Below are 63,720 nucleotides of genomic sequence, written 5' to 3'. Positions count from 1 at the left end.
GTCCCAGCTGGTGTCTGGAACCCCTAGAGCCAATGGAGTTGGCTGCAGGAGATTAATCTTAGCAACATCATGGTGGTTGCTGGTAAGTATGTCGCAGTCCCTTTCCCCACCAACTGCTTGAAATGAAATGGAAAAGAATTGAGTAAATTAGGTAAGCACGAGAGGCCCTTAGTAAAACCATGTTGTGAAGCCTTTATTAATATGCGTTCTTCAAAATGTAAACGAATGGCTTTTGCAGTTAACGATTCAAGCAATTTTCCTACACTAGACGTTAAGCTAATTGGACAACACTTGGACGCAGATAATATATCTCCCTTCTTTAAAAGTCGACATCACAATTTGCAACCCTACACGACTCTGGCTCGATGATCGATTATTGATTTATTACGTATGTAAGACAAGAGCTCACTAAGCTCTTCTTTACTGGGGACTTGGTCGTCTTTATTTGTTTGTGCGAGGTGGTGTTACTAATAAGAGGTTGCCTCAATGAGTCTCTTGTTAAGTCCTGTTTAATATTATTGTTCATTGCTTTAGTAAGCTAGGATAGTGCTGTATATTCTGCGACCTGACGTTAATACAGCACTATTGCTGAATAGCGGCTGTTCTCTTGATTACCACTCCGTAAAAAATGTAGCAGTTTTGCCTGACTAGAAGCACCAGAATCTATAGGCTACCCACCCAATCTACCGAAGTCGATAGTTTTGGGCCATGAAGCTTGAATATTGCGGTGATTTCAAGTTCCATAAACCATCATAATTTTTACGATCGATAACGTAAAAAATGTAGTGTGTTCAGTAAAATGACAGGCGGCATATCGGCTCCAATATGTTAGGTGAGTTGCCAAAAGGTTCTGACGCTTCTGCTTAGGCAAAACCGTTGCATTTTTTTACAGTTCAAGTAAATTTATTAAGAATAAAATACATATCAGAAGGATAGAATAGCTTAGGCTATTTCTACCCAATCGTGAGGACAGAATATAGGGTGAGTATATACAGTATACTGCATACCTGTCCTCGCCTGTTCTAAGTTTCATTACCTGTTCTTTCACTGGTGTGTGTGTGTGTGTGTATTCACCTAGTTGTGTTTGCGGAGGTTGAGCTTTGCACTTTCGGCCCGCCTCTCAACTGTCAATCAACTGTTTACTAACTACTTTTTTTCCACACCACACACACACACACCAGGAAGCAGCTCGTGACAGCTGACTAACTCCCAGGTACCTATTTACTGCTAGGTAATAGGGGCATTCAGGGTGAAACTTTGCCCATTTGTTTCTGCCTGGTGCGGGAATCGAACCCGCGCCACAGAATTACGAGCCATGTGCGCTATCCACCTATTTGTGCTTGCGGGGGTTGAGCTTTGGCTCTTTGGTCTCGCCAAGACAAGAGTAGACAAGAGGCCCCATCTGGGGCCTGGTGTGTGTATGTGTGTGTAAGCTTACCTTCAGCCACCTTAGGCAGCGGGAATTTAATAATGTTGTAAGTTGGTCCCGTTTTCCCGTGGTAGGAGTTGCCCATGTTGTAGACAGTGCCATCAGGGTCGACGTGAGGGTGGGCGGTGGCCGTGTTGACAGCTATGTACTGGTCCAACCGGGTCTGGTTAAAATGAGAACGCTTTATAAGCACTTAATCATCATTGCAAATTTAGTCCATATTCGCAGTCATATACAAAATGGTCATTTTCTCCCAAACCTTTACATAGTAAATGTAGCCATATTGCATCTTACTGCAAATTAAAACGAAGTTCCATTCGCACCTTTCCCCCGATGGTGGCCAGGGTCTCCGGGTGGATGCATCTCATGGCGTTGGTCTCCGTGAGTGCGTACAGCTGGTCTCCGAAATGACACACGTTCACTACACAATTATCAGTCACCTCCGCCGCACTCAGTGGAGTGAAGAAACTCGCAAACCTGTGTGCATGTGACCGATATTCAAACATTTTAAATTTAATAGAACTGTAAGGCTTTTATTAGGCACCCTGGGTTTTGTTATTTTTATTATGCAATCTTACGAGGCTTCCAAGTCAGTGAGTACATCTATCGCCCATATATCTGCCCTTTTACATAGGGACGACATAGCTTTCTATAATTCGTGAATCCCCCACTGTTCGTGTATCGTCTTTATGTATGCACTCTTGTCTAAATATTGTCATTATAGTATATCATTATTATTATTAATATTACCTCTGCAGAAGAGTCTTACAAGGATCCGGGTAGGCTGCGGTGCCAAATTCTGACACGACAATCCGGTTTGCCTTTGAATTACGTTTATAAACGTCACTTTGAAGATACCTGCAAACAGTTGCGTTGGTGCTAATTAAAACTATTTGATTTGATTTTGGTAAACGTTTAAGAAAATATAATTACTTGAACAGCATAAATTAACATGTCAGAAGAACAAACCTTGACTGGTAGGTGACTTTGCCATTGTTGATGTTAAACTGGTGTATGTATGCAGAGCCATCAAACAGGTGGTTGTAGCGAGTATTTCCATACTGCACCTTGCCTGGCCCGTTACGCGTCAGTCGGCCATTAAGCCATTCAGGCAATTTCCCTGCAACATAGGCAACATGCAGTTGAAAGCAGCTTTACACCGCAAATATGCTGCAGTAAACCCTAAAGCTAAATGTGGGATGTGATAACATCACCTACAATTACCTTAATTAATTGGCCGTAACAGGGGTCTTATGCAGTCACCTTAAATCAGAACGACCTGATATCGATATTAAGCTTCGGGTAGGTTAAATCAATCTTATGGAGTGGCACCGGTCGATGACAGCTTCCGATTCAATACTGTGGCTGATCAATACCACAGTCTGGTCGAGTGAATTATTAAAGAGTTGTTGCGACTGAGCCGATATTCCTTGTGTTTACTCACACTGACCTGAAATTGCTTTACCTTTAGAATAATGAATTTTAGCAAATAAATTAAAGATTTTACTAAAAATGTGCTTAAGTAAACGATCAATTTTTTATATGTGTGCCTCGTTGAGCTAGCTAAGTCTAGCTTTAATTTAAAAGTAATGTTTAGTAGTATTTTAAAATATTAAAAATTACAATAACTATATACCTGGGAAAGTTCATATAAACCTGTAAGAGTGGAAATGTACCTGGTAGTGTATCAGGGAAGATCTGAGCTTGGAGGAGTGAAGACATTTGAGGATGGAGGAGTGATGGGCCTGGGCGAGTGAGACTGACCCGGGGTAGTATATACATGTGAAATAAAGAGGATATGGTCTTGGGTATAGTAAGTGTAGACCTGGAACTTTCAGCCCGGTAGTTTACCTGTAACTTTACCCTGGACGGGTTGGAGTGTCTCCTTCTCACAGGACCTCAGCCACACTTGTGATGCAGGCGGACAAGCTGAAGTGCTCTCCTCCTTTATCATCTTCGTCTGTTACTGCTCCGTCTGCTGCTGTTCCTGTATTGGATGTGGGTGTCCTGAGGCGGTGGTCGAGTCACGCTGGCAAGGCTGACAGGGCGTTCGGTGGTGCTTCTGACACCAGAGGCAAGGACAACCCGTCAGGGGCTCTCGAGAGCGTCACCAGACATAAGGTCAGATAATCGTTGGGAGTTCACCAGGTCTTCACCTGACACAAGAATGGTCACGTCAGTGGCGCTTCAGGACACAATGATAGCGTGCAATAAAGTGTATTAAACATTTAGTACAATGATCCTATCTGCAACAATCTATTGTTGTGACCTGAATAATATAATATTTTAACACGCAAATGTGGCTGTACCGAACTGTGTATAGCCGTTTAACTATACTGCGGCTAGGCTGAGCAACGTAAGTGCACAGAACTGTGATGTCATCCAGCTAAAGACCTACTGCGGCTATAGGCTGGGACAAACTTCCTGGCACTCGTCTGAGGCGGGCAAGAACTCTTCTAGGGGATGCGATTAGCGATTTAATCAAAGAAGTGGAACACAACCAACTATATAGACAGTTATTTTGTTATTGTCATCCTAGATGAGCTTGCATGCATGGGTGTCAAGGGGAGACTGAAGACTATTACAGGAAGGGAAACCAAGATCTGCTTCGACGCAACAGTTTCGAGTAAAATGAGTATGGAACACGGAAAGCCTCATGGATGTGTGCTAAGTTACAAACTTTTCAACATCTTTATGAACGCCATAACTAAGATTGAATTTCCTGAAGGAGTACAACAAGTGGAATACGCAGATGATGTCATGATACCAGCCGCCACCTTGGGAACGGTTAAATAGTCCATTCAACTCCTCTGAAGGGAATGTACTGAATTCGATTTTACTCTCAAACAAAGAAGCCTGCCCTCATCTCAGGGGAAAACGAAGACATACAAATTAATTGTGAAACTCTCAAACGAGTTGATCACTATCGGTACCTTAGAATTATTGTCAGTTTTAACAAGCAAAAGAAAAAATGAACTTCTTTGGACATGCAAAAGTCGTGGCTTTACACGATTGTAAATACTATGCTATGTATTCTCACAAACCCAATAAACCTTCTTGTATATAAATAAATAAATAAATAAATAAATAAATATGTAAGGTCCCTTACACATTCTGGGTAAGGGACCCAGAATGTGGAATTCCTTAATCTACCCTTGTATAGACAGGCACATAAGACTCATAGACTATATGCAAAAACTCAAATTTACATTACTTTCGAATCAGGAATCAATCACGGGAATGGTGACAGTGGACACGGCCGCTCCCTGGCACTGACGACAGCACACTGGAGGCGCGCTCAGTATTGTATTAGCAAGTCGATAACTTGTGTTATGGGAGGAGGGGAAGGAAGTGTCCCTGAGGTGCAATTGAATCCTATGTTTATACTGATATATTGCACATGTCGTGATTTTGTAATGATTCATGAACTACTATTGTAATAAAATTATAATAATAAAACACTTTTCATTTTTCATGTTGTGTTGATTGTCCGCTCTTACTTTTAAAATACTGAACAATTTGAAGGATAGGAAATGTATATGTTTATCTCTCAGAATGTTCGGTAATATGTTTATTGTTTGTGATGTGTGTATATGTATGTATTAACACGATGTACTGAACGGGGTGAGAATAGCTTGAATTACCTCATGCCTTTGTGTGTATTTTACCTCAATAAACTTATTTCAATTTCAATTTCAGTTTGAAGGATGTTGATCCAGAAAATTTCTTCAAAAGGTCTGATGCAACACAAACAAGAAGCAACGGTTTCAAGCCCAACAAGCTACAATACAGGACTGAGAGCAGGATATGGAAAGCCTCATGGTCTCATAAGGCTTTCCATCCTCAGGAGGCCTCATGGCCTCATGAAAAGCCTCATGGAATTGCATGGACCCGCCTACCCGCCGAAGCCGTAAATGCCAAACGTCTGTTAATTAACTTTTGAAAAAAATTAAAAAGGCTGGAAAAGATCATTTTTTTTATTAACAAGCTTAGGTATACACAACAATGTACTGTTACCCTATTCTATATGAAATATTACACATTGTAGATAAAAAACTAGCTATATAGTTTTTAACTATAACTAGCTAACTATAGTACCTCAAGGCAAATGCGGAGACCTTCGACAAGCGGCCGGCTTCCGGTCCTTGTCGAGGCCACTAGTATTCACCTAATTGTGCTTGCTCTTTCTCCCACATATTTTTTGGGGGGATTGAGCTCTGCTCTTTCGGCCCGTCTCTCAACTGTCAATCAATCAACTGTTACTGACTACTTCTCCCTACACACACACACACACACCCAGGAAGCAGCCCGTAGCAGCTTTCTTACTCCCAGGTACCTATTTACTGCTAGGTAACAGGGGCATCAGGGTGAAGGAAACTGCCCATTTGTTTTCCCGGCGGTGCCAGGGGATCGAACTTCCGTCCCTACAGGGTTGCCAGATCTCAATTGCTGAAAGTAGCGAGCTGACGGTCTAAAAGTAGCGAAGAGTAGCCCATTTTTTTTTTAGTGAATGATATGGGTTTCAAAGTAATATATTTTGATGTATAGAGTACACTACACGATGTTAATTGTTTTATTAATATTATTTCTGCACACACACACACACACACATATATATATGTATATATATATATATATATATATATATATATATATATATATATATATATATATATATATATATATATATATATATATATATATATATATATATATATATATATATTGATTTTTTGCCGCCAGAGGTGGATAGTTCATTAAGCATCCCCTATTCAACCAGTGAGTGGTGGTTTGTGCACCCCGAACCCCGACCAGTTGTGTAAGCGGACCCCGACCAGTTGTGTAACTGCAAGCCTAGCATGAACGAACCACCAATAAACATACTTGAACTTGAAGTAGACTTTAATGTTCTTTCGGCAGCTTTATTTCCTTAGTTTCCGAGCTGTTTTCTTTACCGTGTATGTTGTAATAAACTATTCCTATATTTGTAGTTGTTTCTCCCTGTGAAGATTATTAAACAATGGTGATTATAAGGGCGCGGAAGTTCAGCCTGGCCAGGGCCGCCAGCAGCCCTTGGGCCCGCCCCGGCAGCACCCAGTCTTTAATTTGGCACCTTTGTGGGACCTTGGTATAAGCCTAACATGTATATATACACTGGCTGCCTGTCCCCTTACTCAATGATTTATTATTACCTATTATTTTATCATTTAATTTAAATATTAAATAAAATAATTTATTTAATTATTATAGTAAGTACTTAATAATTTAATAATAAGTAGTAGTACATAAAAAATATTACCTATTACCTATTATTTTATCATTTAATTTAAATATTAAATAAAATAATTTATTTAATTATTATAGTAAGTACTTAATAATTTAATAATAAGTAGTACATAAAAATGGTTAAAAAGTACAGTTTAGTCAAAGGAGATTCCTAGATTGGAATTCACTACCAAATTTCAATATATCCAAGTATTTTTAGTGTCAAATGCTGTTATTATATGCATAAATTGTTGTTTTAATAATATTACGCTTAACCACTTGGGCTGGACGGTAGAGCAACGGTCTCGTTTCCTACAGGTCCGCGTTCAATCCCCGACCGCCCAAAAGTTTGGGCACCATTCCTTTCCCCCGTTCCATCCCAAATCCGTATCCTGATCCCTTCCGAGTGCTATAGTCGTAATGGATTAGGCTTACAGGTTCCGGAAGGTGAGAGGAAATGTCAACACTGTGGAGAAATGCCCGACAGACCACTGGAACATTATCTAACACAGTGCACAGTTACAAACCCGTTAAGATTTCACCTTCGATTCGACAGAGCAGAGGAAGTTGTTAAACACATATGGCAAAATCTTACTGAAGCGACCATACGGGTCATACATACTCATCCTCCGCCCAGGTAAAACAGAAACAAGCATCACTTAGTGGGCCAGCCAGAGGCTTAGGGCCCGCGCAGGATTATCCCTGCTAAAAAAAAAAAAAAAAAAAAAAAAATCGTAATGGCTTGGCGCTTTCACTTGATAGTTCCCCCCCCCCCTGAATAATATTACGAGAGCAGTATTTACGGGCTATTCATGGCCGTGCCTCCTCTTCTATATGAAATATTACACATTATAGATAAAAAACTAGCTATATAGTTTTTAACTATAACTAGCTAGCTATAGTACCTCAAGGCAAATGCGGGGTGGCTTAATCTTCATCAGTCGAGAGCAGTACGTCCAAACCAGACATAATATGATGGATATATCCTGAACAGTTGATAAATAAAAGTAATTGCGGAACTCCAGTTATCTAATACTTATCATAAATGGTATAAAACCTTATCATAAATAAGCCAAGGGATTTATTTATAGATCAGTGTTTAAAGGAAATTCGGAAGTAATAATAACAGCTGATGCCATCTGTCGGCAGAAGAGAACACTATTAACTGGCAGGTCAACAGTGGCCATAAGATACAGCTTACGCCATCTGTTGACATCAAATTACACTTATAACAAATTACCCCACAAAATACAACTAGCGCCATCTCTTTTTTTTCCAACGCACTAAAAATAGCCAAACAGCAACCCATAAGGCGGGTTGTTGTGCTCGGGTAGGAAGTTCCAAACTCCGCCCACAGATGGTATGGGGTGCATAATAAATGGCATGTCATTGGTAGAACCTCTTTGTTGACATTCACACAACAGCCAATCACAGGAAGGGATCAGCTAAAGGCTCCATCCACTTAATAAATTATCTTTATTCAGCACACCATCCTTGCTTATGACATTCTGCTTCAACTTTAATCTACCTAAAAAGTGAAATGTTAAGTATTTAAAAGTATTAATATAGTGATAATTAAACACTGCAGGATGTAACGAGTGTTACAGAAACATGGGCTGGCTACCTAACTTGTGACGTCATCAGTGGGTGTTGCCTCACATAAATAATATCGGCGATACAATGCCTCCGCCCTCTTATTGGTCTACATTATTCAGTTAGATGAAAATTTCTGTCTTGTATAAAACAGAAATTGTTGTTCTTTTGTACAACAACACCAAAGTTATTGATTAAAAGGACGTATTTCTTATTTTGCATTTTATTCATATAAGTGTTGGAATTCCCCGCAACAGCCAATCACAGGAAGGTATTTGTTGGAAGCTCGGCCTTCAACAAAGTTGATTCCTAATGAACTCTAACAATAAATTCGTTTAATAAACGAGTATTTAGGGTCAAGCTACAGATGAACATTATAGGATAACGGTGTTTTAGCTTGCAGCTTCGTTAGACAAAATCCCTGGTCTTAATTTTAAAAATAAAGAACTAGAAAGCGTATTTTATTGCTACCTTTTCGAGAAATAGGTGCCATCTACTTAGTAAATCATCTTAGTTCAGCCCACCAGTCCTGCTTATGGAATTCTGCTTTAACTTTAATTTACCCAAAAAAAGTGAAGTGTTAATTATTTAAAGTGTTAATAAAGTGATAATTAAATATTGCAGGATATAACAGATGTTATATAAAAATGGGCTGCATGGCTACCTAACTTGTGACGTTATTATTGGGGGTTGCCTTAACACTAATAATGATACACTGCTCTGCCCTCTTATTCGAGTAAATTATTCAGTTAGATGGAGATTTCTGTCAGGTGCAAAACAGAAATTGTTGTTGTTTTTCACAACAACCTTGTTGTTGTGCACAAGGACCTATTTCTTAGTTTAAATTTTATTCATAAAAGAGTGTTGGTATTCCCCGCAACAGCCAATCACAGGACGGTATTTCTGAAAGCTCGGCCTCCTTATGGACTCAGCACATCGCTCTAGCTCATGGCTCTCTGTTTCATCTCTTGTATATACAAACTATGACTTTTTTCGATTACTGTTATAATTAATAATATGAGATATAAAAGTTTTTACACAAAATGGCTAAATTCTGCCATTAAATGGACTTTGGTATACTTACTAACATACACCAATTTATTATCATTCATCCATTATTAATTTCAAATGTAATGTATACTGTCTAGTTTTTTCCTCTCGCCATTACTTGGTGCAATATTTGTAAGTTGTCTATTTATTTATCGATCTATCTATTATCTTGTATTTATATTTACAAGTTTCTGTGCTTGGAAGAAAACTCTGCATTGAATTGGGACTAATTTATAAAATAATATTATTTAGTATTAATTAATATTTACAATTATTATTAATTAGAATTATTTATAGCTAGTTATAAAGTAGCAAGTAGCGAAATTAAAAATTTGGGAGCGCGGGGCTCTCAAAAGCCCCGTGTAAAAGAATTACAGTCTCCGTGGTGTAGTGGTAAGACACTCGCCTGGCGTTCCGCGAGCGCTATGTCATGGGTTCGTATCCTGGCCGGGGAGGATTTACTGGGCGCAATTCCTTAACTGTAGCCTCTGTTTAACGCAACAGTAAAATGTGTACTTGGATGAAAAACGATTCTTCGCGGCGGGGATCGTATTCCAGGGACCTGCCCGAAACGCTACGCGTACTAGTGGCTCTACAAGAATGTAACAACTCTTGTATATATCTCAAAAAAAAAGTAGCCCAATCTGGCAACACTGTGTCCCTAGGTCCACGAGTCTAGAACGCTGTCCACTCAGCCACCACCCATCCCTCCCTGTGTTTGTGGCTCTCGGGTAAACTCAAGTAAACTATAACAGAAAGGAATTACAAGGCTGTAATTTAGTAAAGCTACTATAGAGCAAAGCTACTAGTGAAATGTAGTGGGCATACAGTTATTAATGCGATGGTTTAGCCTTCTTCAAGTTTCAGACTATTACCTCAGTATGGGGAGTATAAATAGCCTAAGCTACTCTATCCCTTTGAGATGTATTTTTTTTCTTGTCTCAATAAACACACTTGAACTTGAACTTGTACCTCAGTATATGTGAATTAAAAAAATATACAAGGAATTAATTATATATTTGAATTATTTGTGCACGCAAGCCCCCAACATATGACCGGGCGGTCTGACGAGGATAAAGAAGCATTTCGAACCCAAATACTTAATCCTATTTTTTTAATATCAAACATTTCATTATACTATTAATTTTATTTTATTTTCCGTTTCAAGTTTAATTAATTTAAGGTATGTTTCAGATGAAAAACAAAATAGAGGAGAGCCACGTGGGTTTGTTTACACGGCGAAGGGAGTCTGAGGCGGCGGACACTCAGCCTGCGGTAGTTGACGGGATAATAAAACAAAAATAGCAGGATGAGGCCATTAAATAACGAAGAGACCACTCTGGTGTTCAGCAAGCTGAAGAACTAGTAAGTCTTGAAGAACTAGTAAGCATTCACACACATGTGTGAATGGCTTCACTCTCTTCATTGATGTGTGCTGGATGAAAGTCTGAGTCAGTTCGATTTTAATAATAATTATATAAAGGGACGATTCTCAGCCTAATTATAGCTTTGCCTGTTCAGCAATTCACCCCACTTGTAGTTGCCGGGGCAGTCTTTTGTGGTATCTAATCAAACTGAAAGTAACCCATTCTCGGGACAGGCTCGTTAAATTAATGCAGCGGCCGTCCCCCAAAACATCCATTAATTTTAACATAAAGTACTGTGTATTAAAAGTATGTTTGGATGTTCATCTTTTCCAGCATGGTCGCACATTTCTGGAATCATATACTTGAGTTAATCTAACTGACAGTTGGGTCAGATTCCAGTATGGTGTAGAACAGTCCATTCTATAGAATAGTGACCAAAATTGAATTTCCTAATGTAAATTTGGCCAAACAAGAGCAAGATGTAGCTAAAGATCAACATTTAAGTGCTTATTCGTAATGTCTCCAGAAATAAATACCAGTATCCTATTTCCTTCATTCCCTGATTTCAAATTTTTTGGTTTTAAACTCTTACTAATCATGACCCCTCCGGATCTTTTTTGTTATCAGATTTTGCAATTTCAGTGCTATCCAGATGATTTGTAGTAACTATCATCATTTCCTAACTTCAGAATCCAACTTTTGTCAGCATTAAAGTGCATCTGCCATGTTTTCAATAATTTCAAAAGCCTTTATTGTCTTGAAGTGATCGAGTTACCTTCTGAATTTATTTCCTCTCCCAGTTTTCGTATTTTTCTGGGTGGTGAACATTAATTACTTTATATTCTTTCAACAGCATTGGTAGTAATGTCAGGGCCCTACTTGAACGCTCTGATGGGCTCTATTGCTTCCGTCTTCACAATGGCAGAATTTACTACGTCAAAGAGGACATTATGAAATTTGCAGCAACTTTACCTCGTGAAAATATTATATCGCTGGGAGTTTGTTTTGGCAAAATAACAAAGGGAGGAAAGTTCCTGGTACACATTACAGCCTTGGAGTTTCTTCATCCATATTGTCAGGTATATTGGGGAGAGAATTTTGTAACTTTATACTGTATGGCTTTAATGATGGTACAGTGGTAAGCTCAATCAGATCATAGCTGAAAGGGCATAGTGGAAGTGTTTGTGCAGTGTTTAATTTCGTAAGACCATAAGAATCGAGGAAACTGCAGAAGACCCACTGGCCAATACGTGATAGCTCCTGCAGTATTTATATCCACCCAAATTCATTCATATATATGTCTAACCTTGGCTTGAAATACTAGTGATCCCACATGTATTACGTTACCCAGTAACCTGTAACACAAACCGACAACCCTGTTTTCAAACCAGACTTGACCTAGGTCTTTTGTACAGTACTGTATATCTAAACTTATCTAATTTATATCCATTGTTTTGTGTTGATATATTTAATATATACTGTACCTTATTAGTATCCCTGTTGATATGCCCATTTATTCATCTGATCAAAAGCCATAGTCTGGCTAAAGGCTGGGCTTGGCGAGTAGAGCTCCCAGAACCCACTCCAAGTATACTTCTGGTATCTTCACCTAATAAATAGGTACTTAGGAGTTAGAAAACTGCTGTGGACTGCATCTTCCAGGAGTTCAGTAGTTGGCCTAGGAAGGGGGGGCCTTAATAAGTTTAACAGGCTTCCTGTCTCTAAGTATGGGGAGTATAAAATGGTGAATTTCATTACAATCAGTGCTTGATTTTTCCATGTTAAGATGTGTCTTCTTCCTCTTTATTTGTTCTAGCCAGGCTGCCTACCTGCTTTAGCTAGACTACTTATGTTGACAGGCATAATTTTTACTTAATATTTTCTGCTAAGGTCATATGAATAATAAATTAAAAGTATTGTATGTATGAGTGTTAAGCATTAACAATGCAAAACTGCTTTGTATTTTTCTTCCACAGTTTAAAAGTTCAGTTCCCTGGGTCAAGCTTTCAAACATAGGTGCCATTAGCAAAAAAAAAAAAAAAAGTCTTTTTAGAGTTTTTCTAATAATGTAGATCAGATATTTGAGGTCATGTTGTTTTTGCAACAAGGTAATTAATAGTAATTCATTATTCATTACAGCATGCTGTATATATACATATATTTCTAACTTTAATTTTCTTTCACTTGTGCAAAAGATATTCAACAAAGCATGTTTTACAAATAGCTGATGTTCTGTTAAAAATGTACTTGTACACTTTTTGACTGTAAAGCCCTTTGTATCCTTAATCCTAATACTTTACTCTGCTGTACATTGCAATAAGCAGCAGTTTAGAAAAACTTAATTGCTTTCACTTTTATTTGTTTAATTTGACCAATTTACATAAAATTTTAGTATTAAAAATATTGTTATATGGTAATAATAATAATAGATTTTGGTTTTGTTACAGAACAAAATTTGGCTCAAAGAATCTGCTGAACAAAATTTCATGTACGGTAATCATGTTTATAAATCTGGCCTGTCAAGAATTTCAGAAAATACTCCAAAATATGCTGGTGTTGTTGTTTATTCATCAAAGGACATTCCATTGGTAAGTTTAATTAAGAACTTTTGTTAATGAAAATTTACAGTGCAATATATAGGTAGAAATTTTACACAGTAAGCATTATGTACAACAAAGTCCAGTAGTAACAAATAAGAGGGAGCAATGGAGTGATGAGTAAACAAGAGGATTTATGGAAGTGAGATGAGCAAATTATGTGAGAATGCTGGAAGCAAAACACTAGAATTTGTAAATGAGAATATTGACTTTAACCTGAAATATTTACAATTATTTGTTTAACATTAGGTGGAGTATTTGGTCTGTAGGAATGCTGTTTTGCTGTACTTTGGTGACTTAATAGTTTTTCTTCTGACAAGGGTATTTGATTATAGTGGGTATTTTGTGTACAACTACTATATATATTGATAATATTGCAGGTGGTGGTTATGTAGTTTGCCGACTGTCCTGTCAGGACAATAAGCCATTGCTTTGGTACTGTTTAGTGTTACTGTTGATCATTGTTGCCTGCTTTCTTTATTTCATAATGAGGTATAGAATATAGGATATTTCTGGTTTAGGAAGGATGCAATGAAGTACTGACACTCATCTTCAAGCAACTACTGGTTAAAACTTATAAATGCCCGGAGAAAGAATCCAGCTATTAATCCTCGTGTTGTTTTATTATTATGGTGTAAATAAATATTAATGATAAAACTTTTGTTATTGTACATGGGTTTCCTGTAGATTTTGAACTTCACTGTCACTAGCTTTCTCCAGCATCATGCCCAGTACTGTGAGGTGGCTTCACTATTTTGACAATATCTTAATCATCACACCATGCCTGGATAATTTTAGCAGCAGACTTACTAAGGTTCAATCTATTATACAATTTACTTTGGAAATATAGACTCCTTTCCTCGCCTATCTCATCATTTACTAAGTTCTGCATGACATCTTCCGATGGCATTTGCATTCCTTGCATTATTCTATTAACACCTAATACACTTTGCAACTTGAAATAAATTTTCCATTGTAGGGCTTTGGCGTAGCAGCTAAGGCAACAGCCGAGTGCCGACATGCTGACCCCATGGATATTGTGTGCTTTCATCAAGCGGATATTGGAGAATATATCAGAAATGAGGATACACTTGTTTAAGATTTATTTTTAATATTTATTTCTACATTAAAAATATCAAATAATACAAGTTGTTCCACAGCTATAGTATTTTCTTAATAAACAGCAAATGTTTGGTGGGTTTTGATACACTACTCATTGAAGTGACAGTACAGTATTTATTACATGGTATTAAGATTTGTATTCTGAAGCACTTTATATTTTGTCAGTATTGTACCGACATGTTGTCTTTCTTATGAAATTTATTATCAATTATTTTGCTTTTTATTTTAATTAATGTTGCTTTCTTATGTGTACATGATATATGCAAGTTAGTTTTCACTAGTTAGGAGTAGACCAATCCTACTATACTATTTCTAATATCCATAAGTAATATATAATTATGCTGAAATAGAAAATCCATGTGCAAGTACTGTAATATGCAAGTCACAGTGACTCAAAAAGGTATTATGTGTATCTTTTAATATGAATGGGCCACAGTAAGTGTTACTCATTTGTGCTGGCCAAAATCTAAAATAAAATAAAATAATAATACTAGTGGTAAATAAATGTTTCTGTTCATGTTTCTTTTTGAAGGACAGAAGATTAAGTGTCAGGAAATATATTAGCTTGTTGCAAATAACTGATTAAATGAAACAGCTTGACTATGTTCTTTTAAAAGTTAGAAAATACAATATTGTAGTTTTTAATTGTACTCGTTAAATAATGATTTTTACATTAAATATTATATTGATATTTATTAAAGAGATTATAATGCCAGTGTGATTTTAGAAGTACTGTATAATTCATGGTTTTCTTAAGGAATATTGAAAGAAAACACTTGAGCTTTATTGTTAAAATATAATGGCCAAGAATTACTGTAGGTCAGTAAATATTTTGTTACATGTACTGTATTGTCAACTGTACCTTGATTTATATTTCTAATAAAATATTAGGTTTAACTGCCATCATGGTGTATATCTATCCTGTATAAGTTTTGGTGTTGCATAGTATGCAGTATAATGCCCCTCTGCATGTGATGACTTATAGTCTTGTTGATACCTGGTTGATGGGGTTCTGGGAGTTCTTCTATTCCCCAAGCTCGGCCCGAGGCCAGGCTTGACTTGTGAGAGTTTGGTCCACTAGGCTGTTGCTTGGAGCGGCCCGCAGGCCCACATACCCACCACAGCCCGGGTAGATATATATGGATATGGACAGATATTTACCATTATGAGTGTCTTGACTAGTATGTATCAGCACATCTGTACCAGGTGAGTACGATGGGCTCACCATAGCCTGTGCTGCTTGAAGCCTTTTTTTTCAGAATAGCTGAATCAAAAGCAACAAAAAACTAGTATACAGTACATATATCAATAGTTGTGAATGATGAACTATATTCCAGGGTTGATAACTAGTCACATTGTAACATTTGTTCGGCTGTTCTTACCAAAGGCACCAACACATGTTTTGTGAGGCAAGATATGTTGGGGAATTGGCTACACAGTTTTGCCGATGAATTCATTAAATAATGTACACAAGTGGGTATACAATAATTTAATTTACATAATTTGTAGTGTCATTAAGTGAATCATGAGTTTTAAATAATAAAATTGTTAACATTTCTGAACACATTTTGGCATGTCTTTAAATACAATATTTGTACTAAAATAAAAAGCTCAAAACTGTAGAAAAGAATGCAACTTGCAGTTGCAAATTTCTAACAACTGCAGTTGCAACTCTAGCTCAATAATTTCAAGCAGATTCAGTTGCAAATTACTAGCAACTGCAGTTGCAAGTATTTATTATTAATAATTTAAATTAATAAAATGTTATACTGCCTATGGTGTTTGTTTTCACCCAACGCACAAAACATTGGTTTATGTGACTTGCTTCCCAATGGAAGAAGTATTAGTAGTAGGCATCCATCAGTCTCAGGAGACTATGGAGTTGGGCTCTGGTTGTCGGTCTGGAGTGGCCTCACCAGGGCACAAAGCCAGGGTAGGTTGATTCGGGGGAGAAGCTGTACATGGAAGTACGTAAAACATAATTATATGGCCTGCGTACAACTCCCTGGAGCCGGTGGGGGGGTTCCACGCCCCCATCTCCTGAGCGTGCAAAATTTAACACATTAGGATCCTGAGAGGAAGAAAGGGGTCTTTGCATCAAATGCCGGAGAAGTTAAGACAAAAAACATCACCTTCAAATAACGGACATATTCCTACACGTACACATGACTCCAGACAAATGAGGGACCTTTGAGAAGCCACCGGCTTCCTGTCCTCGTCAAGGCCATTACAGAGATAGTGGGACTGAGATAAATTCAGATATGTCAAATTTACTTCCAATTTAATTGGATTAAACTGTTAAACCATTCCTCTTGAGAAGTGGCACTGTGACAGGAGTGGCAGTAGGTGACAGGAATGGTGGGTGGTAACTGGAGTGGAGGGTGGTAACTGGAGTGGAGGGTGGTGACAGGAGTGGAGAGTGGTGACAGGAGTGGAGGGTGGTGACAGGAGTGGAGAGTGGTGACAGGAGTGGAGGGTGGTGACAGGAGTGGAGGGAGGTGACAGGAGTGGAGGGAGGTGACAGGAGTGGCGGCGGGTGACAGGAGTGGAGGGTGGTGACAGGAGTGGAGGGAGGTGACAGGAGTGGCGGCGGGTGACAGGAGTGGAGGGAGGTGACAGGAGTGGCAGCGGGTGACAGGAGTGGCAGTGGGTGACAGGAGTGGAGGGAGGTGACAGGAGTGAAGGGTGCTGACAGGAGTGGAGGGAGGTGACAGGAGTGGAGGGTGGTGACAGGAGTGGCGGCGGATGACAGGAGTGGAGGGAGCTGACAGGAGTGGCAGGTGGTGACAGGAGTGGAGGGTGGGTGACAGGAGTAGTGGGTTGTGACAGGAGTGGAGGGTGGTGACAGGAGTGGAGGGTGGTGACAGGAGTGGAGGGAGGTGACAGGAGTGGCGGCGGGTGACAGGAGTGGAGGGTGGTGACAGGAGTGGAGGGTGCTGACAGGAGTGGAGGGAGGTGACAGGAGTGGAGGGTGGTGACAGGAGTGGAGGGTGGTGACAGGAGTGGAGGGTGGTGACAGGAGTGGAGGGTGGTGACAGGAGTGGCGGCAGGTGACAGGAGTGGCGGCGGGTGACAGGAGTGGAGGGTGCTGACAGGAGTGGAGGGAGGTGACAAGAGTGGTGGGTGGTGACAGGAGTGGAGGGTGGTGACAGGAGTGGTGGGTGGTGACAGGAGTGGAGGGTGGTGACAGGAGTGGCGGCGGGTGACAGGAGTGGCGGCAGGTGACAGGAGTGGCGGCGGGTGACAGGAGTGGTGGGTGGTGACAGGAGTGGAGGGTGGTGACAGGAGTGGAGGGTGGTGACAGGAGTGGCGGCGGGTAATAGGGGTGGAGGGAGGTGACAGGAGTGGCGGCGGGTGACAGGAGCGGCGCCAGATCAGCTGACCAACATGGCCGTGGCCAAGTACATAGCTCTGGCCGCCTTCTTCATCCTGGTGGTGAGTGTCCGTGTCGGTGCCTGCCACCGCCCGCCCCCTGTGTCCTGCTGTGTCCTGGTGTATCCTGGTGGCTGGTCACCTTATTATATCACTCTGGCACTGGCCTAGTGGCATCCCGAGACCTTGGCATGGCCCCCCAGGAGGGTAGTCTGAGGCTGCAGCATCACTCGAGATGAGTCATCTCGGGGGCACAGCATCTCACCATAGTTATTGGAAATATTTACCTTGATTGGCTACAGCCAGAGGCATCTTCATCATTTGGCTGTAATAAAGATACAGTACTGTATATCTAGTTATCTCAACAGGATAGCCCTGATATGCCTTTCTCCTTCCTGGAAGCTCCCAATCAGTAGTTAGCCACAGCAGAAAGTTTCTCCAAGAGGCTGTATCATGACACAAACCTTTCACTTTTTCAAGTTCTGTCTTTTCCCTTCCCCCTCCCCCCTTTTTTTCCATACAGTTCCTGTACATTGTTCCACTCTTTCCCGCCAAGATACTGATCATCTAAGGGGAGCCGGTCGGCCGAGAGGACAGCACGCTGGACTTGTGATCCTGTGGTTCCGGGTTCGATCCCGGGCGCCGGCGAGAAACAATGGGCAGAGTTTCTTTCACCCTATGCGCCCCTGTTACCTAGCAGTAAAATAGGTACCTGGGTGTTAGTCAGCTGTCACGGGCTGCTTCCTGGGAGTGGAGGCCTGGTCGAGGACCGGGCCGCGGGGACAGTAAAAAGCCCCGAAATCATCTCGAGATAACCTCAAGATAGATCTACCTCTACCATATGATCACCTATCTTAATATCTTGATATAATAGAAGACACCTTTGACAAGTGCCAGCTTACTGTTTCTATTGAGGCCACTAGAGATGGTGGTCCTCGGGTTAATTCACGTAACTACTGTATCTGGTTATTAATGTTTCTACAAAATACAGGAGATGTATGTAATACAGTATAAATTTGCAGTACTGTATAAGCCATTATTTACATAGGCCTAGTTATTATCTTCGTACATGCTTGAAAGGCATTTGTAGTCATGCTTTGTAGATTCAGTTAACTTATTCAAATAGTCAGAAGCTTTTATTTACATTTGTATTATTGCAAATATATGTAAAGTATTGTACAGTATTTTATTGTTATATACAGTATATGGCTATAGTCGAGCAGATATCCATAGTACAGCAAACTGTTTATACAGTATTACATCATTGGAATATACTATTAAATTACTGAGCAGTACATTGTGTTATTTTTGCAGGGCACTGGTATAGCTGTGAGCTATACTGGTGCAAGTCTCCTTACATCATATGTAGCTTATCTCTCACCATGGATACCGACTTGGCTTTGGGTGGCGGTCGGTGCGATTATGGTGCTAGGAGTTGGAATCACAGCCACCAGCACTGTTGGAGCTATTGCGACACTAGCTCCTAATCCCAAGGCCTTCAAAATTGTGAGTGAACATGATTTGGTACAGAAATTTTATAGCACTCTAAAAGGCAACTTTATAAAATATAATGTAGATCACAAACTGTAATATTGTAACAGACATGTCTGTAATTAGAGTACTGTATTGTGAGTTTAGTGTAAATATCTGTGTAGACACCAGTGTTTTGTGATGTTTAATATATAGTCATCTACAAACACCTAGTGAATAATCTGCAAGTTAGTTTTGAACAAACAAGTCTTGCCTTCTCAGGCACTCAATAAACAAGAATTTGTGAGAAATATTTATTTTTGAAATATAAGAATCTGAGACTGACATTATACAGTAAAGCATTGAAAATATACACTTTAAAAGTTCATAAATTCCCAAAATTTCCAACAGTTTAAAAAACTTGAAATACTACTTTTTAACTTTTTAACTGAAATATACTAAAATTTCCAAAATACTAAACAGCAATGTCAATTTATCTGCATTTGGTGACATACAGTACTGTAATTATCATCTTCCTCTTCCTTCATACAGCATTTTGTGTTTTTATTTATTATACTATACAGGTGCTGTTAATTATTGGTGTGTCAGAGATTTGTGGATTTTTAATGCATATTTTGTCATATGTTTACAGTATTTAATTGTCAAAGAGTATATGTTTTAAGTAGGTTAGGTACACACCACTTAATAGGGAATTAAATAGAGTTGGCTACTGCCATTTAATATGAAATTAATATGGCAAATATATATTACAGTAGTGTCACCATTGTGGGTCTGCGTGATTTCGTTAATAAGAGCAAAACCACTTCAAACTCATAATGTAAAACAATGGAATTTAGTTTTAGCATTGCTCAATGGTTTTCTCATGACTTCAGCCCCTTTCCTTAGGGTTGCAAGTACAGTATCTACTAAAACTTAAAAATGCAATTAGAACAGTCCAAGATTATCTGATTGCAATACCGTATAGAATTTTCACCCTCTTGCAGCCCATCCCCTATTTCTGAAAGATAGTGCCATAACTTCCCTAATGGTGTGAATGAAAACCATGTTAAGCTCAAAATGAATACCAACCATAAAACTTGGTTTTAATTATGCTTAATGACTTTCACACAGCCTCAACTTCTCTTTAGCATTGTGAGAGTTTACTAAAATCATTTAAAGCATAGTAAGAGAATATTACTGAGTCTTATATAATATAATATGTTTTATATAATATGTATAATATAATTATATTATATATAATGTCTTACATATTACTTTTTTCATATAATGGATGTCCACAAGCTTGGTTAAGAAGCTTGATTCATATACAGTAATGCCAAATGGTTGGCAATGGATGCCCTCCAAGAGAACTTTATTACAGTCTATTCCCTCATCCTTGGTCTCTCCCAGGGTTCAGTGGAGATGCCACATATGTTACCTTGTGTAGATATAGGACCATATTGCCTTTAAGTATTATTTGAATTGAAGTCTCACAAAATTTAATAAAAAAAATTGTGAGCTAGAGTCTTTTGGTAATTGGTAAGGCAATGGATCTGTTTTGTGAAAGGTTTGTATGACTGATTTCTACGTGGAGAGTACTGTACCTAAGTTAGTTATTTATATGTACAGTACAGTATTCAAATTATTGGTTTTGAATGAGTTAAATTTTTCCCTGTAAGGTAGCAAAACCAAATGTAATATGGACCAACACACACAGTGCTGGGGGAACAATTATCTAATTAATTTAGGAGTGGAGTGTAACCCATTAAAAGCATATTACAGTAGTATAGTTTATAGAGAAAAATTGGTGAAGTTAGGTCATGTTAACTTACCACACCCAGATACAATATCTAAAAATATAAAGTATAAAAGTTCCAGCATTCAGTGCTATTCTGTAATGTTGGCTTTTATTTATTAGCAAGTTTATCATTCCTATTTGTCAGTTACTTTAACCATAATGTCATCTGTTTGTTGTAGCCTGATGTGCTGTACAACAGTACACTTGAATGCAAAATGTTTATTGTTATCAAAGATTAGAGGTGTACTCTTGACTGCTTATGTTAAATAAGTAACTCAGGAAATTATTAAACATAAGTTATTTGAATTGTTCAATAGTGCCTGTCTCTGCTCCTGTTGATGGTGGTGACAGAAATTGTAAGCACAGGCATAGTTTACCAGAAGCAGCATGTACTGGCCAAGGCACTGGGTGACTACATGGGTGAAGCCATGGAGAAAACACAAGTGGACTATGGGGTCAATATTTCTGATACTCAGCTGTGGGATGAAATCCAGATGGAGGTAAGATATATCATTTGCAGAGAATTTCTATATTTGTCTTCATCAGGGCAAGTTAAGAAATAGTATCATACAGTATTTATAATATTTTATACTGTATAAAAATTCATAATACTGTACTGTACTCTCGCCCAAGTGATTGGGCTGGACGGTAGAGCGACGGTCTCACTTCATGCAGGTCGGAGTTCAATCCCTGATTGTCCAAGTGGTTGGGCGCCATTCCTTCACCCCTCTCCCATCCCAAATCCTTATCCTGATCCCTTCCAAGTGCTATTTGCAGTAGTTGTAATTGCTTGGCACTTTCTCTTGATAGTTCCCTTTACTTTTATATTGTATTTAAACTGGCACAAAAATGTTTTCTATTTGTTATAAGCCTTCCAAAAAATCCAGATCCCTCCCAAATTTGGATCTGGTCAAGAATGATATAGAATCCAAATTATGGAGGTACACTATCACTGTACTGTATTCTCTCCTAGGATTTGAGGGATGATTATGTATAAAATCTACATAAAATATTTAATTAATTACAATTCTCTTTGCTCTTAATTTGTAAGACACAACCAACAAATGTGTGACAAAATTTAAGAGCAATTGGCGATTTATTTATTTATTTTTTTTTTTTAAAGGGGGTTAAACATAATGATTTGTCAAGGGGCATGTTGTTTTTGCTCTGATTATGATTTTGAAAACAGTAATGCAATATTATGATTGTGTACTGTACTCTAAAACAATTTTATCAGTGTCTGACACTTTAATGTTGGCATTAAAACAGTTTATGGAAAATTTTGTGGATTAGATAGTTCAAAAAGGTTTGTGTAGTTTAATAAAATTATAATAAACTTTCAGATGAACTGCTGTGGGACCATTAGCTACAAAGATTGGTTTGCCACAGCTTTTGGCAAGGGCACAGATGTTCCTGACTCCTGTTGTCTGGAGGTTGTACCTGACTGTGGGAAGGACATTGCACATATAATTGATGCTGAGGATGTAGTAATAACCGAGGCGAGTCATATAGGATGACGGCAGTAGCATTTGGTAGTGTATATTATTTGCTACATTACCAATTGAGCTTCAGTATGTGTTAAAACCTGTATAAGCTTTTTTTTTTTTACTGTGGTATATTTGCTAAGTGAAATATGATTTTTTTATAGTAATCTTTCCACCAGGGATGCTTCCCCACAGTGCTACACAACATTGGTATTGACTACCATACGCTGAGCCGGGAAGTGTGGTTACCTGTGTGTGCCATGCATGTTGCTCTTGTAAGTACAGTACTGCTACATTGATGTATTTATGTGAAGCTTGGTAGACTCTAGAGTACTGATTATAAAACTTGGCATAGTGGGATATAATAGTTTGAGGCTTTTAATGTAAGTGTGAGGGACATAATATTTTCAAGAGCTAACCCCCCACCTCAGTAGCTCCTTGTGTTGAAGCAATTTCCTGAAGCCGAACTTCAGGAAATTGCTGAAATTATCTTGTGCCGGTAAATAGCACAAGAGAATGTGTGGAATGAGTGTACTTTAGCATGTTAATGGATTTAAATAGAGAGGCTGTGTTATTTGAAGACAGAATTTGTTGTGTGCGCGCTCCTATCAATTCTCGGGCTTGATGGCCAGCACTTACTGGAGTATCTCCCCAACTGTTCTTGAAATGAGTGTTTGCTTATCAATACAGTACTTAAAATGTTAATATTCTTTTAGCTGTTTGTGAACCTACTTACTTTACATTTTATATTCTTGTAAAACCACTTAACACATAAATTTGTGCATTGTGCATAAATTGATATATATTGTGGTAGAAATAAAACGTTTACTTAATGTTGAAAGCAGCAAAAATTATGTATGGAACCATCAACTTGTCTTGTGTTAGTGGACTGTGTTGGTATAGCAGTTGAGGCCTTGCAAATTCTGCCCACTCGGGAGATGCGACTTTTCAATCATTCTGGGGCCCTTGTGAATCAGAGTAATAATGAAGCGATTTTGAGTTATTTTAGATCGGTTAATGCACTAAGGGGGTCATTATCCAACATATAGTAGCTAAAATGGGGGGTAGAAATAGCCTAAGCTACTCTATCTCTTTGAGATGTATTTCTTGCTTATCTCAATAAACATACTTGAACTTGAAGTAGCTAAAATTAGCAAGCAATGCTAAGTGAGAACCAGATCACGTGTTAAAAAAAATTGTACATTAGGTATGCTCACAAAAATGTTTCACAAATTGACAGGTTAGGTCATAATATCCAGTTCTTTTTAATTGAGAAATAATAACTTGACAGAAAATCATTTAACTACTTAAAGTAAAAATCTGATTACAGGTTTTTGACATTTAATACTGTAGATAAGATAAATGAAGGTAATGTCCTTTTACAGTGTCTCAGATACAGGTAATTCACCAGAAAAATTTAATGTTGTACTGTACCAACATTCATAGTTCACTGATGAAGTTATCTAAGTGCTACATTAAATCCCTTATATTTGGAGTAGTGTTTGGAAGATTTGAATTAATTAGCCTATATATATTTTTCCTGTTGTACAGATGGTTCTCCTGGTTGCCACAAGCATGTTCCTGCAGGAGGGCTACACAGCCAGCAACCTTAATATCTACTCTGTGTCTGCTGTCATCCCAGCTGCCGCTCACAAATACCACGCTCTCGACAACAATTGTTAGAAAATCAAATGTGCCTTTTCTTTTGCAAGGACCCATATAGGCCTATGCAATCCTACATAGTGACTTGATCATAATTCATTCTTATTGTAAAGGAAGGTATCTATTTTTGCAGATTAGAACATAATTATGGATACTACAGCAGGCTTGCTTACCACTTCATATCTATGTGAGGTAGGTCCTATTTATATCCAATGAAACTCATTCATATATTGTATATTAGTGTTGTATTCACATACTTTTTAAGATATTTTGGATGTACAACTGTTGTTCACTGTTCAAATTTTCCTTTTTAATTTGTATAGGATGTACCATTTCAAGCTTTAAATAAGTACTTATATATTTTGGAATGCTATATTTATATATATTATTTTGTTTTCTGATGAATGTTTTTCAGTGGAATATTAAAATAAAATTTACACATGAATGCACGTGTGTGTGTGTTTATATATTCACGATGCTAAATACACATGTGATAATAGTCTAACTTGAATTCAGACAAACATGGGGTTGTAGTGTAGTGGGTAGGATATTGTTGCTTAAAGTTAGGGGAAATATATACTGTATATGCTTCTCTTATATATTTTCATATTGGAGTGTGTGACAGTTTAATTTTTATAATGTTAACTTGTTTTCATGTGAAAATTACATAAAAAAAAAAATTACTTGCTTGTACAGTAAATAATTAAAGGTTCAATACATTGATATCTTGTTATTTATCAACATTCATTTGCTCAACATGTGTTTCTTTGGATGAACTTTAACCATTGGGTCAAGCTTGTCCTTTGAATTAACTCTCAAGTGTGGTCATCCAACTCAATAGCATATAAATAATATTAAGTGTTTCAGATATCGGACAGGATTGACATTGTTCAAAGAATATGAAGGTTGAATTCATATACAGTAAGCATGAATTGGAAATTGCATTAATACTCACGAACTGGGAGCTAGGACCAGATTGCCACTTTCTACAAGGCGAGGTGATTCTGAGGATCGGATTTAAAATGACTTTTCAAGGAATTAATGAGCTATGAGGCAAACAGTACAAGTAATTACTGCCGCAGGTGAACAACCCTAATCACGACGACACCAGATGGCAGCCTAGGTCATCCTAGGTGTCAACCGCTTGATCAGTTCATTCACTTGCCTGAGGTTTGTGTGGCGCTGATCCATTTTAAGGTAAGTGGTATTGGCTATTATTAGAACAGGTGTTTAGTAAGGACAATTGCTCTCATTCCATTTATGCTTCATAATTGTTTAATATCACCTGCAATGCTTGCTAAGTAAAAAACTTAACAAGGCAAAAGCCACTGTGCCAGCAGGGTGAACTCATTAAACATCCATAAGAAATGGAAGAATATAATAAGAATTATAAGGTTGGACAAGGGCATCAAGAGGATGGCCACTTTTACAGGGGCGTTGGTGGCTGAGTGGACAGCACGCTGGATACGTAGTCCTGTGGTCCGCGGTTCGATTCCCGGCGCCAGCGGAAACAAAAATGGGTAGTTTCTTTCACCCTGATGCCTTTATTACCTAGCAGTATAAATAGGTACCTAGGAGTTAGACAGTTGTTGCGGGCTGCTTCCTGGGTGTGTGGGAAAAAAAAGTTAGTAGTAGGTAGTAACAGTTGATTAACAGTTGAGAGGCGGGGCGAAAGAGCAGATTTCAACTCCCGCAAGCACAACTAGGTGAATACTTTCCCTTCTTCAACAGGAAAGAGATTGATCCAAATGATGGTAAACTGCTATCGTCATTGGCAGTGCAAGGACCCCCTCTACTCTCACCCCAGCCTGGATGCACATATCCATCCACACAGGACAATAACAGGACAGGATAGGCAGACCAGTAAAATGGTACAAAAAGGCAAACCAACAAAATCACTTGAGAGAGGGGAAGTAAAGAATAAGGACAGGGGGAACATGTTCCTGAAAATTGCATACACCAACATAGATGGAGTGAGATCAAAGGTACTGAAGTGATGTAATACAGCTGCAGACACTAGACATTGTTGCACTCATGTAGACAAAACTTGAAGATGATATTTTAAATGAGGTCATATTCCCAAGGGGCTACTCAGTTTGGAGACGGGACAGAAAAATTAGTTACGGCAATGGTGTTGCTGTGCTGGTGAAAGAACACCTAAAGGTAAATGAAATAATGATTGCCAATCCACGAGAAGTTGACATAATAGCACTAGAGATCTGCAATCAGGATGATAAACTAACGATCATAAATGCATATAGTCCACCGCCATGCAACACATGGTCAAAGGAGGAGCTGGATAATAAACGAGAGAAGCTTATTACAATATGCCAAAACTAGAATATAGAAGAAAAAGAGGCGATATGATCACTACGTACAAAATAGTAACAAGAAATTATTAAATTGATAGGGAAGAATTCCCGAGACCCGAAACTTCAAGAACAAAGAGATCGTAGATTTAAACTAACGAAACAAAGCTGCAGGAGAAATATAAGAAAATTCACTTTTGTAAACAGTGGTAGACGGTTGGAACAAGTTAGGTGAGAAGGTGGTGGAGGCCAAAACCGTCAGTAATTTCGAAGTGTTATATGACAGAGTGCTGGGAAGACGGGACACCACGAGCGTAGCTCTCATCCTGTAACTACACTTAGATAATTACAGGGCAACCTTTTCAGCAGGTGGTCTGATATGACCCAAACAGAAATCCTATGTAATTTTTTTTTTTGTATGCCTCATAACTGAAGAAGAAAAGGGGGAAACAATACACCCTCATCAGTCCAAGAACCACACAAGAGCCCCTCACCTCATCTAGGCAACACCCAGGAGAGTGAGACATGATGAAGCAGCACACACAGATTGCCAGACTGTGCACTATGCTGGCTTCCACAACACATTATTATGATGCATGTAATTAATGTACATCAAACATTATTGTTACAAAATTAAAGTCTCACATAGAGTAATCAAGTATACAGGTAGTATTTAACATTGAATTGATTAATGAAAGATATGAAATGACAAAATATTTAATTGAATAATGAAGTGCCACAAAGCAATTAGTGTATTACTTAGCTAGCCACTTATAAATTTATGACAAAATACAAAATTAAGTTACAGTGGGCCTGAAATTGAAGACATAATGGATCAGTTCATATAGTATAGATGTTCTAGCATATGAATTAATTTCACCAATACATATATCTAGTTCCTTATAGTAATATCACAAAAAAGATGCAAAATGGCAGGATAATTATCATGCATATTAATCCCACCACTCTAAATAAATTCAATGAAAGAAATGTCTAGACACAACAAATTGTTGATACTGTACTCAGTAAAATGTGGTTATTGATTTTAATGTATTTTGTGCAGGCAGGCAGCTCCTGGGACTCCCAGGTGAGTGTAAACCCAGGCAACCAGCCTTATACTAGTCTGTGCAGTATTTTGTTACAGGTCCCCTTCAAAAATAAAAGTTCCAAGACCCAAAATTGTATCAAGTGAAAAATATTAATGAATATATTAGAACAATTTTAAGATTCATAAACAAAATCTATTCTGGTTTAAAAGTCATTTAATCATCATATTTTGTTAAAATTTGAATGAATTTCAATATTAATGCATTTAAGGTAATAATGATAGATAAAAAAAAAATCCATACCCATGTTAGTTCTAACAAATACCATTATGCAATTTTACAGAACCTCAACAAACGATTTAAATTTTGACTTCTCTCATAAGAGGTCCACATGAAGTCCCTTTGCACAGAATTAGTAAAGTAAGACTGCACTCTTATGAAAATAATATTTCCTTTCTTTGCTCAGTAGCCACAAGTGGTTAGTCCATGCCCAGTGTATTCTTCACCCAGCAAAAGTGAGATACTAAGTAATAATGACTAACTATGACAGAAAAATTAAATTGTTATAGTTCATTTTTACTGGCTCTTAACTGAATTATTGACACCACTTTTATTACACCATAGATACATAAGGAGCACTTAGAATATTTATCTTCACGACAACTATCAATGGAAAACAGGTTATATGCAATGTGTACTCTAGAATCCAGCAGTATTTCCAGGCACAAATAAATCTATTCTATTTTAGAGCCAATTTTTCACAAATATTTAATTTCTTTAATTTCACCTGAATGGCACTGGAAGAGATTAATCTGATATTTTAACTTGGGTGATATATATAAAACCTTTTATCTGGATGATGATGTGACTAAATTGTTTACCAAGTAATTATCAATAGAAGGCACCAAGCCGGGAAGACTATGTAGCACCAACAGTCGCTGCATATTCAAAAAGCACTAAATATCACTTAGGATACTAATACGAGAACAGAACACAAGGCAAATGATATCAAAGGAATAGGATTCACCAAGGATTCCAAAAAGAGAAAACCAACCCCTAGTGACAGTTTACCAAGTACTATATTAGCTCAGTTATCTGAAGCACACTGAATAGAATATTTGGGGTTATCCAGTCAAAATAGCGTCTAGATAATTTTCTGGCATAACTTCGCCATATCCGGATAACTGGAGATTAGGTTATGTAAACTGTTCAAATTTTAAGAACTACAACATCAAACAAGAAAACAGAATACACAAGGAAGCTGAAGTTTGTTTTAAAATATATTTTCGATTGATGGTGTGTGTGGAAATTCTAGTTATGTTGCTTGTGGTACAAAAAATTGCTATTATGTTCATTTTTGGACTTCCTCGCTAAGAGCGCCTGCTTATCCGTAAGTCTGGCTTATCTGGCAAGGAGTCCTTCCCACATAGTCCGGATAAGTGAGATTGGTCAGTAATTAACAAACGGTGTCAAGCCTGGAAGGTTACAGTATATAGCACTGTCAGAGAATACTCAAGTTCCCAGACATCATTCAGGATGTCAATACAACAGCAGAAAGACATAAGACAATTGATGTCAAAGGAATCGAATTCAAGGATTTTATTGAAGGACACAATGTAACAAACTAGCTTGTTGTAGAAAGTACAGATCTGTCATAAGCATTACATTGGGAGACATGTGGTCCCAATGTAATGCTTAGGACAGATCTGTACTTTCTACAGGAAGCTAGTTTGTTACAACTGGGAAAGCAAAACTTATGATCATCCTGAATTTCAAAACACCATGTACATATGCACGAATTATGGTTACCGAGTTTACAGTATATAGTGACTAAATTATTTTAACCTTAAAAACAAAATGAGCAGATTATGATGTAATCTAGTCATTCTTTCTTAACAAATTACTCGCAGCATAAAAGTGTGTGCGGGCAGCCATAATATAACATTGCATTTGTCATTACTTTCCATAGCTTCATCTTCCAGGAGCCACAAAGCTGTAAGCACCACATTTACTAACTAATGTATACACAAAAAACCTATAACACTGCCAAAGGAATAATGTATTGTTAAGGGTTGTGACAATGATCAAACACTTAAAACATTTGATGTTTGCATTACCACCAATTTCAAATGAGATTACTTAACCAAATGAATAAATGAGATTGGCACTAGTCCCGAAGAGGCAGTTTATGGCTCTTTGGGGCACTAACCTGCCGTTCCCACTTACAAAAGTTTATCTTTTTTACTTTCAAAATATAATTATCTTTTACTGGAGGATATGTCTTACTAAATTCAGATTTGAATTTTGTTTGTCTTAAAGGAAGTGGAAACATCACTAAAATATTTGGGTACACATGCTTTAAACATGAACAAATAGTTTGTAAACATACAAATAATAATTTGTAAATAAACACATCAAATGCTTATCAAAATCCTTGAGGAAAAAATAATCCACAGGTGCTATCTTGGGTACCCACTTTAAAACCAACACACACCGTAACATTCACAATCATCATAATATTCGCCAAAATATATGATACCGATAGACAATTAAATGCTTAAACAAAAAATAATAATAAAAAAAAATCTTGTATGTAAAAGTGCAAAGAGAAGTGTGTGTTGCATTTTCACTGTACAATGAAATCTATGTCACCAGATACATTATTTACAAGTTAGGAAAGTGAACTGAAGTACAGTATGACAAGATCCTCAATATGAATGTATAAAAGTAAAGCCTTATAAGTTATATGTACATTTAGACAAATAAAAACTATTAGCTTTCCTCAGCTATTTACATTTGCCTTACAAGATTTGCAAACAATAATGTACTGTACAGTATAAAAGTTCTGTCAAAGATTTAAACAAAATAATCCATCACCTGAAAATACAAAAATAAACACTAGCATGTTCATAGATGTGTATAATTGAATGCATTTATACATACAGTACATCACGTTATTGTACAATACCCGCACTTTCACTTCTCATACGTGAGAACTGGTTAATAACCAATGGGGGTTGAAGAGCTTTATGGACGTTTGCAAACCTTTTTATTTTTAGAGTGCTTTAAATTCCTCCTCGGCCTTTTCCTCTTTCTCATCCATTGTTTTTGCTTCTTCGAATTACTGTGGGGCGCCATACCAGTCATGTAGTGTGTCCGACAGTGGTCTACAAAAGAAGCATGTGATATCTGATTATCCCAGACAACACAATGAACTTAAAAATTAAAGCAAGAAAAATTGTTAGTTGATTTGATATAAATCTTAAATAATACTATTTGTTCTATCTTCCGTGTCTGGTTTTTGGGTTTATAATTTCTGGTTTCCGAAATGCACTTCTGAGTACCATCGTTGATCGCTGGGGAGACACATGCCGGCCTACAAAAAATATTTTAAGTTTATTATAATGCAAAAAAAGTAGTTATCTTCAAATATTTTCCACCTTTTAGTATATTTACCTTTGTCTGTAGTCTGTGTTGCCCTCCTGGATGAAGCACAAGCACCTACAATAAGTTAGTAAATTGTACACAGTACTGTAATGATAAAGTTCAGAATAACAGTAAGTGCTCACTATAACAGCTGTGGTAACATACACTACAATGCAAGCATATGGCCATTTTCATGTTAAAATATTTAATGAAACATAAAAAATTGCATTTACCATGATGAATACTAGTGACAATGATACTGGGATTTATTTCTAGAAGATTTACCAATAAAACCAGAGTTAAATGTAATAAAAAGCCTCTTTCTGATGGCTGTTGCTAGCTCCCCAAATAAAGCTACACACACACACACATCACACCCAGGCCCATTATTACACTCACCTGCTACCTGGTGGCAGCCCTGGGACACCTCTGTCTGCCTGGGACCAACCCATCGGTCACGAGCCGCCCAAAGACCATCAATGCAACTTAAAAGGGAATTGAGTGACCAGGGAGCCACTGAAGGATCCACCAGAAAGAAGCATTTCATCACATTCAATGCTGGTTTTTCTGGAAGGGTTGACTCAGTAGCTCCCCACTGCTATCTCGCCAAGGGAGAATAAGAACAAAAAGGGAGTTTACCAGGGAAGAGGAGAGCAGAAGCCAGTATCCCAAAAAGGAGTTGGACTCAGCACCATGTAACTCTACCCAACATCACACAAGCCTGGTGGAGTCCCGATACATTAATAATATAACATGCCATTAACACACTGTTTAAAGTCCAAAACCCAATCCCAAATATCAATCCAGGTCATATTAGAAAATACAGTGGACAATGTTTTAGACTTCTGAACGGTATGGGCTTGAAGGTAGACTGAAGGCTGGTTAAACTTGATGACACTTTGGATGACATGATACAATGGACTGTGGAACAAGGAGCCAAGGAAACTAGGTCAACAAACAATGCATCACCAGAAGCATCCTCAGTGGCATGTAAATAACAAGGACGACTAACAAAACTGATGCACAATCGGCCAAACAAGCCAAGAGTCAACAACAATGACTCTCCGCAAAACATTTCTTTTTATAAACAAAATAAGGTACACGCAGCAATATGCTGCTATCCTATTCTAAATGAAGATTTACAATGTATAAGGTGCTAAATATGACTTAATTTAATATACCATCCCACAGGATGGTTAGTCATATATGGAATCAGAAGAGAATATAAGATGCGAGTCTAGTAACCTGGACTAGCAAACTCTGGGTAGAGCACAAGAATATCTTCCAATGCAGATGATGTCACAATAACATGGCTGACGATTTGACACCCAACCCACAAATCAAATCTGAAAATAAAGAATTGATGATGTTTCAATATCTTGAACAATTATCAAGTTGATAATGGTCCAGGACAAACAATCATCAATTCTTCACTCTCAGATTTGTGGGTTGGGTGTCTAATATCTTCCAATATTTTGGAGAGCATGAAGTAGTTGCAGAACTCAAAAGTATCTCATACCATTTGGTTTGAAGTCATTGATAACACGACATTCACAAATAGTGTTGGAATGCGCAATAGCTCTTGTTCACATAGTTTACAATTGGAATGCTTACCATTGGGAATTCATTACCTACAGCCATCTGCCATAACTTTAGATATCCCACTCTAATACTAGCAATTACAATGTCACACTGGCTAGTGAATGTTTTGTGTTGTCCAAACTTATAGGCCTTAGTTATAAACATATCATAACACTTTATACTATTACTTTCTTGCTTTTAAGCGTAAATGAGTGCTCTTCTGGCAATGCTTGTTTCCTGAAATTGTGCAGTTTTTACAACAGATATTGGAAAATGAGCTAGACCTAGGTATTCCTAAAACTATTCTTTGCCTGAAAGATAGGAAAGGGCTGCAAATGAAGAAATAACTCACCTCGGCCAAAGGAACAGAACTCCTGCCTCCAAAGGAGAGCACAAGGCTTCCTAAACCTGGATGCAAGAGCTAATAAAAACAAGGCTTTATAAAACAAATACCAGATGAAAGGGGCAACCAAGAACTAAGCAAATGAAAGAAAAAAACAAAACCTGATTCAGAGACCATGAATGCTTAGGAGGAAAGTGAGCGGCTGGATGATAAAATGCATGAGACAACTTTGTGCTTTGTAAAATGGTGCTGAATAAATGTCAGTGCCAAATGAAAACAAAAGTGGTTTTGCCAGCACTGAATGATATGAATCATGTAGCATTTCTATTGGATATCAAATGCCAATCAATAAACCACCAGGACTAAAAGGACAAGACCCCTGAAACTGAAGACAAGCGATGAGGAGATGGGAACAGATGAAAAGAGCACCAACAGACCTCATACTGCTGCTGCTGAGATGAAAGATGCAAGCAGAAACCAAGAGATCTCCCATCTGCAGACCATGCAAATGTCAGTAAAGCAGACTTAGAAAGTTTGGATGCGGTGATCAAAGGAGAGCCTTGAACCATTGAGGATCATTATCTATGCTAAACTCAGAGATGTTCAAATGCAGTAATTTTTTAAATCACACTCGGGAAAGCTATGGAAAATGTGTGGGGTTCAGATAACAGACCTGAAGGGCTGGAAACCATGCTTAAGCTGGCCCTCAAGAAGCCAGCCAGTTTGGAGAGCACTAGGACCAGCAACCAAACCAGAGGGAAGGGATACAGGAATTCTCACCAATTCTAATGAAGCCAAAAGGCATCTACCATGACAGCCTCACGATAGGAAAACAGGGCAATGTGGAATAGAAGCTGCCGAAGTCGAGCCATTTGTAGAGTTCAGCCCAACGGAGGAAAAGTCCAAAATGACCACCCGCAATTCAGACAATGAACCACCAGAGAGCAGTCGGAGTGGAGCTTAATAAAAAGAGCCCAAAGGAAGACGAATGAGCCACAACACGTGCCAAAATTCCACAAACTTGTAAACTGTGCTCTGCATCTTCCAAAGAAAACTCACCCAATGATCCTGGGAAGCCTGATGAGTAATAGTCATAAAGCTCCATCCCAGGACCGAGGCATTCATAAAGAGATCGAGTACTGTGGGTGGAAGGCGTAAAACCACAGAAATTGGTACAGAGCCCAGAGTCAAACCCATGCCCAGGGCAAATAACTGTTGGCTGCATGACACAATCATGGATGTTTTAAAGTACAGAACCATATAAGATTTAAAACTCCCACAGGTACACAAGGCTCACATCTGCTTACTGAAACCTCCAGTAAACAGACACCATCTTGGAAAAGAATCATAGGTGTGAGAGGTGGAAGTACTAAGAGAGCAACCATGAGTAGTGCATGTTGCAACAGCAGCAGCAGCAGTTCACAGCACTGCCATGCAGCTCACGTGAGCATCCCATACCCTGGGTCATTTACCATAAGACTCAGGGACTCTAAAAGATCTTCTAAGGTCGTTGATTGCTTGACATTCCAGGAGATAGTGAAATAGTGGCTTTTATATGATTGTTTGGCAGAAAATGCATTCCCTGTCTGGGTTCACCAATTTCCCAGGAGAAAGAGAGAGAGATATGGTGGGGAGAGAGGGGTGAGAGAGGAGATATTGAGGGAGAGGGAAGGAGACAGGTGGAGAGGATGGAAAAGGAAAAGTGAGGGGTAAAAGTTGGGGATAGGAGAAAGAGAGGTGAGAAAGAGTGGGAGGAAAGAGATATCCAGACACAGTTACATACCCCATCTAGTTAGCTATATAAATATAACATGTATAAAAAAATATATTATTGGTAACTTACCTGATAATCTGAGAGGAATAAAAGAAGCAGCAGAATTATCACTTCCAGAAAAGAAGGAATCAGTGTCATCTTCTGTTAAATTGATGATGTCACTGCTATCACTGCAAACACTACCACTGGCCATGCTTTTCTGACTAGTATTTGTATTGTCCTTTCCACTGATTGTACTATCACTCGTGTTTCTGTCCATTCTACTGATTGTACTAGCACTTGTGTTTCTGTCCATTCTACTGATTGTACTAGCACTTGTGTTTCTGTCCATTCTACTGATTTCACTGTTAGTTAAGTTGTTCTCCATGTTCCCATTTCCTCCATTGTCTGTGCTATTCATAATACTATTTGCCCTACTGCTGGCTTTGCTACGTGTATTTCTTTTAGATCTTCTAAGTTCAGGGACGGCTAAAAACTCCCCTAAGGTTCTCCCCGTGGAATGTAGAGGAGTTGAAGATGTAAACAACTGTGTGGTATCTGTATTATCAGGGCTTTGATACGTAAGTGAAGTAGATCGTCTGGTTCTCATGGATTGTCTACGTGGCGTACTGGAGAACCTGAACCCAGGATCGCTGGTGTGAGAACTATTTATTAAAGATTCATCATCACTCAGGGTGATTGTTTCTACTGCAGCCTGTGCATCTGTCCCAGCATTACTCATGTTGACATCTGGAGAAGATAAATAAACAAACTGAAACACACAATTAAGGTGACAAATAGTAATATATCCTAAAATTTAACATGCCCTACCCCTAAATATATATAACTAGAAAATATATAGGAAGAGACTAGCATGCTTGAAAAGATATTCTAGACAAACATTAATGCATCTCTCAGTATAATAATTCATTGTGTCAGGGGCCAGGAAGCCAGATTGTATTCATACACATTTGGCTTTTATCGAGGCAAAGGTTAAATTACAACCCCCCCCCTCCCCCCAGGACGCAACCCCACAACAAGCTGACTAACTCCTGAGTACCTACTCACTGCTAGGTGAATGGAAATCTGCCCAACCATTTCTGTCCCGCCCGGGATTCGAACCCAGAATTCTCGATTTTGCGGCAAGAACGAACCCGACTGTACTACCGGGACCCTTGTATGTACAGCAAGTGGATACAATTTGACTGCATGACGTCAGGTGGGCAAGTGAGTCACAGTCGATCAGCCAATGATTAATTTGCTGGCTGGAACTCCCAAAAGACCCTACAAAGAGGACAAGAGTAGGAAAACCCACCCTAGGAAGGAACAATCCAAACCAATCAGGGGCCCAGTCGCCACCACTAAAACTGGGAAAGAAGGTAGCAAACGCACAGACAATCCTTCCAGCCAACAGCGAAATGCCTAATAGTCCCCAATAAAAAGCTGGAAAGAACCTAGAATGTTCCCCAAGCAAACCACACAGAGCCAGGAACACAACTGGCCAAAAATGCACACCATCTTCTGAGGAATGGAGCACCTAAACTGGATGACAGGGGCACTATCCCAGCTGACAAGGGTTACCAAAGCTCGACTAGACCCAGCGAGGTAGTTTCCAAAAGTGTACACTTCAAAAGAACAGGGTGCCAGGACTCACAGCCCAGGGATCCAGGTCATGCAGACCAGAGGCCTGAAGCACAAGAGACCGGAGATATTCTCCCTCATACAAAAGATTAAATGGCCTCTAAAATGAGCCATCAGAAGGCTATACACTGTCTCATTTCCATGCAAAATACCTTTAGCCATCTTAAATAAGTTTCTTATTTCAAAACAATATTAAGAAGCATTCTCAAAATACTGCATGGAAGGAAATGAAATATAAAAAAAAAGTGAAGTTAAACAAAAAAATGCATGAATTCCTTCCTTGCTGGTGCATAACTAATTCTTACCCAAGCTGTCACTAAACACCTCCTCCTGCAGATTTTCTGCACTGTCATAATTGATGGTGTCTTCTTCACTATCTAAATCCACTGTAATGTTGTGCGGTGCACACTGTGTATCCTTCGCTTGGTAATCATCACATATATTCTCTATGGGTGGTTGTTGTTGCCTGTTGTCAGCTGCAGATACTGGTTGCCAGCTGCCATCAGCAAGCAGGATAATTTTGTCGGAGCTGCTATTTTGTTCCAGGATTGATGTGAAGTACCTGTGGAAAAAAAAAAAAGAGATAAAATAAAAATATTGAACAAATTATGTTAGTCTTGAGTAGTGCATAACAAAACTACAATATCAGCTGAAAATCAAGGTTGTAGATCTGCAACTGAGGCCAGCCGATCAAGGAATGTATCCTCTGGGCCCCCTATGCCATGCATATATCATAAAACATTATTATACACAGTACAGTATTTACACAAACACTGTTAAACTCATTTAGGGATTTTTAAAAGTAATATACAAATACCACACCCTCTTTGTTACTGTACACATACTGTAATGTATTGCACAGTATTAACACACAGAATGTATAGTTGGAGAAAATGATTAATGGATAAATTAATTATTTGCATGAATGGTAATGTTAAGAGAAGGTACAGGGGATAGGAGACAGCTGTGGAAATAAGAGCTGATGATGAAAGTCAGTTGATGGGGTGTTCTTAGGTTGGTGGGTTTCGAATGTAGTTGGGTTGGTAAAGAAAGTAGTGAAAACCACAAACATCTAAAGATCATGAGCTCGTGGATAGATGTGAAGCTTACTCAGATTGACCACCATCTCGACCAACTGGTAGAGACAAAATTCAGTGCATAAAACAGAAGGTGAGCAATTAATCAGAGGTCTCTCCAACAGCAAGTACTGAATGGTCGAACTATCAATGCAATACTGAAATCAGACTAAGCATATGTTGGATGAAAATAAAGAGAATCCAGGCATGCATGACAATAGAGCCCTGGTGATACCTCAACATTTCATCCTCGGCGAGAAAGGAATTATGAGACAGGAAAGACTTTATCATTAGAACCTGAAATGAAAGAATCCAGCTATTGCTGCAGGACATGGAATTTCTCTACAAGCTGATTCTTAATCAATACCAACCAAAAAGACAGCTTTCAAAGTCAAGTCCTCAAAAACAGGGGACATCCAAAGCCATGGCAGAGATAACAAAAAATCAAAGGCAGCATTAAGAGAAACAGCAAAGGCTCCAACAGCATCGACCTATACCAAGAAATTGTGTCATACAGTAGTGGCAGACAGCAGCTAGTAGAGAAAAGACAACCAACACCTATACCTCAGATGACACCTGGTGGAGGGCAAGAAACTGCTGAAGCCAATGCCCAAGCAACTTGATATTGAGGATGTGGGCAAAACCCACAAATAAATAACTTGACAAATCTGTCCTCTGCTTCCCATTTAGATGGAGGTACAAGTGTCCTAAAATCCAGAGATATGACTATCGGAAGAAAGACTCAAAGGTGACGTGGATTACTCGGCCAATCATACAAGATAGCCGAATGTCTTGAAATAGAACCAGATAGAAGCAACAGAAGAGGAAGGCCGAGAACTAGAACTGAACTGTCTACATGGAACCCAGCAAGAAAACATGGCCCATAAAAATCTCCAGCTTCTCCAATCCAAAGAGCAGCATCCTAATACTGTACATGGAAATAGATAGAATCATCTTCCACTGGTTCCAGTTACAATGTAGCGCATCCAAAGCAAACGTTTCACAGTGGGGAATGAAGTCACATATGCAGGTAGCTTGTGGTTCCATGTGGAGGTGAACAAAACCACCCAAGGATGACCTAAGGTCTTACATACGTACTGAACAAGAACATAAGACATACCCTGAATGTGAACTGTCTAAAGTACTAAGGCCCGAGAATAAAGACGAGATGCTATGGACAGTTTCAGTGTCACATAGGAAGAAAAGAACAAGAACAACTTCCATGACTGAAGTAGTGCACCACTGGGGCATTGTCTACATGCAGGCAGACAGTCGAGTCCTGTAGTAGAGTTAAGTGCTGAGCAGCATTCATATTACCACCCACTCCATGAAGTTGATGTGAGCATTCCCTAATGCTGGAGACTAGCACCCCTGTCCAAAATTATGACAGTTGGAGACATGGCCATATATCCTGATTTTAGGTTACTTCGTCTGTGTTGCAGTATGGAAAATAGACATTTTATTTTATTTGATAAAATTTGTAACTAATTTTTGTTTTTAGTTTACAGATAGGAGAAAGAATTTCTGTTACTAGATTTGCAATACAGTACAAAATGTGATTTTTTTTAAATTGTTCTGGCTGAATTTTGACCCTTTGTAATGATATAGCCAAAAAATGATGTCAAAAACAAAGAGTTAAGGCACATTTGGAAATTATAGCTGGAACAAAAACATAACTTCCTTACCCATCAACTTGTAGATGGTCATAAATTGCTGGTTGAAAGCAAACAGGACACAGCCACTTTTGCTTACACTCATTCATCTGTAGATATACAACAGCATCAAAGCACTGAAAATGGCTGCATGTTGAGGCACGGCACGGTAACGTCATTCTAGTTTTTCCCAAGGGACACAACAATGAACAATGAAGAGTTGTAGAGGCTATCTCATCTCCAGAACTGTCCCCCTTCAGCTTGTCTTTAACTGTGGATGAAAGTGTCACAGTCTTAGGTTGAATATTATAGGTTAGGAATTATATCTGAAGCACCATACCAACCAAAAGACATGTTAAAAAGTAGTTAAAATATTATATGGTCTAGAATGAAATACAAAAATGCATAAAATGGTGTAAGAGCCCTTAGAAGAACTGAATAAATTAAAATAGACTAGAGCTTAAACCTTTGCAATCTTAAATCCAAATCTTTGCAGTGTAATATTAAACTTAAGACATTAGACAGAGAGGATCTAGTGACCCTCTTAACTAGTACAAGGTGAATTTTAACAAGGAAACAGCCATGGCCAACATCCCCTTTCCTTCCTTCCTCTGTATTAATCTAGAGAGAACCAGTTTTCTGGTTTTCTATTGCTAATGCCTTATGCGTGTACCAAGAGTGCTCGAGCATTTAAGCTTGAAGGGAAGCAGCCTATTTGTTAAGGCACCATAGGCCAGCTAGCTTAACTAGACTGCTACTCAAGCTTTGAGTGCCACTAAGCACTGGCTGTCGACATGGATGGATTGACCTGAACTTACTTGGCCAAATCATCTATCAAGAAACATACATCAGTCTCACTGTATTAAGGACACACAAGCTACACCTGCTCAAACCATGTGAAGTTGATATATTTTGAAGATAGGAAAAACTGGGTTTTGTTGATCTGTTGCAACTGGACTGCTGATTACTTACATGTAACTAAAGGTGAAAATTGTAGAAACAAAAACATTCTTTGTAAAATTGTAAGAAGCTGGCTTACTTTTAGAGGCTGTAACCTCAGGTATTACAGTAGTCTTTGCTTTAAGTTGCTGTATCAAATCTTGAGCTGTAATCTTCTTCACACACTGGACAAACAACTTGAGCTTTTCTGGTGGTCTTTTTATCTGCAGGTTAAAATTAAAGAATATATTTTCAGCAATGTGTAGACATAAATTTATGAACAGTTACTGAAGGGACATATTGTAATAGAAATAAAACACTTAAAATATTCACCTGCATACCAGGGAGCATAATTCAAAGGATTTTAAGGGATCCCAATAATTTTTAAGTAAAACATTTAAATTATGGGGAATGCTTAAAATCCCTTAAATATAAGGGGATTCATTCCAAATCTGCATACAGAAATAATTCCTTAAGAGCTCAGAAGGCATGGTGGAATGTGTAAAATAGCCCCATTATAAAAAAAGGGATGCAAAAGGTACTCTGAGACTATTCTATAAACATTAAGGGCCAGCATTTTCAACACACTTCCTGTAAATATAATGGGCATAACTTTCTTGACATTCAAGAGGGAAACTGATAAACCCCTCCAAAGGATACCTGAACAACCAACCTGTGATTCATATATCAGATTGACCACGTCCGACTGTTTAATTGATCAGAACGTTAACAGGTTCTTGATCCTTGGAACCAACTTGATCCCTTCAATGTGTTCACCGTGATATTTCATTTGATGGGTGGTGTGCTCACCGCGAATACATGTTTGTAGGTATAGCAAACAATTCAAAACGCCTGCAGGTACACAGGACTTACATCTGCCAGTAAACAGACATCGTCTTGAAGAAAAATATCTACTGCATCCCTCCCAGCTCAGAGCATCAGTATTGAGCGAGCGACCAAGGGTAGAGTAAGCAGTCAGAGCTCATAATAATGATATAATGATGAATAAAATAAGTAATTGTGATTATTTTACAATGATGTCATATAATAATGATCCTGACTGTGATAAAAATTATGTACACTGTTCAGATATCAGTGAACACAATGTTTGTTATGATGTTCATAGTGCGAGGCAGAAACCCATTGTTTTATGTATCTATGCATCATGAAACAACCTCTTGATCCTTTAGAAAATAAATTTGTGGATAATGATTCATATTCAGGATTTAGTGACCAGGAATCTGATAATAGCAGTATTGTGACTAGACTTGGCAATGGGCATAGTATACTGAAGGCATTCTGCTCCTCAAGCGTCATCTGCTGGTAGCATTTAGCGTTATGTTGTGCTTCGATTTCATTACCACACCCACCAAAACTGCTTAGTGGTTAGTTATGGTGCATAAAATGTGCCATCCTGCCAACGCAGGATCCGTGGTGCAGTGGTAAGACACTCGCCTGGCGTTCCGCGAGCGCTTTGTCATGGGTTCGTATCCTGGCCGGGGAGGATTTACTGGGCGCAAATCCTTAACTGTAGCCTCTGTTTAACTCAACAGTAAAATGGGTACTTGGTTGTAAAAACGATTCTTCGCAGCGGGGATCGTATTCCAGGGACCTGCCCGAAACGCTACGCGTACTAGTGGCTGTACAAGAATGTAACAACTCTTGTATATATCTAAAAAAAAAAAAAAAAAAAAAAAAAAAAAAAAAAAAAAAAAAAAAAAAAAAAAAAAAAAAAAAAAAAAAAAAAAAATATCTAGCCTGTTGCCTTCCTGAGTATTACTGCATTAATAAGTTACCAAAACTTTGACATTTCAAAAGCTCAGGGTTTAGCAGAGCCCCAGATTTAACAAGCATGGAATAGTCCCAAATAGTAGTTAAATCAAATTAATACTCTATCAGTAAAAAATAATAAAAATCAAAACACCAAGTGTCAGCACCACCACAATCAAATTATGCATACATTATTCTTGTAATTTTGTGGTTATTATGCACACAATTTATAGAAAGATGATTATCATACTTACAGTTATTTTATTTTCCTTATTAATATACAAATTACACTTGTCAGTGATCTCCACCGGCCCTGCTGGACCTCTCGGCACCATCTGCATGCCCTGGTTATGAAAGGCATCTTTTATTAACTTTCATTTGTACCTTAATTACATAAAAAACATATAATAAGCATCTTTCAGAGCTTATTGGCAGATGAAAAAACTACATATTTAGCTACATTGAAAAATGATAGTTGGTCAGATTTTTTAAAATTTACAAACTGTTTACTGGTGAAATTCAACATATTGTACTGTATTGTATTAAACTTACTATATGGAATGCATCAAAACTTAAATAGTCTGACTATCTAAAAAAACAGAATTGAACGTAATGAAACGCCATTTTCCGGATGAGGCCCGGAGGCTCCCTGGAGCTATCGGGTTAATATGCGAATCATTAGACCGGGGCATTAGTCTATGGAGTTGTCCAGGGCACTGGCTTGGGGGGGGGGGTACCCAGACCATAAGTTCGAATCTTCCTCACAGCTTCTACAGATTTTCTCATTGATACATCACATTAATGAGTTTTTTGTGCATTTGAAGAGAAGTGTAAGAAGCAGAATTCCTAGACTACAGCCAGGGTGCATGGTGGGCATTGTGTGAAACCCTAGTCAGGCTTCAGTGTAATCGTCAGGAACCCTAGAGGGTTCAGATGAATCCCAAGTTGCAATGCCTTTGACTATGTCACAGTGTAGTGGTCTGGGGTGCTTGCTTGGTAATACCCAGAGCATATGTTCGTATCCTCCTCACGGCTCCTACTGATTTTCTCACTGATACAGCATGTTAATGTGATTTCTTTGTGCAATATATTGTATGTTATGTAAGCATGACCAAGGTAGACAGAAACAAATGCCATAGAAATAAAATTAATGAAACACATGTATTGTACTTTATATATTAATTCAATCTGTCCTCTCAACTAATAGGACGTTATGGTAACCAATGTACCAAATGCAATGTACAGTACAGTATTATGAAAAGCAGCCAGGCCATTCTCTTGAATTGTTACATAAAAAAAAAAAGGTGTACTAAATTAACCAAATAAATTTGTGGGTTCTAACCCGAGAACCCACAAAAAGAATATGGGACAACCCATCAATTTCACAAGCAACTATGATTTATAGTATTGTACATCATATTTTGATTTTGAGGATTTACACATCAAAATGTGATGTACAGTTGAAGAGGACAAATTGAAGGAGCAGCTCACAAAAATCAATGTTTTCTATACAATGATCATTAGGTTAGGTGTGTGGCTTCGGTTCATGCATTTCTAGTTAGGATAGGATGTTGAATTTTGTACATTATGGCAAATCGAGAGAATGGGCTGATAAATTAATAATAAACCCAAATTACATCATAATCTCTGACTTTACTTTTGTTATGTATGAACTTGGTGGCATTTCGCTAGTTTCAGAAAGTTGTTCGGTATCATAATGTTGCCAAGCTATTTTCAAAAGGAGCTCCAGTTGGTTATAGCAGGCATTTTGCCTGTGTAAATGATCTCTAATCTCCACAAGCTCCATGCGTCTTTGAGGGAACAATACTGTACGACATTTGAAAAACTCCTTGTCCTCAGCGGACAAGAGAAGTCATTCATTGCATAATGCAACAGTGTCCAGGTGTTGTTGGAGCACCAGGCTGGGGAAGTTACCAATGTAGCTGCCCAGAAAAGAACTTACATACTGAAACACAGTTTCTTCATGCTAAAATATAACACATGTTGATTTATGAAAATATCTAACTTGGTACTTACTGGCAACTTGCAAACTATGTCATTGACGGCAATTTGTAGGAGGGCAGGAAAGTAGTCCGTCTGTTCACTGGTACAATCAGGCTTGCATACCCTCAGCTGTATCTAAAAAGTATCATTGTATTAATTTTTATATTTATAATTTAATTTTCAGTGTACAGTATTACTGTTTGATATGATCCTTTCCTCTTGCGTATGCACAACAGTTAGATTCATATGTTTCTCCCTCTTCCCCAGTATTGTGCGTGTGCACCCCACACATCTCTATGTAAAACAGCTATGTTATAAACATTATTATTATTATTATTAATACAGCTGGCCCTCAGTCTGCATGAGTCAGCAGTGCAGTTCCCAGAAAACCTTGTACAGTACAGTGAAGATAACTTTATATACTAGATACTGAATTACTTACTTGGTATGGATTTGTTGACCTTTTATCTTTGAAATAATTGGCTTTATCTGCCGTGATAGTAAATTTGTAATGTGCCACTGGCATTCCTGTAAATGGAGGAATACAGGTTAGTAATTTCTAAACAACACTGTGACAAAAGCAAAACACGAGCCTAAGCCGTCTGAGACCATGTGTTCAGGCTGTGAGGACAGGTAGGAACACGAAGGAGAGCTGACAACAGATGGTAAGAAGTAACACTACACAGAATCAAAGATACATACTGTAGAAAAGGTAAAAAGACACCAGGAGAAAATGGCTGTAGCAAGAATAGGGCCAGAATAGATGGTCAATCTGTTCCAAGAAAAAGGTTACTAAAAAAAAAAAAAAAATATATATAGAGATTTTGAGTTACCCATAAACTAGAACTTTCAACAGAACACAAGACAAATAAACTTCTAGAAATTTGGAAAAAGGCAAATGTCTCCTAATATCTTAATTAATATTTATTTATTTATTTATTTATTTATATACAAGAAGATACATTGGGATTGAGGATACATAGCATAGTAATTACAATCTTGTAAAGCCACTAGTATGCACAGCGTTTCGGACAGAATGCTCAAGAATGGGGACAGACATGAAGCACTAAAATATAGATCACTATCACTAGCACAGAAAATACTTGAAAAGGTAACCAGGAAAACACTGCAGAATATTTGAAAATTATAAATGTTGTAATGGGGCACAACACAAGACTGAAATGAAAAATCATGCTTGACAACTTGACTGAATCCTATGACAACTTGAATCAATCCTATGACAGCTTGACTCAATCCTATGACAGCTTGACTCAATCCTATGACAATTGAATCAATCCTATGACAACTTGACTCAATCCTATGACAACTTGAATCAATCCTATGACAACTTGAATCAATCCTATGACAACTTGAATCAATCCTATGACAACTTGAATCAATCCTATAACAACTTGAATCAATCCTATGACAGCTTGACTCAATCCTATGACAGCTTGACTCAATCCTATGACAACCTGACTCAATCCTATGACAACCTGACTCAATCCTATGACAACCTGACTCAATCCTATGACAGAATCACCAAAGGGCAAGAACATGATGGATGGGTTGGCTACATCCTTCTAGACAGTTGGAAAGCTTTTGATACAGATGTTCATAAATGTTCACACACAAGAGGGAGAAACAAGCATGGATAGCACTAAAGATATTGACCTGTGGAAGAGAGTACCTGAGACATACAACATAGTTCATAGCCAGAGGATGCCAGGCCAGTTAGGGACAGGAAGTAGGGTTTCCCCGGGCTCTGTCTTAGGACTTTTGCTCTTTTCAATTTATGTAAATGTTCTACAAGTTATCTCACATCAATGTTTGTAGATGATGCAAAATTAATGAGAAGAGTGCTGACAAAGTTCAAACGTGGGCAGATATATATATATATATATGGCTGTTGGAATTCAGTCCAAGTAACTGTATGGAAATAAAGATGGGAAAAGAAGATAAGAGACATATAGGGAACAATAAGATAAAAATAACTGGAAATGGATATAATTACAACACAAGCCTCAGAAGCTCATGTGAATAAGATAATGTCAGCAGCATACAGGAAGCTGGCAAACATGAAAACAGCACTTACGACTCAAAACAAGGAGACTTTCAAATCCTTTTATACTGTCTATATGAGACCATTATAAGAGTATGCAGAACCAGCATGGAACCCACACTTCATGAAAAAACTAAAGGATACTTGAGAAAGTACAGAGGTTTGCAAATAGTTATATCAGAAAGGAGAGGGTTCAACCTCAGAACCTTAGAGAAGAGAAAAAACATAGGGAATATAATCATAACATACAAGATACTCCAATAGGAATAGATAATGTCGACAAGAGCAGTCTACAAGGTATTTAAATTGAATGAAAGGATATGAGGACATCGGTGGAAGCTGGATGTACTAGTGAATGAATCTGGATGTCTATTCAGTTGTAGTTATGTAAAGAAATTCTTATACAGTACAGTACTATGTATGTGTGGTCAATATGTAGAATACAATGAAGGAAGTTGTTGAAGCCACTTTCATTCACAAAAATATCATAACCTTGATCAAGAAATGTAATTAGTATGCCAGGTATAATTGGCTGAAAGGCGGTGCCTAAAAGCTGGAGCTTACACCCCCATAATCATTAATTCGAGAGCATTTGTCACTAAATAATACAAAGGATTTTATTTAGGAGTTAAATACTATAGTACAGCATATTGCACCAGGATCCAATCACAGGCAAATGACCAAAATCCATCACTATTTACTAATCTGAAAATATTGTTATTAAATATAGGAAAATTCAACTTTTTACCTTGGTTACTTATATCAACTTCCAATAACGTTGATATGACATCAAAGAATGGGAGTTTCTTCAAAGTAACTCTTGTTGTTTCTTCAGTGTACATCCGGAAATTATTACTCGCCACTCTTTCATTATTGTATGCATTCTTATAATATTCACTTATGTCCTGAGTGTAATTTCTTTGCCATGGGTTATTAGGAAGGTTATAATGATTTCTGGTTCCATTCCATGGCTGGTCTCTTGATGCAGCACAATGTCGACCATAGGAGTTGCTTTGTTGGTGTGTTCCAAAGTAGGGGCGACCATCAGACTGTATAGAGATGCTTGGTGGATATATTCCAAGCAAGGAGGGACCGTGAGACTGATGGTGTAAATGTGGACGATTCGTGTAGTGGTCCCTTGCAGAATATGGATGTGCCGAGTACTCCCCATGCAGAGGGGCCGACCAATAACGTCGCATGGCCTGTAGAAGAGACTGTGTTACATGTGATACAACTAAAGCTCGAGGTGAACATTGAGGTTTGTGAACATATGCCCATGAAGCAGATACTGTATTGTACTAACAAACTAGAATAATATTGAGCAAATACACTCCCATATGTCTGAAAACTAGCAAACCAGACACTCACATTTTGTGAACCATTTCGCAAGAAGTTGTCATTTAAAATCTGATATCAATAAGCATGGTGTGTTTGGCATATGTCAGTGCTATTTTTTATTTACTGTATTTAGATATATTTTGTACAGTGGCACCATCGTTTATGAATTTAATCTGTTCCAAGAGAATGTTTGTATGCCCAAAATTTGCAAGCCAAAACAAATTTTCCCATAAGAAATAATGTAAATTGAATTAATCCATTCCACACACCCAAAAATGTTAACTTAAAAATACACTTTATACAGAATACTACTCATATTTTGTACTAGAGTATATCTTACCTTTATTGAGGACAAGTGTTTGGAAAGGGAGTTCCCTTCCATTATAACAGCAAAAATAACATTTCTGGGGTACTCTCTCTCTCTCTCTTACGGTTTGCAGGCATACCACTAGGACCTGGCTGTGGCTCACTGCTTGCTTGTCTTACTAAAAATCTGTCTATAGACACTTGTTTTCCCTACATTTAACATTTATCTGTAGTGAGACATCACATTGTCTCACTATGAATGATCTCGTTTTTCCTCTATCGTCATCTTCACAACTACTTTCTTAGGTTGAACTTTACCACTGACTTTCTTGGGACCCATGGCATGATATATAATAAAAACTTTTATGTTCAGAAACCAAAAAAGCAAAAAAACAATGAAATTCTTCACAAAGAATTCAAGCGCAATTGTCACTAGACGGAATACACTGGTAAATTGAGGTGCACCTCGCACGCTCCCAGCAGATCCACGCACTCGTTGACCCATACATGTATCGACAAACCCGAATACCGAGATGAATTTTATGAAGAAATTGAGCTCGTAAACCAAAAAATTTATAAAAAAGGGCATTCGTCAATTGAAGTTCCACTGTATAACAACATATTTGAGCAATTTTTAAAAGTTAACACAAGTACATTCAATCTTAGCCCTTGTACTACACATAACATCACTTGATTTTTAACTGGTAACTTTTTAACACATCCCATCATATGATGTTATAGAACTTTTAAGTACAGTACTGTATTTTACAACATTTGATATTTTCACTGGTATAGTGTTACCAATTGGTAATTGAGGCCTCCAGTATACTTCTAACATCTTGAAAAGAGAAGATTTTTGGGGATATTTTTTCCTATGCTCAAGGCATGGTTTTAACAACATAAGATGATGAAAATCTTGGTTTTGAATACAGTACTAATTTTCTGTGCACATATAAATAATACCTTGCGTAACTCTTGCACAATACAAGAGTTAAAGTACTTTTTCTATTTATACAGTATATACAGTACAAAAGTTCTTACATTCTTGTAAAGTCATTAGCATGCACAGTATTTCGAGTAGGTCTGTAATTTTAATTTTGCCTGGAATTCGACACGCTAAATCGTTTAACAACCCAGTACCCATTCACTGCTAGGTGAAAAGAGGCATACAGCTAAGGAGGATCCTAAGGAGGAGCCTAGTTAATCCTCCTTGGCCAAGATACTAATCCAGGCCAAATCGCTCACGAAGCGGGGGGCGAGTGTGTTACCACTGTGCCACAGGGACTTAAAACTAGAGATATATTGTAATAGACATGTGAAAGGTAGTAATTGCAAATTTTTTTACATATGAATAAGTTTTAAGATAGGTAAATAAGATAGTAGGTAAATTTCAATATTACAGATTGAAAAACTATTAGAATACAACAATAAGGTTGGGTACTGGAATAGGAAAATAAATTTCTTTTATCACTAGGACAGTATAAAAAAATCTCAGGATGCAACAATAATATATCAGAATGATGTCACACACCTTGCACATAAATTCAGCTCATCATCCTGTTTAGATAGTACTGTACTTATACTAATAATGATGTGGACCGTTGTAAACATATTGACATAATGGACAATTAGAAAGTAGAATTTGGAAAAATGGAAAAGGTTTGATATTTATGTTGCTAATAAGATCTAACCTAACCTACCATCCTAATACAGTACATGCTATCTGAGGCCTAATATACCACATATATATGCTATACTAAGCCTAGGAATATTTAAGTTTGGTTTTTAGATTCACTTTTCTGGACTCTATACAGTGAATAGTGCCAAATTCTTCTCATTCTTCATTACGGCAGTATTGTATACTGTATGTATGACGGTCCAAAATTAAAAAAGTATTATTTAAACAAGAGGATGGGTTGCAGAAATTACATAAATTTATTCTTATGGTATGATGTTACAGTAGATTAGGTGTGGTTGGGTTCGGGTGGACTAAACTAGACAAGGTTGGGATAGACTAACTTGGTTAGATTAGGTTTGTTTAAATAGTAACAATATAGTACGACTAGCCCTTTTTTTAACCACACTAGAAACAGGGTTTTAAAAAGTTACTGGAATATCAACACCAAAATAATTTTCTGCCTCCTTGAGGGTTTTCCCTTCCATATGTCATCTTATATCAGCTTCTTGTTCACAGTATAAGGAATCCTTGTAAGGAATCATTTAGAACCTTGTATACAACTTATGTAAGACCAACCCTGAAGCATGAGGCTCCAGATTGGAGTCCATACCTTGTCAAACCTAAGACGAAGCTGGAGAGGGTTCACATGTAAGCCACTAGACTAGTCTCAGAACTAAGAGGTATGAGTTACTAATAAAGGCTATTTGAGCCTGGCCCCAGGATGGGCTCGGGGAGAAAAAGAACTCCTGGCACCCTCTAGGTATTTGTGAATTGTACCTCACATTGCTGGAAGACAGAAGAGTTTGCAGAGACATGATCACCTCATACATAATTCTCAGGGGAATTGACTGGGTAAATAAAGACAGATTATTTAGCACAGGTGGTACTTGCGCAATGAGGGACAGGTGGAAACTGAGTACCCAGATGAGCCATAGACATTAGAAAGAACTTTTTCAGAGTAGTTAATAAATGGAATGCATTAGGAAGTGATGTGGCAGAGGCTGACTCCATACACAGTTTGAAATGTAGATATGATAGAGCTCAATATGCTCAGGAACCTGTACACCAGTAGATTGAGAGCCAGGGCCAAAGAGCCGAAGCTCAACCCCAGGAAGCACAACTAAATGAGTACAGTACCCAGCTTCACTGTGCTCTTACTTAAGTTGACCTCTAGTTGCCAATTGAGGGACCATTCTTTTTAGTATGTCTAGGTTATTCAGTTTAACTCTGGGACCATTTTGGATATTACTGGTGCAGCGAAGAATAATGCGAGACACCCGCCTGCTTGGCTTACGTTGCTTCAATATAAGACTTGGAAACTACTCGACCTTTTGGGCACACTAATAAAGTATAACAATAAAACATGCCGTTACCTGAGATTTCTAATTAACTTTTTGAAAAAAAAAAATTCTACCAGCTCTGACCACCAGACACCACTCGCGCCTCCGTCGAGCTGTGCTGGTGCGCTGATTGGCTGAGCGACCGTCTCAGTCAGGGATTCTACGTGTAAATGTTTATACCTACATACAATAAAAAATATTGAAAATTTTACTCCATTAATGAGGTATACCTAAATATTTATGTTCAGGACATAAATGTCTTACAATATAGGCATTCAACACAAAAGAAAAATCAAATAAAACTTAAATATTTAAAAATTATAGTGTGTAAAATTAGGATATTTTTTTTAGCCCTATATATATAATAATATTATATTATTATACAGTATAATACAACACATTGTATTAATCAATGTAAATCTTGTAACATCCAAATATCTAATAAAGCACAACAAAAGGCAAAAGGAAGGGTGGTGGTAGGTATGAGAAAAGCACACAGAAACTGTATTGGAGGGGACCTAAACATTCCCTCTAATGAGTTATGTGTGGTTTCCTCCGAGGCTAAGGGTCCCCTTCTTCCAGCAAGAGCTGGTACTCCCTTCCAATTTAAAAAAAATAATATTAATAATAATAACAATATAAGATAATAATAATAATAATAATGATAATAATAATAATAATAATAATAATAATAATAATAATAATAATATTGTCTTCACTGTTCTCTTGTGCTTGTCTTAGTGCCTGAAAGAAAGCTTTTGGAGAGCTTTAAAAAAATCGCAGAACGAAACCTTGAGGATTATCCTTGGGTGTTCTCGCACCACAAAGAGCGGTCGGGGATTGAACGCCGACCTGCAGGAAGCGAGACCGTCGCTCTACCGTCCAGCCCAAGAGGATGGGCAAGAAGCCCGAGCACAGATGCTCTCCAAAATTTATTCTTTGATGGTCAACATTGTTTAAAATGGATACTAAAACTTTTAACTGAAATCAGAATTTTCTGAGCTTAAAGGAAACACGCCATAGATTGGGACTTTTAATAGTAAAAATTCATAATATAAAGTACATATACAAATATGGTAATATTATATAGACTAAGTAACTTGCAGAAAACTTACAATAAAGTTACAAGTAAACTTAAGTAAAATAAGTTTCATAACAGATATGATAACCAATATATATTTAACTAAGTAACTTACATAAAGAACACAGTAGAAAGTAACAAAGTAACAAAAATAACAAAGTAACATTAAGTAAAATAAAGTAAGTAACATAAAGTAACTATTTAAATAGTTACAAGTAGGAGAGTCTATTTGTTACTAAGTACAAATTAGATAGGCTTAGTTGACTTGCATATGCCTATAAGTACAGCTGCAACTCAATTGTGCAGAGATAATTTAAACCTTATAAGCCTTACACTATTTTGTAATTAAATTAAGTGTAAATGAGTTAGGGTATTTTTAACTAAACTATGCAATTAGCGTATACTGCCAGAGGTGGAACATATTATTTTGGGGGGTTCCGGTGAGCACCCCCCAATCGCCAGGCCAGCTGGCGCGGAACCCCCCCAAAAAAGAATATATCAGATTTTTAATTTGTACCAGGAGACAAGTTAGGTTAGTTCGTGTATTATGAACCCCATACCCATCTTGTGGGAGGTAGTGGGAAGGGTTACAGAGGCACATAATGGGCTCAGGGACTGAACATCACAATTCATTTAGCTAAGGAAGTTGCAGTCTTGATGAGCTAGTTACAAAATTTAATACACATCGTCACATCACCAATGGGCGCGAGACCAACCACAAGTACAGTTTCTAAATTAAGCAACTGACATATGTGGAGTGCTAGTGTCACAATTGATTCTTTGTTAGATAGATAAAAAAGATAGACCTCTAAGATTTTCTTCTCCTCACCTCTCTTCTGCCTATTTATTGTCTTCTCCTTCAATCATCACACCTCTTGGGTGGCTTAATCTTTATCAATCATCTTCAGTCATCACAGTTGACTTGAGAATGGTCCAGGACGGACAGAAACGTCATCGTCCCTTCACTTTCTAGTGTGTGGTCTGGTCAACATACTTCAGCCACGTTATTGTGACTCAACGCTTCCTACCTAGTGCCATAGATGTAAAGTGCCTTGTATAGTGACTGTTGTGAGCCTCTTGTTGATCACTTGTAAATAAATAAATAAATAATAAATCAGGCCTGACAGGGCTGATCTCATCAAGACAAACAAGGAGCAACGTTTCAAGTTCCACAAGATGGATATGGGTGCATAATAAATGAACTAAACTAAAAAGTTCAACAAACCACCATGTAGGACACTATACAGGAGAGGCTTTTTCACCCACAGGGTTGAAACAGTTGCTCCTTGTTTGATTCGATGAGATCAGCCCTGTCATGCTTGGTCTGCAGTATTGTCAGCCGTGTGGCCCTCAACCGTTCCTGATAGGAGAGTTGACTTAGTTCTGGGGTGATTCTTGTTGCCCGATGTTGAACTGTCTACAAACCATCTATGTCCTTCTCTAAGATGAGGTCTCCATGCTTGGATACAATGAAGTAGTAAACCCATGGAACCGCCTACTCGCCGTAACTGCAAATGCCAAAACGTTGTTGAATTTCAAAATCCATTTCGGAAAAATCATCAGGACAAATGGACCCTTTACAGGCCGCCGGCTTCCTGTCCCCGTCGAGGCCACTAGAGAGAGATAGTAGCCCTCATGTAACAAAGAAACAAAGAAATACCTAATTAACATCATGTAACATAATTCTCATACTATTCTTCATTATAAATTTGTGTAAGCTGTTTTTGTGAATATTAAATACTGTATCTGTACTGTATCATAGTTACCTCTAAGGCTTACAAAATCTAAATTTAAGTAGTCTATGGCTTCATAATTAAGTATTACTTTATGAAACTGTATATCATTTACTACATTTTCACTAACCATTCACATATATAAACTTACTTCTTGTATTCAGAAATTTTAAACCCATTTCACTCATTATCTAAAGTTATGCGGGAAACGATGGGCATAATTAGTGACTATAAAATATTCAATATAAGAATATATAGTGGTTTTGATCTGTAATTTGATTCTTTCACACACATCAATATTTATTATTAAAGGCCTAGATAAGAACATGTCTAGTTTTTTCTGAAGCCCTCAAACATTTCCTGGTATGAGAGCTGACTTAGTTCTGGGAAAACCCGTCCTCATAAATAAGCGTCGCATTTTGACGCATGCTTTAATTAAGGCCAATAATCGTCGTACTAGAAAATGGTCGCGAAATTGACATACTGTCCCGTTTTCTGTTTTGGGTCCTCCTGGTAGGTTGTGGACTCACAAACTGAAATACAGATATTGGAATATTTTAAAAAGTTAGACAAAAGACTATGATAGGTTGGGAGAAACAAACAGGAATTATCACAGTTGGTAATCATTTTAATTACAAAAAAATGGTAACATTTTGAAGTACTTCACGGTACAAACGGTACATTTTCATTCAAAGTTGTAATAAATAAAAATATCGTAAGGTGACAGCACTGATTGTTGTATGAGTTGTTTATTGTTCGGTGTTTAGTAGTTTTTTGTTGGGTAATTTACAGTTTGTTAAGCAATTTGTAGTTTTTGTTGGGCAATTTGTAGTTTTTGTTGGACAATTTGTAGTTTTGTTGGGCAATTTGTAGTTTTTGTTGGACAATTTGTAGTTTTTGTTGGACAATTTGTAGTTTTGTTGGGCAATTTGTAGTTTTTGTTGGACAATTTGTAGTTTTTGTTGGACAATTTGTAATTTTTGGACAATTTATAGTTTTTGTTGGCGAATTTGTAATTTTATTGAGCAATTTGAAGCTTCTGTTGGACAATTTGTAGTTTTTTTGGACAATTTGTAGTTTTGTTTGCCAATTTGTAATTTTTGGACAATTTATAGTTTTTGTTGGCGAATTTGTAATTTTATTGAGCAATTTGAAGCTTCTGTTGGGCAATTTGTAGGTTTGTTTAGCAATCTGAAATTTGTATTGGGCAATCGTTAGTTTTGTGAGGCGAGGACGTAGACTACTGTGATAACAATTACATTTTGCTAAAGCAATTTAGAGAATGTGCAAATAATTTTGTGTGACTGGACCTATGTAAGAGAAAACAGCATGGGGATAATGCAGGTGACAGTGTCAGCATGAAACATGCGTTTCTAAGCCCCTGAGGAGTGTATTTTGTGTACTGTGACCTTGTAATTATCTTACTCTATACTCGTTATGATTTTCAACCAGATAACTGACTTGATAAAAATGTTATCGTGTTTCTTATATATAAAAAATATATCGCTTTAATCACAAGGACCTCTACTGCTGTCACTATGTGATACTACAAGCCTCAGCTCCTGCTGTCACTAAGCGATGCTACAAGCCTCAGCTCCTGCTGTCACTATGTGATGCTACAAGCCTCAGCTCCTGCTGTCACTATGTGATGCTACAAGCCTCGGCTCCTGCTGTCACTAAGTGATGCTACAAGCCTCAGGTCAGGCTGTCACTAAGCGATGCTACAAGCCTCAGGTCCAGCTGTCACTAAGCGATGCTACAAGCCGCAGCTCCTGCTGTCACTAAGCGATGCTACAAGCCTCAGGTCCAGCTGTCACTAAGCGATGCTACAAGCCTCAGGTCCTGCTGTCACTAAGCGATGCTACAAGCCTAGATCAGCACTACCGTTGCAACTTCAAGCTGCGATCGAGCCTTAGCTACTACATTGGCTACGTGATGTTGCGATGATGTATCGATGTAGAAAAAACTGCGCATGTCTTTCTCCAGTGACTGGTGAGAACTGGCTGTGCCGCCAGACTCTACGTCAGGTTCAAAGAACTCCCTGACCTCGGTGATGCCGAATATTAGGTTTTTTTCCCCTATATCTTAAACTGAGCCTTCCTCTATACTCGTTGCATATTCAGAGCATCAGTAGGTTTAGTTTTAAAACACGAGGACAATGCAAGTAAGTTTGTACCGTTGCTTGGTTTGGTTCAGTAATTGTGCGCTCAAGCAGCAGCAAAGTGGCAATGTTATCGAGGTGGGGGCTGCTTGTTCATGGGGGCAACATCTCTTCCTGTGCTCAAGCAAGTAGTACTACGCAGGACGTTTGAGCTGCTAAATGCAATATAATATTTCAGACTCCTTAAAGCGGTCTACCCCAGTAGGCTATATAAACTGCAGCACATAGGAATGTAATAACTGTAGCGTAATTTGGATCGAAATTTGGACAGGAGCGATCGATATAATTGAGGGGAAAAATGTGGCTGATTGAGGCAAGGTGCACCACTTATGGTTTTATGTTGTGACTGAAGCTGGTGGGGATTCAGAAATTAACGTTATTTTATTACTATCGTTCATCCGGATGCTCCTGTTGTTGCTATACGCAGTTCCTTCTGTTGCTCCTGTTACTGTACTCACCTAGATGTGCTTGCAGGGTCGAACTAGGCTCCTAGCCCCGCCTTCCGACCGTTCTTAGATTAATGCAATGACTCATTTCTCACGCATTTACACACATGTTTGTTGATGTTACTGTGTATATGTTGTTTAAATGTCAACATTCAAATGTTTATTCAGGTAAAGTACATACATACAAGAGGTTATACAAAAATTGATAGATTTATAGAGAGAGCTAGTACATACAATGCCTAAAGCCACCATTACGCAAAGCGTTTCGGGCAGGCACGCAGGCAACGCAGGCATGTTGTTGACGTGGCTGTGTACACGTACACATGTTGATCTCGGGCAGCATAAAAATGGTTGGGCACATTCACTTTCACCTAATGCCTCTGTTCAACTAGCAGTAAATAGGGAGTTAGGCAAGTGTCGTAGGTTTGTCTCTGGTATGGGTCGCGTTGGTCCTCTTGATCATGAAAGGCATTCAGATATTTCCTAGTGTACTTTTTTTGCTTTTACAAATGTCTCGCCGCAAATAGCATGGCCGTAACCCATCCACTTGTGTTACAGAAAGCTTACATAGTTCTACAATGATAATTTGAGCATTAGCCAGTATTTAACAAATGAGGTTATAGCCACATATTTATTCGCAACTAATATTCAACTCACGAAACAACGCATACATAATTCACGAAACAAACACAAGCACAAGAATGGCGGGAGTTCGTGACCTTAAGGTGTACAATTCATTCAATACCAAATGCTGGTGTATCAACATAATACTGGTAATGATTCTCTTCGTGAAACTGTAAATTAGAGCAAATTCTTTATTTTACACACACAATATTTCCACATATTTCATGGGAACATCATATATATTACATATTAATCTTAAGGTAATATTTTTGGTTCAATGACTTCTGATATTTCTATTACAAAAATTATACTGACTTTTGTGTCTGAATTCGCGTTAATATATTTTAGTTTTAATGCCAATATGTGCATTTCTAAAATATTTGCATACGCCTTTATTTATATAATTTTGGGAGAATTACATAAACTCTTCAGACCACAAACTCTGGGTGTTGTTGTCCTGTGGTGAAGTTGTTTACGGTCTGGTAGATCCAACCTTCGTGTTCATATTGCTAGGTTCCCTGCCCGCGGTGATGCATGCACAGGCACTCTCTTCTCTCCACCCCTCACCCTGCCAAACCACTTGGGCTGGACGGTAGAGCGAAGGTCTTGCTTCTTGCAGGTCGGCGTTCAATCCCCGCGACCGTCCAAGTGGATGGGCACTATTTTTTACCTCCCATCCCATCCCAAATGCTCATCCTGGTCCCTTTCAAGTGCTATATAGTCGTAATCGCTTGGCGCTTTCTCTTGATAGTTTCCCTTCCCTTCTCCCTCCCTTATTTTCCTCTTTCTGTTTGTCTCTCTTCCTCCCTCCCCTCTTTTCCTCTCTTTGTCTCTAACCTAATGAAACTGCAAGTAAGTGTAAGAGCTATTATCCTATATGAGCTCATCTGAAGCCTGACTAGAAACTCACATATTTATTGAGCACATTAATTGTTGGTTTCCGTTAGGAATAAAACTTATTTAGTGTTAAGTTAAAATCATGTTAGTTACTGAATGAAGTTGGATCCAACTGTGTACGAGAGCCTTCATATTGTCTACTGACTTGATTTTATGTATATCTTTGTATTGAGCGAACATGTTTCAAATACCAATCAGCCTAGGAATGCATGATCAAGATGCCAACTTCATCACTGAGCACTAAATTTGTCCGGCTCATCTGTATGTCTATCCTAGTGTTTAGTTATATTCATCGCCTGTTATATCTGCCGTAAATATAACCTCCCATCGTATATCTCCAGAAAGAAATTACTGTAAGTTGGGGGATTACTGAATCTCGTAAAAGTTGGCATTTCCTCTCTTGTGCATGTGAAGGTTAGAATGCAGCATCAGCATAGACTAGAGTTTCAGGAATGAGTAGTAGTCGATCGTCGAAATAGACATTCCCCAATAAAGGATCAAGTACACTACCCTGAGGTACACAGCTTACGCCGATTGATTGATGAAGATTAAGCCACCCAAGAGGTGGCACAGGCATGAATATCCCGTAATTACGCGAATTGAAGGTGGTCCCTTATTAACTGTAGAGTGGAACCTGAGATACCAAGTGCTTAATGAAGCGTATAGCTAGCATTCCCTGGTGTCATACCCAGTCGAAAGAACATGCAGTGTCAGGTGCAATAACACAGTTGATCTTGGCATTAAACTGTGACTGATGTCACTTAATGAAAAGGTTCGACAAGAGATCAGAAGCAGAACGACCTTTCCTGAAACCATTTTACCGACTACGCAGTATCCGACGATAATCAAGGAATGCTGGCATTTGTTGCCAGGTTATCTCAAGAAAAAAAGAATTTGACCAGTAATTACAACTGGTCCATAGTTGTTGACCACTAACCCCCCTCCCCCCCCCTTTCTCTCCCTCTCCCTCTCTCTCTCTCTCTCTCTCTCTCTCTCTCTCTCTCTCTCTCTCTCTCTCTCTCTCTCTCTCTCTCTCAGATTGGCCTCCGTTGCTGTCTAATACTCTGGCCTGGAGCTGGTGGAGGTGTTGTGTAAGGTGCGGCAGGTGGGGGAGTTGGGGGACTGACTGGAGGTTACCGGGGTGAAGGAGAGAGGGGGGGGGGAGGTGTGTCAGTAGGAAAGACAGGTAGATCCAGGGGTGTGCAACTGTTGCAGGGGGGTTCGGGGGGTGTTTGGCGTGACTGGCTGCCGTCATCCTAAGATTTCCCAACGTGAAGAAACAATCGTACTAAAGTGCCCTTATCCTAACCTATCAGGGGGACCCAAAACAGAAAACGGGACAAAATATCAATTTCGCGAGCCGCTACCATTTTCTAGTAAGAAGATTTCTAGCTATAGGTGAAGTGTACGTAAAAATGCGACATTCGATTGATGAAGATTAAGCCACCCAAGAGGTGGCACGGGCATGAATAGCCCGTAAGTGGTGGCCCTTTCGAGCCATTACCAGTATCAAAAGATGATACTGGAGATCTGTGGAGGCGCAACTGCACCCTGCGTGACGGGAGATGTCTCCCGGACCAAGTGGTGACCAAATGGTGTGCGACATTCTATTAGGAGGACGGGTTGTACTGGTGTGGTGGTGGGGGTTGGGAAAGTGTTTCGCGAGAGTGGCGGAGGTTGAAGAGGTGAATGACGTGGGTGTTAGCGTGATGGGATGAGAAGAGATGTGTGTGGAGGAGCAGGAAGGAGGAAAGTGCTTGAGACTTTCGGGGGAATTACCGCGGACGTCCCAGGAGTTGAGATACCAAGAGAATGTGGGGAGGGTGAGAGGTGGAGGGATGGTGGGAGAGTGTGACGTGGAGGGAGAGTGGGAGAGTGAGAAATGGATATCCCGTGAGATGTGAAACGAGGGAGAGAATTAGAGATTGAGGGAGGGCGGAAGAAAGAGAGAGGGAAGGGGACAAGATGGAACACAAGTGGAACTGGGAAGGATCGTCACTGCTCACTCATAACCTACAGACCTCGTCACTGCTCACTCATAACCTACAGACCTCGTCACTGCTCGCTCATAACCTTAAGACCTCGTCACTGCTCGCTCTTAACCTATAGAGACCTCGTCACTGCTCGCTCATAACCTAGAGACCTGGTCACTGCTCGCTCATAACCTAGAGACATCGTCACTGCTTACTCATAACCTACAGACCTCGTCACTGCTTACTCATAACCTACAGACCTCGTCACTGCTCGCTCATAACCTAGAGACCTAGTCACTGCTCGCTAATAACCTACAGACCTCGTCACTGTTCGCTCATAACCTACAAACCTCGTCACTGCTCGCTTATAACCTACAGACCTCGTAAGCTAGAACCATGCATAAATTTCGAATCTTTAAGGTACAGTCAATTGAATTAATCTTTTCAATGTGTGTAAAACGAATTCTTGTCTTAAACGTCAGGTACTCTAGGGTAAAACCTATCTCATTGGTTAGGTGCAAAGATTAAGGTAAACCCTTCCTTAATGTCTGGTTATGATTACTGTAAATAACTCATTGACAATGGACTTGAGAATGGTCCAGGATGGACCGAAACGTCGTCGTCCCTTCACCTTCTAGTGTGTGGTCTGGTCAACTCGTCGTTTAGGTGTTTAGACCTTATTACTTAGGTGACTGTATCGGTGTGTCGGCAACACTTGTTCTACCCAGATATTAAGGCAATACTGAGGCATTTCCCTTCACGTGACAATCAAGATCTGAGCCCGGTATATGAGTTTCATTCCCTGGGAAAATTTTATTTACGAAATACCTCCAGGAATCTTCTCGAGCTCTGTAGGCTATGAGTGAGCAGTGACGAGGTCTGTAGGTTATGAGCGAGCAGTGAAGAGCAAACTATATCATTTGTGATAAGCTATTTCTTTACCAAATTATATTCACGATTATAGCACCTAGCTTAGAGCTCAAGCAAGACTCAATAGAGCCAGTGCTACTTTTCTTTGGCAACTTTCAAAAATATATTTGCTATACAAGCTATATTTATAACATAAATTACCCCTCCGCGGCAGCGTAATACTTGTGAAATGTCAAACATGCAGTTGTGTGTACGAATATGACAGAGCTACTTAAAAACAAATTTAATAACAAATATTGCGTCATAAACACTTGCTAGAAGTAGTTTTTTTTAGGCGACTTCAATCCTGTTCACAACCACCTGTCAGCCATCATCTCCACTGAAACATCTCATTTTGTATGTTATGTTCCCCCAGCGTACAAATTACGAAGTACTATGAAAACTAGCGGCTCACACATATCTAGGTTTTCTAGGCATCGGTAGGCTAGGCTAGGTCGGGGGTGTTTGGGTTCGTTCGGGTCTGGTTAGATTAGCATTTTGTATTTTGTACGTTGTGGCTGCTCAGACATATAGTTATTTGGGTCCAGCTGCCCAACTCGTTCTCTTGAACTGACATTTCGTAAAAAATGAAACAGTTTTGTCTAACCAGAAATGTACGAACCTGTGAATCTAGCCTAACCTTTTGAGATCAAATACAAAATACAAATGCAAATATTTATTCAGGTAAAGTACATACATACAAGGTTAGATACAAAAGTTGATGCATTTATAGATAGAGCTGGTACATACAATGCCTAATGCCATGAGGGGGGGGGGGGGTAGAAATAGCCTAAGCTACTCTATCCCATTGAGATGTATTTCTTGCTTATCTCAATAAACATACTTGAACTTGAACTTGAATGCCTAAAGCCACTATTACGCAAAACGTTTCGGGCAGGAAAAACACTAAAACTAAAACTTAATACTAATTGAGATTAAAGTATAAATTGTGTTGAGAAAAAATAAGAAAAAAAATGAAAAAGAGGGGGGGGGAAACATGGCAGAAAAAAAGCAAAAATACAATTTGGTCAATAGACAGCATTGTTTAAAATCGTAGACATGGGTTGACATTTAGGGGTGAGGTAGGTTACATTGAGTTAATTAGGTGGTACTTAGTTTCGTACTAAGTACATCTCAAGAAGCACAGGTCAGTAAATTGGAAAGGGGAGCAAGGACATGCAACTAAATGGCTTCAGCAACTGAAAGACAAGAGCTATGAAGAGAGGATAAAGGTGTTGAATATACCAAAGTTTGTAGAAGAAAAAAAATAGATAATATGATCACTACATACAAGATAGTAAGAGGAATTGACAAACTTGACAAAAAAAATCTTAAAATCTGCATCTTCACGAACAAGAGGTACTAGACTATAGCTAAGGAATCAAAGCTGCCGAAAAAATGATAAAGTTCTCTTTTGCAGAGTAGTAGGCAGTTGAAGATAATCTATGTGTATAGTTTAAGTTGAGTTTCTAGCTTTTTCTGATGTACATAGTATTTATTTATTTATACAAGAAGGTACATTGGGTTTATGTGAGTAAATAGCAATGTTGATTTTACATTCTTGCTAAGCCACTAGCAGGCATAGCATTTAATTGTACAAATGAAGTGACTGAGTCACTATGTATAGTCACCTGCAGTGACTGAGTGTTGGTTGTGCTCAAGAAGTGGCTGAGCACAGCTCTCATGCGATGTGAACTTGTATAATAATACAAAAAACAGTGGAGAACCGGCCAGCGCAGTGTCGAGACGCCATCAACCAAGGTCGGGCTTGCTGGCCCAGCGCCCACTTGCAGCATGAATTAAGACAAAAAATACAAAGATGCGCTTGTTCAATATTGAATCATGACTTCAATTATTGAAATTTATTTTCCACTACTTTAGGAAAACTATTATATTCAAATATAGAAATGCACGAATTGGTAATAGGTAACCCCCATCGTTCCTCAATGCAAACTTTCTAAGCCAACCTAGCCGAACCATACGCACACATATACGATCATAAAGCAGTCATGACTACGTATCACACTACTTTACATTACCTGTTCTGTTCTCTGAAGGAGGTGTAGCAAGAGACAAGACTGGCAAGAGGAATTCATGAGTGAGGGTGGTGGCGCTCCTGCTGCAGGCGGCAGGGGCGGCGGCCACGTCACCAGCGCCTCCACCAACACACATGGCGTCTCTTCCCACCTGTCTTGCCAACCCAGTTCTCTCTCGTCCCAAGATGAGAGAGAATTCCTACCCAGAATTAACTTAATTCATTCGTAAGTGACATTCTATAATTATGTAGAGCAAGAGGAATTTCTGCGGGATACAAATCGTTAGAACGCCGAAGATTTACATATAGTTTATTATTATTATTATTTGTAGGAAAGCTGCTATATATAACTAGTATTAAATGTCACAAAGCTTGCCTACTTTATGTTACGTCACGTGTACACTTCCTCGTCAGCGCATACACTTTCTCAGCTCAATCATAGCGTGTAAACAATTCCTCAGCTCATATACGTATAAGGTCTACACTCAGCTTATTATGTGACTTACGTCTCCAGCCACGCCCACTACATATATTGGTGTGAGGTGCATGGTAGACAAATTTCAAGCAATTTAACTAGCTCAACATAAATGTGACATGTTTACCTTAAAGAATACTGGGATCTAGTTCACCCATAGTGTGACTAACGCCTCCGTCAATAGGCGCTGATGGTCTGTAATTAACTAATTGAAATACAAACGAATCGATCGTCTCTTTCTTTGCAGTGCCCCTTTTAAATTCCAACTGCGTCAAGCCATACCCAGAATATTACTTGCTCTTCGTTACCCCCTGGCAGGAAAGGTGGTTTAACGATCATGCATTTTTATAACCTGCAACCTAGTCAAATGTTGAGCGTATATGATTTATCAAACTTCTGAACTGCGAGTGTGCATGTGCGTACGTGTCATTGTATTTTGGCTGAGGTGTGTGGGGTGGATGGGGGAGGGAGTCACAGAACTTCCTCCTCCAGGTTGAAGGGAAGTTGGGAACCCCGAAGCCCTCCCAGCACCCTTCCAGGCAGAGGGGTGGATGATGACTTCTATTCTACCCCCTCCCCTTCCCCCAACAGCTAGGAGGTGCTTGTCTTCCATGGATGAACAATTTATGCTCGAGCAATCCACATAAACATATTTTGATCAATATTATGCCCAGTTTCTTTCAACATCGATTCATGTAAACATGTAAAGACGAATGTGAGAAAGTGGAATTAATGCTGTGAAGTATCTCAGTCACAATTAAGAATTCTCTGTTATAATAATCCTGCCGAAGAAATACTTCAGTATTTTCCTAGTACAAGCAGTGCTACGTGACGTCATGCTGAACCTTCTAGTTTTGGGGGCCTGCCATTGGAATTTCCAGGTTTGGAGAACTGCCATTGGAACTTCCCCCAT

At 38.5% G+C, this 63,720-nt stretch overlaps 4 protein-coding genes across 7 annotated transcripts in view; 2 read left to right on the top strand and 2 right to left on the bottom strand.

The window, feature by feature from the left end:
• Positions 1-4,717, bottom strand: part of LOC123746051 (beta,beta-carotene 15,15'-dioxygenase) — a 13,933-nt gene extending 9,216 nt beyond the window's left edge. Inside the window, exons 1-6 of the mRNA XM_045727226.2 lie at positions 4,644-4,717; positions 3,281-3,585; positions 2,399-2,549; positions 2,180-2,287; positions 1,753-1,906; positions 1,439-1,592 (exon numbers count right to left, since the gene is read on the bottom strand). Of these exons, the coding sequence (XP_045583182.1) occupies positions 1,439-1,592; positions 1,753-1,906; positions 2,180-2,287; positions 2,399-2,549; positions 3,281-3,383 (670 nt within the window). The 5' untranslated portion in view covers positions 3,384-3,585; positions 4,644-4,717. The remainder of the gene's footprint in view (positions 1-1,438; positions 1,593-1,752; positions 1,907-2,179; positions 2,288-2,398; positions 2,550-3,280; positions 3,586-4,643) is intronic.
• A 5,825-nt stretch (positions 4,718-10,542) lies between these two features.
• On the top strand, positions 10,543-16,197 carry LOC123746050 (60S ribosome subunit biogenesis protein NIP7 homolog). Its single transcript, XM_045727225.2, has 4 exons — positions 10,543-10,702; positions 11,558-11,783; positions 13,152-13,292; positions 14,281-16,197. The coding sequence occupies exons 1-4, from the start codon at positions 10,647-10,649 to the stop codon at positions 14,398-14,400; spliced, it is 543 nt and encodes a 180-aa protein (XP_045583181.1). The 5' UTR covers positions 10,543-10,646; the 3' UTR covers positions 14,401-16,197.
• Positions 16,198-17,706: 1,509 nt separating this feature from the next.
• LOC123746048 (tetraspanin-9) lies at positions 17,707-24,932 on the top strand. Its single transcript, XM_045727224.2, has 6 exons — positions 17,707-17,858; positions 19,110-19,301; positions 21,381-21,563; positions 22,407-22,562; positions 22,727-22,822; positions 24,099-24,932. The coding sequence occupies exons 1-6, from the start codon at positions 17,811-17,813 to the stop codon at positions 24,228-24,230; spliced, it is 807 nt and encodes a 268-aa protein (XP_045583180.1). The 5' UTR covers positions 17,707-17,810; the 3' UTR covers positions 24,231-24,932.
• A 2,287-nt stretch (positions 24,933-27,219) lies between these two features.
• On the bottom strand, positions 27,220-50,630 carry LOC123746047 (E3 SUMO-protein ligase PIAS1). 4 transcript variants are annotated; one of them, XM_045727218.2, is made up of 11 exons: positions 50,507-50,630; positions 46,560-47,013; positions 44,192-44,277; positions 43,783-43,884; positions 42,000-42,089; positions 40,076-40,199; positions 39,070-39,307; positions 36,614-36,870; positions 34,758-35,417; positions 31,021-31,065; positions 27,763-30,731 (listed from the first exon to the last, which is right to left on the bottom strand). In XM_045727218.2, the coding sequence occupies exons 2-11, from the start codon at positions 47,008-47,010 to the stop codon at positions 30,592-30,594; spliced, it is 2,193 nt and encodes a 730-aa protein (XP_045583174.2). In that variant the 5' UTR covers positions 47,011-47,013; positions 50,507-50,630; the 3' UTR covers positions 27,763-30,591. The 4 variants fall into 4 exon arrangements, with proteins under 4 accessions (XP_045583179.2, XP_045583177.2, XP_045583174.2 ...); XM_045727222.2 differs by having other exon boundaries at positions 28,827-30,940; XM_045727223.2 differs by lacking the exon at positions 31,021-31,065 and having other exon boundaries at positions 27,220-30,940.
• Between the last annotated feature and the right edge of the window lie 13,090 nt (positions 50,631-63,720).

The sequence above is a fragment of the Procambarus clarkii genome, chromosome 78 (genome assembly GCF_040958095.1).
Source record: "Procambarus clarkii isolate CNS0578487 chromosome 78, FALCON_Pclarkii_2.0, whole genome shotgun sequence".
Lineage (NCBI taxonomy): Eukaryota > Metazoa > Arthropoda > Malacostraca > Decapoda > Cambaridae > Procambarus > Procambarus clarkii.
This window is presented reverse-complemented; position numbering and strand designations above follow the sequence as displayed.

Coding starts and splice junctions, on each gene's coding strand:
- LOC123746048 (XM_045727224.2), top strand. CDS start 17,811: ATGGCCGTGGCCAAGTACATAGCTCTGGCCGCCTTCTTCATCCTGGTG. Junction 19,302..21,380: donor ATCCCAAGGCCTTCAAAATT/GTGAGTGAACAT, acceptor ATTGTTCAATAG/TGCCTGTCTCTGCTCCTGTT. Junction 21,564..22,406: donor GGGATGAAATCCAGATGGAG/GTAAGATATATC, acceptor ATAAACTTTCAG/ATGAACTGCTGTGGGACCAT.
- LOC123746047 (XM_045727218.2), bottom strand. CDS start 47,010: ATGCGACGTTATTGGTCGGCCCCTCTGCATGGGGAGTACTCGGCACAT. Junction 35,418..36,613: donor GGTGTTTAGTGACAGCTTGG/GTAAGAATTAGT, acceptor TATCTTCTCCAG/ATGTCAACATGAGTAATGCT. Junction 31,066..34,757: donor TATTCCTCTCAGATTATCAG/GTAAGTTACCAA, acceptor AACTTATTGTAG/GTGCTTGTGCTTCATCCAGG.
- LOC123746050 (XM_045727225.2), top strand. CDS start 10,647: ATGAGGCCATTAAATAACGAAGAGACCACTCTGGTGTTCAGCAAGCTG. Junction 11,784..13,151: donor TTCTTCATCCATATTGTCAG/GTATATTGGGGA, acceptor GTTTTGTTACAG/AACAAAATTTGGCTCAAAGA. Junction 13,293..14,280: donor CATCAAAGGACATTCCATTG/GTAAGTTTAATT, acceptor TTTCCATTGTAG/GGCTTTGGCGTAGCAGCTAA.